Genomic DNA, 72,089 nt, shown 5'->3' with positions numbered 1-72,089 from the left:
GATTTTTTAGATTATTTGGAAGTTCTTTGATCTTTTAGATTTGTAAGCTAACATAAATGAGCACATAAATGTTTCTCCCTTTGCTTTGCTTATGTGTCTAGATTTATCTTTCAGTGAAGTAAGGTAAATGTTTCTCTGTTTTTAGCTGAGTAGTGGTTTTTCCTTTACAAAGATTCAATCTGTCCTTACCAATTATTACCAACACCTTGAAATGAGGTTCTGCTAATTAATCAAAAACCTCTTGTGAGCTCAGACAAGCCAGCCCCAACTGACCTCTAAAGTATATGAAAGCACAGAAGTAAAACCAAGAATTTCTTGGCCAAAGAAAATATCTTTATTCTTTTAATAGGCATGGAGGAAAAGACTGCTTAGTGCAAAGAACTGCATACAGCTGAGCTCTTTTAAAGTTTTAGGTGGAGCAAATGAGGCCATGAAAAAGGAGCATTTTTAAAAGCATTCAGGCCCTCACTGAAGTCAGTGGTAAAGTTTCTTTTTACTTCAAAAAAGCAGAAGATGTACCAGACCAGGGCAGATCTGAAAGTCCCAGTTTAATTGTGCTGTTTCCATTGCAAGTGTCTTTCATGCCAGGAAGAGGCTCTCTGTGGGAATTTACAAAGGCAGGCTGTAGTCTGCAGTTTAGTATTACGATCCCACATGCCATTGTAATGGGAAGAATGGCTCGCTTTTCCATTCAGCTCGTATTGCTTCTTGCAAAAGAGATATACTGTCTTTGCAGATACAAATTCACCCTTGTTTTCAGGATGAGCATAAAGCAAACCACCAGCAAAGCCCTGCTTAAAGTTAAGGGAATGTCTGTGTTGGGCAGAGCACTGGCATGGAGCTCAGGAAGTTTGTTCTTAACTTCTCCATTAGTTCCCATGTATATTAGTCTGTAAGGAAGCATGTTTACAAGATAGTCAAAGATATTGGTTCAAAATAACATCCAAAATTTTATAAAAATATTTTTTACTTTAAGTAGACTGGAAAATGCAGTCGAGAGCCTCCAAAAATTCAGAGATTTGGTTAAAATGGTCTTGAAACAATAAAAACCACCTAGGAAACTATTACCATCTTGTCATCTAAACTTTAAGGTAAGGAAAAGCTGCCTACAGTAGAGTTCAGCTTGATTTCCTTTGTGCTCTGCCAACAGCCTAGTCCAAAGACCTTTATACAGCTGTCCTGATGCAGCAATCCATCTGTTCTTTATATACCCTCATGTTAATTCCCAGAATACCTAGCAGTTCATCTCATTTAGTCCTTTAAAGATTTTTATAACCGCTCAGGAAGGTCCTCTTGCACCCAAATACCTCTACTGAGACAGATTAACCCTTTAGGCCTAGCAGATAACTTTCTGCTTACGGCTTCCATGGCCTTTGGTGGGTCAGAGTGAAGCAGCTTCGCGTTATTTGAGAGAAACAGCAACACTGCTCCATACCATGCATTTGCTTTGATTTGGGGTTCAGTCCTCTCATCAGCCAGAATTGAGCAAAGTGATGATTCAGAAAATTTGCACCCTGTGCAAGGAGAAAAGTTTTATGGGAATAACTGTGTCCTACAGATTGAGGCAGGTCAGCACCTGGAAGAGCTGTTTAAGCGCTGATGCTTGGTCTCTTCACAAAGAATAAATAACAAGCTACTTGTTTGATGTTCACATCAAAAATGTTGTTTTGTCTTGGACTGCATGGACAAGAGGTTGCAAATAAGAGTACAAGCTTCACATCGTACAGGTTGTCATTGCATGACAAGAAGAGTGAGGGCATCCCAGCCAGGCTCTCAGCAAGAGTCACCATTCCCTTTCCAACACGCTGGATTGGAGAGTGCCTACCTGTGGGACAAATTGTCAAGATCTGGAAAGAAACTGTATCTACCTTCCCACATTTCACACACAAGGGGTGATTCTTAGTATGAGACTGTCTTTCCCCTTTTAATTTACTGTCCGTATTTTCTTGAGGAGACACCATACATTCCTTACTCAGAGCTACCACCAAGGCGGCACTTTTAACTTTCAAACCACTGCAAGTCACTCCAGTACAAAAATAATTTCTGAAGAAAGGCATTCTCTTTAAAATAACATTTTTTTTTTTGTGCTTAAAAAAAGAAGTGAGCCACTTTCTTTCAAACTTGAAAAAGATGTATTTGCAGACTGAGAATATACAATAAATATTTAATTTATGTAGGGGGTTTTTTCTTTTACTTTTTCTCTGCCTTTTTGAAGATGGAGTTACTGGAGACTCCAGACATTCCCTATATTTTTTCTACCCTCACTGTATCAACATCTAAAAAAACCAAACATGACTTTTTAAAGTATGCATATTGTTATTTAAAATAGATTTCTGCCTTTTCTATATAGAAGCTGGCTGAATTAGCTTGAAAGTAAAGCCTGTTAAAAAATTATTTACGGTTATGCAAACAGTCATGTGGTTTCCTCAGCCTTAATTTAGAATATTTATCCCGAGAGAATCCAGGACCCTAAATTTAAGGATAAATTAAGGCTGTTTGTTTCCCTGAAGAATCTGCTTTGCAGATACTGCAGCAACTGAGCACTAAAATGGCAGCAGCATCACAAGCTCATTTGTACGCCAGACTTCATCTGGAACTGCAGTGTAGCAGCAAGCTGTTGCACGTATGTCCAGCATATTGTTGCTGTTAGGGTAAGGCAGTAGGTAAGATACTTCTAATTTAGTTATAAAATGACACAAATGCTCTTTAAATAATAATTTGAATAACTCTGGCTTTGAATGTTTTAAACCAAGCTCTTCAGATTCAGTGTTTCTTCTCAAAAAGCCCTTGTAAGACGTTACACCAGAAGTGGCATTAATCTGTCATTGCCAACTCCCTGGCATTTAAAAATCTGTTGCCACAATTTTTAATTCTCTTTTCACTTCACTTCTGAAGTCTGCAGTCACAACTCTGATAGTTTGAAGACATTTGATATTACAGTATTTATCCATTATTTGCTTTGTTTACCCAAGGGAAAATTAAGTGCCGTGCCTCAGAACAGTGAGATCTGTAATACACTGATGCCTTCAGTGATCTCTGGCAGATGTTAGTCTTTAGTTAAAAAATGAAAAGCTGCGTCACTGACGTGGGAAGCCAGTTTTGAAAACTGCCTGCGCTTGCAGGTGCACATATAGTTATTTGTCATGGAAACTGTACAAAGGTGAGAACGTTTCTGACAAAATGAGGATTCAGTGTTATTTAGTTAACAAAAAATCTTTTTCAATATGGAAAATGTGTGTTTCATTTTCCTCATTCTCATCCTCCTTGGGTAACTCAGTGACACACATCTAGGGATATGCAGTTTGCTTGCTTTACAGAATGCACTTTTTGAAGAGAACCACAAAGAATTTCATGCCTCTCGGATTTAGAAAATGGCCTTCTTTAGGTAGGAGTAGGACATACATACCCTGAAACCTGGTTTCTTTATAGCAGTGTGCATGCTTGCCGTAAGAATTGCTAGGAAATAAGGATACCCTGTTTTATTAGGATATGTCTTAAAAATATACACAATATATTTCTGATATACCTTTAATCCTTATTCATATACAAGGGCATGTCTAATATATATTAATGCTGTTAGTAATCTTTCCTTCTTGTGATACTTTGTGGGCAGTAGGGAAGTGTTTTACATCATTACTGTTTAATCTGAATATAAAACTGAAGAGATACTAGATGGAAACCTGAAACTCCCAGTACTACATCTAACACACAGCTTTGCCACAGGAGTAAACCAAAGTGTCATTTTGCTAACTTCTGGTACAGTGGGCTCCCATTGAAGCTTCAACACTCTGCAGGTTGAAGTCCAAGAGAATCTAAATCCAAGTCACCCTAGGGGAGTTTGGCAGCGGTTGTGGCAAGCTCTTTTAGGTTGATTCATGGAATAATAGAAAACATCAACCCCACAAAGCTGTTCTCATACACTTGATTAGGTGGCAACATGACATATTAATGTCCTGAATTATTACAGCAGAAGAGCAGAATAAGCATAAAGGACACATTAAAATGTAAAGCCTTGACCTACTCACATTTACCATAGGAGAGCTGTTCTCTGGTATTAAGTTATGTGATCAAAATCCTATTAAAAAGATTGAGGTGATTTACACAGCATTCAGCAAAAGATCCCTAGAAATGCTATTATGGCATATTTCTTTTCAAAAAAGCAGAGAAGGGTAGAGAACCAAACCTCTTTCTCTTACACAGAATAGAAGTGTTATATGAACAGTCCCTGTGAATTTGAAACAGGGCTTGAACAAAGAATTTCTGTTAATGGTGGAAGAAATATTTTTGATTTTTTTTTCCGACATTTTAAAATTATGTAGCTAGTTATAGGAGAGCCCATGAATAAGTCTACAGACTGGAAAACTTGAGAAACATGAGAAAACGAGATCAGAGTTTGACAAGTAGCTTTCATCAAAACCATATCAGGAATGGGAAGCCCATCTTTTGAAAGTGATGAATATGAAACTTGAGGCAAGGGCAAAAAAACCAAAAGAATCTAATTTTTTAGGGAGAAAATATAACCTGATTATTAAAGTCCAGATTTGTAGCTGAAATAAATTGGTGTATCTTGTCTGGAATCAGTAGAACTATGCTAACTGAAAGCCAGCAACTTGGTATGGGCAAAAATGGCTGCAGTGACAAAACCAGGATGGCAAAAATCCTGATTGTTCTTTCACATACTTAAAATTCTTACTATCGGCTCATTAGAAGGAATCAACAGCTACTTTTAAGAAAATACAGCTTCGCTCCCAAATATACAACTCAAACTAGTCTTAGTTAGCCAAGCAGACACTTGAAGGCATTTCTTGTACAAAGTATTGTAATTGCTTTCACATATGGCAGATACAATTATGCATCTCACCAGTAGGGTGGATTATAAATGCAATCCATGAACAATGACTTGTATTTCAATAGATAGCAGCTGTGTTTCTGTAAGGAATGTTACAGGAACTTGTGGGCAAAGCCAAAAAAATAGTGGCTGGTCAGGTAAAAGGGAAAATGTAAGTTCCCAATCCTGAGAAAAGAACTGGCCTTAAAATAGCTACTCAGCTTGCTGTACCCAGCCCTATTCAAATATGCAAGAATGATTGATTTAAGAGAGTATGCAAAACTTCACTCTCTCAGTAAGGGTACAGTTACTATTGAAACATGTGTGCCTTGTTTTAAACAATCTCCATGAAAGAAGGGCACAAAATGCTCATTTGGGCTAAAATTATTTCACAGATTATGGAATTTACTGTGTCTTATTTATGAAAGTGGCTACCATCACAGATGTGAAATGTACAAACGGACAGAACTGATTGATTACACCATAACTAAACTAATTTCACACATAATCAAGAAAAATTAACATTTGAAATATGGGAATAACTACAGAATCAATTCAGTTTCAAGCATAATAATGAAGTTGCTCTAGATGCATAAGTGCAATTAAAAGTGTCCCAAGTAAAAAAGAAAATGGTTTGTTATGAACATACTATTTGCTTCTTAGCTTTTTGTTTTTCTTCTACTATCAGACAAACCATCCTACATCAGCAATATACCATTATTGCTCCACTAATTATCAGCCATGGCAAATGAAGTTCAAGATAGTATGTGAGCATGATAAGAGAGCAGTCTGCTGGTCTGCCTTCACAATAGCATCCAAAGGATAATACAGTTGTCTGTGGCATAAATGCCAACAGCAAAGAGCCGGTCAGACTTGCACACAGTAACATCTACTTTAGAGCATGATCTAAGATTCAACCTGTGTTAAAAAGAAGGTAAGTTTCTTTTGGAAACTTTTCCCCAATTTAAAATGAAATTTTAAGTTTCAAATCCTGACTCTGTTGAAGTCAAGGTAGTTTAGCCATCAGCCTTCAATTTCTGTGAATTAAGATTTTCCACAGGAGTCTCCGTATAAGCCTTTACTGACTAATGGGCATTTACATGGCACCAGTGTTGAGATGCGCCAGCAGAAATCAGAACAACTCTGTGCTCTACGTGCTATGCAGACCCACAGTGAGAGACTACTCCAGCCTTGGAGGTCTGTCGTCTCTGCCTATTACCGTCTACCTGGGCAAAGCAAACTGAGGTCAGAGCAGTAACAGAGACAGAAGAGTGATTTGCTGAAGATCAGGCAATACAGCCAAGTATCCTCTATCCCATTTTGCTGCCATGGCTATCATGTTGTTTTGCCCTGCATTTGAGCTTGCCCACAAAACAATCTTTAATCTTTACCCGGAAGTGGATGTTATCTGACAACAAGCTAATAAATAGCGGTGAGGTTTAGGACTTTACTCATACATTTTATTTTCTCGGTGATGTTCTGGAGGAGCAGTTTCATCTGCTGTTGTGAGATGGAAAGAGAAAACAAAACAAAATTTAACACCTCCCGAGGGCTCCGATAGGCTGCACTGCTGGTTAAATTCACCTGGTTTGGTCTGCCTCCTAGATTTATGGTTTTTATTGTTTGAAACGTCTATGAGCAATGAATTTCCTCTCCTTATAAGTGATATTTATAAAAGAATTATTGCCTGGGCTCCCAGGTACTAGAACACTCTTAAAACATCGTATGCAAACCCCATGGTGAGCGTCTCTGACCACACATGTAATGGTGGGATTCTCACCACCAAACTGGAGAGAGCAGAGGGCTCTTTTGCTGTGCTGCTTCCTGAGTTCCATCCAGTCTCTTTAAGCACTGCATCAGGCCCTCTACTAGAAAATAAATTCAACTCCTCCTTTATGAAGGTTTTATTGCGTTAAAAAAAATAATTAAAAATAAATTAGGAACCCTTTCCCTAAGCCAACATCAGAAGTGCTTTTTGCCCCAGCTTGGTTCTGTCCCCATCTTTTTCCCTTGCTGTTCTCTAAGGGTACATTATCTTCAAATAATCTTCAAATATGTTCAAATATATTACAGGACAAGTGTCACTCAACAACCAGCCTTACAAAATAACCTGCAATTGCCTCTCCTCCGGACTGTAACTGATCTCATCATCACTTCAGCTGTTTAGCCAAATTAGGGTGTGGGTCTCAGGGAGAACTGCTGTACCTCACACCTTGCTCTGGCTGCAGCCTACAAGCTGCACTGACTTGGGCCCCTGACAGGCTCTATAAAACCTTGTTTGCCTAAGATTACATTCTCCTCCCTGCATGCACATCACTTTTCAAACCCAGAGATCTTGTTTGGATGAGCCTCAGAATAGCTTTAGAAACCCAACCTCACCTCGTCCTGCAGAGGGAAAGATGGGTCAACATAAGAAAAAACATCTCACAACTATGTTATGTTTCTGTTAGTCTGCCAAACACATGCAGAGGAACCCAGCAACTCTTGGGCAGTTAAATGATCAGCGTGGGATTGTACTGGTGGTGTACAGTTAAAAGTCCTGGGATTTCTTTGAAGCATAGCCTAGCCCTGTGGTTGCCAGTTCAGGTCAGATGAGTAGTCTCCTAAGCTCTAACTATCTATCATGTTGAATAGATCATGAATGTTCCTAGCAAGGTCACTGTTTTTAACATACCAGTTAAAAACTCAGCTAAGACAGACAATCATTATGAAAAAGCTAATGTGACCTGGTATAAGTGTTCCTGAAAGACAAATAGCTAGTCAAAGTATGTAAAAATACCCTAAGACCCTGGCTCATGCACAAGGAGGAAACTCACAGGGAAGGAAGAGGCTGCTCAGTATTCACAAGTAGGTCAAGCCTAGGGACAGAATACTGACAGCAAGAGCACAATTAACACTCTGTCATGCAACCCCAGAGACTGTTTAAGCACATTCTTCTGTGGGGTAGGGATCTTTGGCTCAAAGTTTTGGGAGATCACCTGAAAGTTGGAAAGTTTAAGCTGTTTATCTGGTGCTGAACCCAGAGCAAAACAAGAACTCGCTCATTATCTCTGTAGCTGTGAATGTAAAAACCTACTTCTTTGGGACAATGGAAGGAAGAAGAGCTTAATTATCTGTCTATCATTAGTGCTTAAGTACAGATATGACATGTCATAAGCAAGGTGGTGTTCTTTGAAGAAAGTGGTGGCAGAAATGCTCAGGTGGGAAATTGTGCCCCACCATCCTCCCAAATCTATTTGTGCTGGTCTTTGCATACTGTTTGCTGGACAGTTCTGAATCCTAAACTGTATTTTATGTTTGTCTTATAGATAAAAAACCCCACAACTGGACTAAAGCTGTTCCTGTGTGTGGTCTGAAGCTGGTTATCACAAAGTCAATCAGTCACAGCTCCATATGCCTCCTCTGTAAGTCTATGGGGTATGGAGAGGGTCATTTTTATACAAAACAACCATAGTTCCCTGTGCCTCTAATAAATACAAACAGTGTCTCATATTTTCAGCACAGGCATAAGGCAAACCACCAGTCCCTGCAGCCCCGTGCAAAGGTGTGTGCTGGAAACTTTGCCATTTACTGACTTTTGTGAAACTGGGATTTGTATCCCTTCATGTTTCTACATGTCTTATTTTCTCCATTTTTCAGCTAACCTCTTTGCTTGAACAGTAAAATAGTTCTCAAATGTATTTTGAGACCAATTGAGAAGACCAATGCCCGTGAAGTTTGGCTTTTCTGCAGGGGAAATTTTTTGAGGGTGAGGGCCTGCGAGAACTATCTGAAGGAAATAATGCACGTAAAAGATTCACAGAATCCCAGAAAATATTTTCAAGGAAACCTGCAGATATTCTCAAGGGTCTCTTACAAATGACTAAGGAGGTGCTGCCTTCACTGAGCTTGCAAAGCACTTTCAACTTCAATCTCTGTCTCAAACACAAGGTGAAAAATCCTGTGATGTTTGCTACTACCCACATCTAATTTGAACCATTTAGCAAGGCCTCCAGTTCACTGTTTTAAAATCATACATCTTAAAACTGCACAGCTGTCCACCTCTGATTGCCAGCTAGATAACAGCTATAAAATACAAACCATAAGACAAATATTTCTGCAGATTTGTTAAGTTATAGCCATCCAAAAATATTCCCTCTGCTGCCCAATATCCAAACACTCTTTCTACTGTTAGGTTTTATGACTGCTGAGGATGGAAGTTGTAAAGAATGTGATACCATTGTGCTATACCATAAACTGCTATTTCACTAGATTCCCCAATTTCTTTGGGGAAATCTAGTGCAAAAAAGCAATTTATGTGGAAAAAACCTAATTTATTAGAAATACCTTTCTTCTCTGATACAGTCAAGTACATTACCATAAATATGTTTTACAAATATGGTGCTCTCAATACAGACCACCCCTATTACTGCCTGTGGATTGAAACCTGGGGTTTGCCTGCACAAAACTGCTTCTCCAGTTCTAACAGCTCTGCATTAATATGGTGTGAAAAACCTATATATAGAATACTTTTGTTAAAATCAGATTATACTAATTCTATATGAAGTGCTTTAATGAAAAATGTTTAATAGCTGAAATACTATAAGACTGCAGCTAGAGTGCAGGTGCAAAAATGATATTCTACACTCCCTGGAGAGCAAACTTGTACATACTGTGAAATATCAATTAAAGTTTATAGTTGCCTGTACTGGTTAAATATCTTTTTCATGGGAAATTTTCATCTTCTCTTATGAAGCAATCACTTGGGTTAAATGTGTGCTGAATTATGTGGGCATTTTGAGTTATTAAGGAATAGATTTGTTTTACAAGCAAGCTGTAAGCATTCTTTGCAGTTTTTATGAGGTCATCTACATGACTTATAAATGGTACTCTTGGCCAACCTTGATTCTCAGATCAGTTCATTAATTCACACAGCTGTCTTTAAAAACTACAAGAATAATATATACTGGAGTCTGGAAGAAAGGGGTGGATTTCAAGCCTGTATTTCAATCAGGGGGCCTGTTGACATCATAAACTACGAGAGGACAGCCTTAGCTGTTTCATGAACAGCAGCAAGCTTGTGATTGAAATACAGTCTGCTTAATAGATTTCTTTTAGAATATATGGAGAAAGGATACAAAATTTCACTTTCAAGTGAACACACCTCCCAAAAAGTGTTATCTGGGACATATGAAACATTCAGTGTTGGCAGAGGTCACCCCAATAAAATCCTGCATTCTAAGATATATGGTATGGTAGTCAGTCAGCCTGATCACATGCTGAAAGGACAAGATTTGGATTTAATTTCTGAATATGACATACTTTGTGGGTAATTTTGGACAGGTGTTTGATTTCGCTGTGATTCTGTTCCATATTTTTATATTTTGGAATTTTACATCTTATTTTCTCCTGTCTTACCTACTTTTTTTCTATCTTATGTTGTTAACTTAAAAAGTTTCTGTGCCAGCATCTGTCTGCCAACAGTCATTTATATTGTATTTAGTTCAAACTCTTGGAACATCAAGTTCCTCCTGAAGAGCAAACAAAACCTCAAATACACTGATATAGGAAAAGAAACCTGCTAGGAGGATGCTAAAGAGAATGCAGCCTGGGCTAACAAATTGGGATCAAAATTTTATAAGACCATGCTCTCCCTATTTTTAATATGCCTTTCCACAATCTGCGTGGAGAGCAAAAGTCAAAATCAAAGAAATACTCTCAACTAAGCAGGTGGAAAAGGGACAATCCTCACAGAGCTTTATTCAGAATGGGATGACCAAGACAATGAGGATACACCCCAAGATTTTCTCTCTTCACCTGGGCTGCAAGTAGAAAGTAGCACAAACAGCAAGTACAGAGCTAACAGAGTACATTTATACTTGGTTTTCTTTTTTTTTTTTTTAAGGTATTTGAACTAAGTGTATTTGTGTGCATTTAAAGGTATTTGAATTGATTAGAAGGAATCTACTGCAGCTAATTCATGCAAAATATTTTAGAATTCACTTAATTCTGTTTTCTGAATGTGCTTGAAATGAAAGCAGACATACTGCAGTGCTGGTACCAGGCTTAAACCCTTTCCTTTCTTTGACTTTTGGGTCAATCCAAGTTGAGAGCTGTTAGCAGCTAGAATCATTCTGTAGCCTGCACGGCCTAGGTGGATGATCTGAGACACCCTTCAGCTCAGAAAACCCCTGTAATCTCTGTTGTAACTGCCAGCCTCAGCAGGCAGCTCAAATCCAGAATGTGCTCACTGTTGGTGTGCTGCAGTATCAGTGAGATCTCTGAAGGTCTACTGTGAGAACTAGAGTTAAATCAGCACCAACAGGACCTTGCACTGATGCTGACATATCCATTTGCCAAGTAAATATTTGGATTTCAGTCCTGAGGGTTTCTCTCTTTAAAGCCTTTCAGAGGAGCACTTCGGTAAGAACTACAGGTTTTGTCATTGCAGATCTTCCTATGGTAATAATTTAATACAAAGCCATAAATGTCAATCATGTTTGCTTAAAACTACAGTATTTGGAGTCTAGGAAGGATTTAATTACATTTACATCTAAATAATCTACTGTTGTTCAGAGAAGCCTTTTAATGAAATTCCATATCAGCAGACAGTCCTGGTGGATTATAACCTGGAATATCTCAGATCAGCTGCAGTATTGAACTGCACAGGAGAAACACAAATCCCACCCAGACTCCCCCAATACTTGAGTCAGGAACAGTCAAAAACAATACCTTTATGAGTCTCAGTTACTGAATGGGGCACAAGAATCCATTTCCTAATCACAGAGCAAGAAACTGTGAGGATTAAAATAAAGGGGGCCCCAGGAAATATAGGGAAAATAAGATAGGACAAGAGAAGAATAAAGCAACATACGGAAATTCTCTCTGAACTCTTAAACCAATCTAATTATCTGATTTCTGTGGCAGGAATTTGACAAACACTGACAGTGACACTTCTCACCCATTGTAGCTGTAAACGCATGGCACACAGGTGATTTCTATTTGCTTCTATTTGCTCTCTGCCTGGCAGAGACTTAAGCAAGAAGAGATGACAGGCAGTGTGTGCTCACTCTGATCTTCCTCCATAGTAGACCCAGGAGCAGTTCTTCCTGGAGAGGTGTGCCACAGTTATGCATTGTGATTACTGAATTATCTGTCATCCTACTCAGCCTAATCCAGGAGAAGACAGCCCAACCTACGGTGGGAATCAAGATTTCCCTGCCATGTGGTGAGAATCATAATGAGGCTTATGGTCAGCAAGCCACTGGTGCCTCTCAAAGGTGCAATAAGAGCATCTGGCAGAGGCACTATCAACCAAGCAGGGTGTATGAGATGCAGGAAAATAAATTGTGGAAACTGGCTACTGATCAAACTTACGGACTTTAGAAAAGAAACAGAATTAATGGGGTCTTTCATTTAAGACATGATGCAGTTAAAGACAAACAAAGGAGGAATGTGAGGGATGCTGAACAAAGAGAAGTGAAGTTACTATCCTAAGCCTCCAGGATATGACTCTATTAACGAGGCTGAAGAGAAACACTGTAAGAATACAGCTGGGACTCTATTATCACGTCCTGTAAGGAAGTCACTGTGCCGCTTAAAATCTATAGAGAGCCCATAAATGACATTGTAATAGTGGAAAAGACTGAAGATCAGATATAGCCTGCTTTTTAACTTAGAGCAAGGAGGAATAGCATAAAAACATCAACACTGACTAAAGAAAGGCCTGAAAAAAATGCAGGACATATGCTCTGAAGAATATAGAAACTTCTCTACCCTCATTTTTGCCAGAGCACATAGCATCTCAAGGGCTGGAAAGAGCAGAGGTAGCTACACCACTGCAGGACCTCAGGAAAGGTGTGAGGTGATGGTTTGCTGCAGCTGGCACTTTTCCCTCCTGCTACCCACACAACACCTAGCAAAATCCAGACCTGCATAATTTGAATACCAGTTACCAACTGAGATTATATTATTTGAAGAACACCTTCACCCCAGAGAACCTTGCTAAGGGCTGTCACTTGTTTTCCTGGACTGTTTTTGCCTTTTTATCCACCTCTTTATTATCTGATTCTGTGTTTTTCAAGCTTCTCCTGTACGACAATGCAACTCGGTACCATTAGTAATAGATCATATATGAAATACACAGGCAGCCAGAGTCCTACATTTTGTTTCAAGCATTACCTCCCTCATTTACAGCACCTTTAGTTCACCAGTGAACAGCACTGTATTTTCTCATAGTCCTGTTTTCCAGGGGCAAGTCTTCAACATGTGCCACGTCATGTAGACAAAAGAACTTTGCAAAGGCCTTTTCAGTACTTATTTACAGTCTATACATGTATTTTCAAATATCAACCTTTAAAACTGTATCTTTCAGCCTCAAGTCTGCACAAGAGCTCACGAGAAGTCTACGTGTCTAGATTGCCCTCAAAATATCTTTGGAAGGTCTGAAAAGAGCTATAGGCTCCAGCCGTGGCTCTGGAAACCTCATTATGGTCCCTGACTCATTCAGGATAAGCAGGCAGGACCTCCATCATCACGTAGAGGGTGAAGAAAGCTGGATGGGACATGGGTGATGACATTCCACACAGTGCACAACCTGTGCCTTGCAAAGATAAATGGTTTCCCTTTCCAGGACAAATCCCTTTTTTATTTTAAACTAGAATTGCTGCCATTGAACACATTGCAAAAAAACCCCAAACAAAAGAAAACAAAAACCAAACCCAAACCAAGCCCTGGGTACAAGGCTTCCTTACTCCTTGACAGCACTGGCATTTTGTGGAAAAGCAATCACACAGGTCATAAAATATTTTGTGCTGTATCAGGCCGTTTGTAACTGTGAAACAGGGAAAGCTGCAACAGCACACATGCATCCCCAGACACCCTTTGAAAAGAATAACCCTTGCTTCTTGTGCTTCTCCACTTTTTCTGCTGGGAAAGCAGCTGATATGTGAAAAGACAACAAAGATGCAGTATGATTCTCTCTTCAAGTCTTTACCTTCATAGTTACTTCAGGCTCCTAAAGCCCCAGGTAATACTGGCTATGGTTAGTGGTATGGTTACTTTCTCTTTGTGTTCTTTGCTATGTTTGGCTGGCAGAGGCCATTAAAAGGAAAGAATAACATGGCTGCCCAGTATTGCTTAGCTTGTCTGTGCATTGACTATTCATATTTAATGTTTACCTATACAGTATAACTCTGCCATATAGCATTCAATCATCTGGCCTGATAGCTGGCCTCTTGGACAGAAAATACACCTTTCCAAAGTCACTTTCTTCCATGGATCATGATAGCCTTGGATGTTTTGAGTGAATTCACTGCACAATTTGCTTTCCTTTTAATTATCCCAAAAGAATTTATTGTAAGTCTCCCACACCTTTGAGCCTGCTACATCTAGCAGTTGAGAAGACAGCACCATTTCCAGTAGTACTTTTTTTTAGCATCGGTTCCTTCCAGGAACATTTGAAAGTATTAAAGTCACCTGCTCCAGTTTTCAGCCAGTTCCCTTCCAAACTCAGACTGCTTCAGTTATTCCATTTTCCCCACTAATGTACTGTATTTCTAACACTGTGTAAAAAAGACATGACACAGAAGTTTTGGCAAGGATCGTCAGGGCTTTTCCTCCTTAGGTCATTTCCAGGACATAGTCACATGAGACTAGCAATGATTTTAAAATATTCACCCCTGCTGTGGGCATGAATTGGCTGCAGCAAGTGCTGTGCTTCACACAGATGCTTTTGCCCCTCTCTTCTACTTCACTCAACAGGATTTTAGGCCATGGGGCAAAGCAGATTGTCCCAAGCCGTTGTAACTGCTTCTACGTAACTTCCTCTTCTGCTGCTGCCTAGAAGTGAGCAGGAAAAGAAAACGGCAAACACATTTTTCTGCAACAGTTGTTCTACTCTGCAGCTGTGTTTAATTAATTACGTGGGTAACTGAGATGTATAGAAGAGCTTTTGAAAGCTGTTGAGAAGAGAGCTGTCTGCAAGGTAATTATACTGTTACAGTAATCCTGTGGCATTCCTCCGACTTTTCATCCTCTGACTGAATAAGAGTATAGCAAAATATCCAAGGATGCCTTACAGTTTTGAATAAACAACAGGAAAGAGCAGTAAAGCAAAATAGGATCCAGTTAGGAACAGCTAAAACTCTTTCAGCTCGCTCACAAGCAAGTCAGAGAAGATCAGATCCCAGGAAAATACACAGAGGATTTTCAGAATGTTTCTCCTCCTTCACCCGAAATATTTATTTAAGTTTGCTTTTTTTGTGCTTTAGGTAGCTAACATAATTCATTTTAACAAAAATACTTAATACTTATCAGAACCACTTGGGAAAGTTCCTTGTAACGAGCAGCATTGCCAAGAGGGAGAAATAACCAGAACGTCACACAGAGTTTTTGCTCATTTTGGGAAGAAAAATATATATGTGAATAGTGAAATACTAATACTACAGAGCCAAATGAAAGATTTTTCAAGGACTTAATAGCATGGGGGTTTTTTTGACAGAACAAGCTTTTATTCTCAGGTTGAACCTGAGAAATTATATTTGGGGCAGAAGGGAAACACTAAGTACTTGGTGACTTGGGAAACTGGTAACAACAATAGGACAAGTTGGGTGGTTCTTCCATAAAATGCTGTAGACAGGTTTCTTTTCCTTTGTGTGCAGAATTCCACGTTGCAAATTGCTCATGCAGGAGGCACATCACATGTATCACACTGGGAAAAGTAAAGAATAAAAATGAAAAAAGATCTTCCAATCTGTGGCCCTGAAAGTGTTTTAATATGTTTATTTCTGCATAAACGTCAGTGAGATTTCAGCACATACCTCAGTCCTCAATGCAGCTATGTTTATAAACACACAACACCCTAAGGGGCATACATATCCTCCAAACATATCTGGAAATAAAGAGCACATATGTCCTGCAAAAGCACTAAAATATGGAACAGGTTGGCCAGAGAGGTGGTAGACGTCACATCCCTGGAGACATTCAAGGCCAGGCTGGATGTGGTTCTGGGCAACCTGATGTAGTTGAAGATGTCCCTGGCTCATTGCAGGGGATTGGACTAGATGACCTTTGAAGGTCCCTTCCAACCCAAACTATTCTATGATTCTATGGCGCTATGATTCTGTATGCAAGGTGAGTAAAATCAGTGCCAGCTAATGCCTAATGATACCTATCATCACAGCCACTTCTACTTAAGGTCTTCTGTTTGCTGAGCTTTCATTTGGCCAAAAAAATGTGATAGCAGATGACATTTAGTTAGCATCAAGCTATATCTCAGTTTAAACACAATGATTTTTCATCTTGCTACATACAAAAACATGTTAGCTTAGCATGTTGTTTAGAGCATGACAGGTCTAAATATTAGTGGAGGTACTAATTCAGATGTTTAGATACGACAGTAAAATTATTAGAAATAACACCTCAGCTGCTGTCTCCAAGCACGGAAGTTGTTCCAGAGTAACAAAACCAAAAACGACAGCTCTATAATGCAGTCACACAAAGCTGGTTCAAATAGACATATCTAAGGCTCTTGTATTTTCACTTTTTGCATTGATAGTCCTGCTAATATTGCAGATGCAATAAACTTCTTTACTAGTGACACATTTTCAGAGCTGGATATGCAGCAGCTACTGCTTTGATAATGGGCCAGTTGCAGACACTGTAGGCAGACACTGGAAAATACCTCACTTTTGTGGAATAAGTCTGTGTATGGGCAGGCAGAAAGGAGCCGTTAGTGTCATGCACTGACAGCCACTGCAGACACAACCTGGAGATTTTATTTGGCTTCCAACTGCAGAGACTTTTCTGCAATACTTTAGGGTTCTACATATCCAGCAAAGACAACATTTTTCCAAGCTAAAATTATGCCTGACACTTTCATTTAGGACATGTTGTTAATAACCTGGCCAAAAGGAAGTATCCCAACACCCAGCGTCAAAAAATAGGTCCTTAATGCAGCTGTTGCAATGCAACAACTTCAAAATCCAGTTGGCCATTTACTCATGTCTTGATAAACTCCATTGATAGGGAGGGTGAGTTTGGTAGTGTTTCTTTTCCCTCTCTGTCCCTCAGCTTTCTTGTAAAGGCATAGGGCAGTGGTTTTGGGGGGTTTCTCAGTGAGAACTATCAACATCTGAAGCCCTAGAGATTTAGCTCCATCCCAGCTTTTGTGCTCCCAGTCTGGCCCCATGGTGTCTTCTGAAGGTGACTTACAACTGTCTTCTGAAGTGCCCTAATGGAAGTATCTCCTGCCTGGACAGGCATGAACTTTCAGACCTGCTTTCTATCTCTTTATTACTTTTGGATGGTGCAAAATGGGATGGAGTATGGCAGGGGAAACGCCGAATGAGCAGTGGGTAACAGCTTGTTTCTTTCTCTGATATTTCTTCTGGAGTTACATTTTCTTGGTTTATAGCCTGACAGCTCAACCCTATCAAATGAGAAGACACCTGCAAAGTCAGCACCTGGAATTAAATACTTGTCATGAAAACAGAAGCCTGTATCCCAGATGGGACTGGGTCTCAGACTTCTATGGAGAGGTGACCTGCTCTGTTTAGCTTGTGTGTCAGGAAGGAAAACTGTCTCCAGCCAGGCTTAACAGCGATGATAATTCAATTGTAACAGCACAGCTCTGGGCTTTGTGTCAGAATCAAGTGCAGGGTATGATCACAGCACTAATGTGAGCAAACATGGCACCCAGCCCCATTTGAAGTAAAACAATGTGCAATTTTCATTTCAGTTTTCTACTGATGATCACAGCTGAAGTCAACCAGCCACTATTCGAGAGATTTTTTACAGCATGTGTCATGATATGTGGACTCCTCAACGCCAGTGGGAATAACGTAAATGAATTCAAAGGATTCCAGGGTGATATCTGATAGGCTATCTCGCTTTGGATTTGAACACCGAGAACATTTCCTAGTGCACTGGACAAAAACTGACTGTTATGGCAGTGCTGCAATAGACCAGTTACAAAGAATAATCCTTCTCTCCCTGCAGCCAAAACCCCCAGAAATGAGGGAACAATAAGCAATGATGAAAATCAAACAAAATGGAAAATGGAAAGAGGAAGGAGAGGGTGGCAGACTGGTATTGTTCTATAGTCGCAGATGTACAGTCTCTGGTGATCCCATAAGAAGTGGAATACATGGAATTTATGCTATTTTCTGTTGCTTCTGTAGGGTAATATCCCATTTTGCAAAATATCTCAACACTGGAGAGGGTGGTGAGACACTGGAGAGGGTGGTGAGGCGCTGGAACAGGTTGCCCAAAGAAGCGGTAAATGCTCCATCCTTGGCAGTGTTCAAGGCCAGGTTGGACAGAGCCTTGGGCAATATGGTCCAGTGTAAGGTGTCCCTGCCAATGGCAGGGGGGTTGCAACTATATGATCTTAAGGTCCTTTCCAATCCTAACTGTTCTATGATACTATGATTGTATGATTCTATGATTCTAAAATGTATTTCCCCTAACAGCTCCACCAATGTTAATCACAGATGACATTTATTAATGAACCGTTTTTAATACAGTAAGGCTTTGTTGATTTGATATGTAACAGGGGGATTTTAGGTTTTCTATCTCACCATCATAGTTCATGGATCACTTGGCTTTCCATTACTGATTGCACAGCAACGAATGTTTACATGGTAAGTTGATATTCGGGCAATGTTTGTAGTATAATTTAGCTTTCTTTTGGCAAAAATATCAGAGAAAACCAGGATAGGATTCAGCAGCATGTGACCTGTTATCCCACCACAGCTCAGGGGCTGCCATCTGATGGTCCCTATCCTGTATTATACATCCATCATGTGGGTGATCTTCTGCATGGTGGTGGTAGTTGCCTCTGCAATTAGTCAATGTTATTTTGATACGTGTGCTATTTAAATTCCTCTGTGCTTGCTGCAGAGAAGATCAACTGTAGAAAAACTGAAACTTGTTGCAATTACAGTGTAAGGTTTATATTAATCTCAAGCAATTGAAACGATCTTTTAAAGGCAGTCACCCTGTACTTCATATCTTATGAACAGCAATGATTTAAAGTCAAGAAAGTGCAATTTATTCTAATCAAATTTCCTTTGGAAATGAAACTTAAATTCTAACGGGACTTCATAGATTATACGCATTTCAGGACTTGAATCATAGATTTTTGAGCTGGAACTGGACAATGAAAAACCCTACAGTGCTATTAGCTCATTTTCTCTTTATTTTTTTGCCAAGATAAAACTGCTTTTTGAAATACTTTCCCAAGAGCTTTGTCTAATATATTTTTAAGTGACTCATATGATGGGACTTCTGGCATTGCCCTTCAGAGAATATCCAAATCTAATCAACCTATTAATGTATTTTTCCTGCTATTTGAATGAAATTTCCTGCCCTTAATATTTTCTTTGAAATACCACTTCAAGATTTATATGCTTTATAGTAATGAAAAGAAAAAGATATTCCTAAAAATAACTGTTATATGCATAGGTTATTGCAGTAGCTGTGTCCTCCTATCAAAAAATTCCAATCCAAATTTCAGACATACCCTGATGGACAGTGGCACCCTTGTGACATGGAGACTGGCAAAGAGATTGGCATCCTATCAAAGCCAGAGCGCTTGTGGTTGAAATGAGGAACAAGCGAGAGGTCCACTAACCCAGTGAAATGCATCTGATGGGCTGTGCAAGATCTCTTTATCTTCCAACTCCTTCTAGATTCCTCTCCCCTTCAAGGTCAGGCACTCGGAGGAGCAATTTATAAACTCACAGCTCATATTCTGGTTGCAGTTCCAGAACTGACACAAAATTAAATCAGTCTTGAGTGCAGTAGGATACAAAAATTACCTTCCCAGTCTACTGAGCCCTTCAAGACTTTCAATAAATCTTCCAGCAGCAGCATTCCAGTGCCGGTCGCCTATCTTCCTTGCCTTACAAAAAGACCTTGAAATGGAAACAGAAGGGTTTTCTTTGAAGTCATATTTCATAGCACAAAAAGACATGCACAGAAGCAGCTGACTTAAGTAGTTTCCCCCTCTTGTTCAAAGTATTTTCTGAAAAGTTTTAAAAGGGACTTTTTACTTAATCCCCAGAACTCCTAATTGCTGGGGCCACACCATGTGTGAAAGCAGGAGCTGATGTCAACAAAGGCTCCTTTTAAAAAAAGATAAAGGCAAAACTCTTTAAAAATATGCTGGCTAGCAGAAACATTGTTAGGCTTCATCTAATTGCATTCCTCCCCTGAAAATTATAGCACTCCTCCCTAAAAATATTCAATTTAAGCAAATATATTTTACTCCAGCTTAGAATTGGCAGTGAATGCAGATGAAATATAGCCCCGTATAATTATTAAATTGAGCAAGCCATAATTATCTCTAGTAAGGTTCCCTGGGCTTCAATAGAGATATGCTGAAGTCTTGTCTGTTAGACCAACCTTTTTGCTTACATTTTGTGGAGAAGCAGAAACGGGTCTCAAGGCTGGCTCAGGTCAGTCCAGAGCCTCTTTTGCTGCCACATGGCCTGGCATGGGCTCCCTGTGCCATTACTGAGCTGCACTCGCCTGGGGAACAAAAGGTTCAATGTGTTGGCTTATTCCTCTTTCATAGAATTATAGAATCACAGAATAGTTTGGGTTGAAAGAGACCTTAAAGCTCATCCAGTTCCAAACCCCTGCCATGGGCAGGGGCACCTTCCACTAGGCCAGGTTGTTCCAAGCTCCGACCAACCTGGCCTTGAACTGCTGGCCTTGAACCCCAGGGATGGGGCAGCCACAGCTTCTCTGGGCAACCTGTGCCAGTGTCTCACCATCCTCACAGGGAAGAATTTCTTCCTAACAGCTAATCTAAACCTGCTGTCTTTCAGTTTAAAACCATTTTCCAAGAGCTCACATTGCTGAGGGAGGGCCACAGCCCTCATGGTCCTCGAATCCAGCGCCCCAGGAGGTGCCCCCACACTGGCCGCTGCCTGGGGATGATGCTAGCTGGATGAGGGAGCAGGTCCCAGCAGGAGCAGCTGCCCTGGCGGCAGCACCCTTTGCTGCCCCCAGCCGAAGTCAGGCAGCTGCCTTGGCCTGGGTGACCATGGGGGAGCAGAACCCTCCATGAAGGCCATGAAGGCCACCCTATCATTTCATAAAGAGCTGCTGTGATTTCTTTGATGTGAGGCTATCTGCTGCTCAAACCAGCTTAAATACTGCACAATGTACATGGGCACCAGCCGTAGTACCTCCCAGACCTTGGTCCCGATGCTGATCTTGGCTTTGGCCTGGGGCCCACCTCTATTTTGGGTACAGAGCCCTCTGAACCTGTCTGTGTGCAAGTGGGCTCCGAGAGGAACTCCCATGTGAGTGACCCGTGAAGACTTCATTTTGTTTCAGGCTGCTTAAAGTGTTATTGGAAAATTTTGTAAGGCAGCTCAAGTGAGTGAAAATGATTTGCTTAGGATGAATGTAACCACCAGTGCATTACTTCACATAATCTAAACAGAGTTTCAGGCACACTTCATCTATCATTCCCTGAAAGAGAGAGGCTGAGTTAATGCTCTCTGACAAATATTATGTTTCTCAGGCAGCCCTGGTGCTGTCTTCCACGTTTCCTGACCCACTTTGATTAGATATATAAACAGCACGAGTAAAAGACAGGTCGGGTTTTGCTGTTGGAAATGCAAGATAAGGATACCGTAAAGGCTCATCAACACCCCAGCGCTCTCTGTGCGAGACACCAAGCACTCGGGAGATCAGAGATTCCTTCTCAGTGCTGTAAGATGAGTCACTTGGCTAATAACTATGATTTATAACAGCATTTTAATAGCTCCCTGGGCTCTCTGACAAAGGCAGGAGAGGGCAGGGTGTCACACCTCGGGACGGTTGCCTGCAGGGCGGGAGGAGAGGGGAGAGCAGGGCTGACATCCAGCGGCGAGTGAGCATCGCTCAGTGGGCAGTCAGGGAAGCCCAGGAGGGAAGCGAGGAAGGCACAAAGGGCAGTGCCACCCATGTGCTCCTGACAGTGGATTTGCTAATGCTGGCATTCTCTTCTGAATCTAACATTAATGTCGGGGCTTGGAGCTGGTAACAGAGAGGGAAAGCTCCATCTCCTCCATGTTGCGTTTGCTACAAAAAGGTGTGTGACTAGCGAGTCAGTGCTACAACCCCTGTAGTGGATGATCGAGTGGGTTAAATTTGCCTTAAAACCACCCAAATTCTCAAACGTATTTATTAATTAGCTCTAAGTGGGCCCATAGCCACATCTCTGGGCATGTGTACAAAAAAGTAATCAGGAGAAAATTGAAACACTTCTTTCCAAACATGAGAACCTCCCACATCCGTCAAAATGCAGTTCCCCTAAAGTCAGTCCTCACTGCTTGCTTTCCCAGAAAGGAGCATTACAGAGCAACTTGGAAGTCAGGAAGCAACGTACAAGGCACACATCTTCACTATATTGCTAATCCAGACGGCTCGGAGGTTAACTGAGAGCTGGCAGGAAGAACTAAACAGATTTTTCTCAGTATGGTTTCCCTAATACAATCATCCAAAATCGCTGGCTGGAGGAGCAAAGGCTTAAGACGGCAATCCAGAGAGCTGGGCTGGAGCCCTATCTTCAGATCTTCACTCATTTGTTTGAGCAGGAGAGTACAAACCCAGTGACTAAACCTTCCCCAGGCTGGCCAGAGAGGCAAGCACAGCTGTGCCCCATGGAGCCGAATAGTGACGCTTGGGTTTCCAGTGTCAGGGGTCCGAAATGCAGTCACTCATGCTGATGGACAACTTGGGATCACCCAGCTAAATCTGCAGCTAGAGCCAGGGGGGCACTGTATACCTCTCTGCGACATGCTGAAGGTTTTGAAAATGTATTTCACAGGGCAGATCGAGGCAACAAACTAAAAATCTCAATCCAAACCAAAAACCATGAAGCTGATGGCTAAAACCTTTGTAATTAAAACTGCATTATATTTAATTCTGATACTAATTCCAAACATTATGACATATTTCTATTATTTATTGTCTCTTGCTTTTTTTACAAAACCCTCAAATTTCAAAATGAAAATCAATTAAAACTAATGGTTAGCCCCTTCTGACTTCAAATAAATAAAAACCAGACTGTTTTCACAATTTATTGATATTTTTTAAATGCTGATTTTCTTGATTGTGATTTACATTTTGTGTTTAATCAGTGGTTTATGAAGGAAAAAAACTCTTTCTGTTAAAAAATGTTCTAAAATAATCCAGTGATCATGTGCTGGTGTTTCCTTGCTTGTATCAAGCTGTTAAAAGCAGTGGCCTCACAAAAATGCCATGAAGTATTGTCTACAAAGCTCTTTTACTTTCCTGGGTGCTAGAGAAATGGAAAGCTGTATTCTTTTAAGACTGTATTTGTTGGTTTTTGTTTGGGGTCTTTTTTTGTTTTGTTTTGTTTTTAAGAAGAAAACCCAAAGGAATGATGACTGCTATGTAAAAACATCTTTTAGGCTGCTAAGTTGTCACTTGTTATAATTAAGTACACAATCCATGTATCTTGAAATTGAAACTCAAGATTCTTATTTTTTACGTTAGGAAGTAAGAGTCTATTCCTACTGTCTTGTCTAGCAACTTAGGTTTCTACTGAATACTGAGATGCGGAGAAGAGCATCCCAGGGTCAGTTGTATTGTCTTACATGGGTTATAGCAGGGGAGTCTTTCATTCTATTAGGTGAATTCCATATATAAAGAGGGCAAACTTTTATTTCTTGAGGCTGTTTTTTGGTTTTGGGGTTTTTTTTTAATGTGAAAAGGAGAAAAATAGTAAACAAAAAGGCTGTCACTGCTAGGAAATAAAAAATAGCCATGGCTGTGAGCCACAGAGACAGAGAAGTATCCAAACTGTTTTTACGTGCCCTTGGAGATGGCCATACCAATGCTGTGTGGCTGGGGAAGCTGGGTATGCACAGCTTAGGTTCTGCCTGGCCAGGCACCACTTCAGCAGCCAAACCTGTGGTTAGGATGAATTTACAAAAGAGAGGGCAATGTATTAAGGGTCGGTTTCTACAGTTAGTGAAGACCCTCCAGAGTGTTATGGGCTGATGCAGTAGGGGTGGAAGGAGGATCTGACAGTCCAGCCACTAACTCGGCATCTACAATCAGCTGACTGCTTACCCTGCCCACAGGAAGGGTAAATTGTTTTTCCTGAAGCCTGCTTTAACCTTCTGTGGATTAACATGTGAAGCTAACTGTGAGCACAGCGAGGCTCTGTGTTGGGTGTCACTGTTCTGTGCAGGGACGGGGGACCTTTTGGCAGCCTGGATCCTTGGCCAGGGTCAGAATAACAGAGAAAGAAATTAAGGCAACTCTTAGTCTGCACTGACAACTGAATTAATTTAGGAGTTATGAAGAACAGGCTACTGTTTTCTGTTCTTCCATCCTTCTTGATCAGAACTTGCTTTCCTTTACCCATTTAATTGACTATGCCTGACTCATAAAACCACAGAATCACGGAATGGTTTGGGTTGGAAGGGATTTTAAAGCTCATCTAGTTCCAACCCCCTGTCATGGGCAGGGACACCTTCCACTAGACCAGGTTGCTCAAAGCCTCGTCCAGCTTGGGCTTGAACGCTTACAGGGATGGGGCATCATCTTCAAATTGCTGCATACATTGAGCCACGCCTGGAAGCTGACTTCAGGGTCTCTGAAGTAAAAATGGGTCTTTCCTTTGCTTTTAATGATCTGTGGGACTTGCTGCCATGATTGTTACAATGTTGTTGCTTCTATGCAGTTATTAATTGGTCTAATAGGAAAATATGAGAGGAGGATGAAGAACCACTGGCAGGTTTGTGGGCTGCTACACTGTCCCTCCACTCCTGTGCCTGAGAGCCGCGCTAAAAATGCTGCCAGGTGCCAACATGTGACATTACAGAAAGGGCATCCGCAAGGCACTGCGACTCTGAAAGCCACTCAGGAAACATCATATGGCTTTGATTTGGGAAAGACCACACACGTTACAGCACTTGCACCACCTGCTACACATTTCTTGCCGGTCACTGCTCTGCTTTGCTTTGATGGTTCTGGTGTAGAAAGTGATCTTGAGAAAAATATTCTTTTGATAACAATATCTCAGTAGAATCATAGAATACATAGTAATACATATTCTTCTCCTTATAAATATCCTGAGGGTGTATTGAAGGAAGAGCACAGGCCACCGAATCAGCAAAGGCCAAACAGTTGGTAAAAGTTTGGTTTCTGCAGCGGGTGAGAAGATTCCCAGTGGATTAGGTCAGCCACTTGGGACCACACCACTTTTGCCATGGAATATATGTCATGCTGCAGCACCTGTTGTGTGGTTTTCCAAGCGCACCCTGCAAACGGGGCTGGGGAAATCATGGGTGTATTTTGAACCACGAGGGACCATATAGTCTACTCCTGCTTCGAAAGAAATACAGGTTTGCTGCTCCTTCATCTAAGAATGTGCTTGGTGGAGGATTTGTGTAACACGGGGCAAAACTTTGCTGGTGGTTCTCCTCTGGATGTGTTCATACATCCCACACATGCTCTGAAATTTGACCTAATCTGCTGGAAGGTTTACATGAACCTCTCATACATTTCCAAAGTTTTATCAGGCTGGGAATGCCATACCTCAACTAATGTGCAACCACCCATGTGTGTCACCAGGCAGGGACAAGGGTTGTCACCCACAGTCACTAGACCCTTCAAGCATTTTCTAAACCCCTAGGCAATGTGAAGGGTAAATGTGGTGGGAAAGTGGGGAAGACTCGTTGCAAAACCTAGTAACTCATAGACTATCTGAAATAAACTACCCATTCCACTAAGTAAAAAAGCAGAGCAGCAATACATGCCACTATGGGGAGCGCAAGTGAAGAGCTGGACTGGAACGCATGGGGCAGGAGTCAGGGCAGGTTGCTTGGGTTAGGTGGGGGCTTGAGTCTCATCACAGTGGTGTGGCATTTGGTGTCACTGAACAAGAATTACCATCTGCAGGCAAGATTCCCAAAGGAACAATCACCTGAGAGAAACTGAGATCTCATTCAGATCAGTAGTGGATTTATCATTGAGGCCAGAATAACCAGAAGTATTCATACCCCCTTTTTATCAGCTGTCATCTAATGCAGCATTGTTTCAGTACATACATTAGGGCAGACCAGGAGTTGGGCTGACACAATTGTGCGTGCTGAATCTAAGAATGACCAACACCATTTTGATTTTGATTTGGTGTCACTGGAGCATTTCACCTTTCACAACCCTAACTATTTAGATACTCTATAAAATAAACCAAAGCTTAAGTGATGTTTATTTTTGTTTTCTTCAGCCTCTTTTATTTTCCTCTAGGTAGAGGTTTTAAGTACTTCTAAAGCCTAAGAGGAAAGAAACACACAGGCCTGGAAAAGTATAATTTCTTGATTTTATAATTCAAGAGCAAGCTCTTTATCAGTCATTTGGTCTTTTTTTAAAGGCTATTTTGTAAAGTAGGATTGTAGGCATTAAAAACCAGACTTTTACATCAGAAAATATTCATGCTGGAGCTAGGATGCTATTGTTTATCTCCTGCGTCGTTAATACATGTTTTATGAGTTCCCCAGGAATAATTTGTGCATTGTTGTTTATTCAGATAAGTGGGAAATGCTTTTATGACTCTTCTGGAAAACAAACAAAACTCCCTGGTGACTCACAGTCCTTGTGGTGGACTATTGGCTCCATCCTGAATTCCCCCAGCACCCCTTGCCTTTTCTTTCACCAGTCAGACTAAAGCAGCTTTATAGCACTGACAACTTTGGTGTCCTAAAGAGATCACAAGTGCCCTCTAAGCCAGCTTCTCTCTAGCACCTTTCATGTTGTCTTCCCTCCTTTCAAAGTCAGCCATAATTGCCTACAGCCCCCAGGCTGGGTCAGATATGCTTTATATTTGCACCTCTTCCTCCTCAGCTCGCCATTCCACACTGATTTTTCTTAACCTCTTTGTCCATGTCTATAGGTTATACAGTTAAGAAAATAGTCATTTTAACAGTGCATGGTCACTTCCTCAGGCTTTCCAGAGAAACCCAGCTTGTGCACCTCAAGGGAAGCCTCAACTGTGCCCTGGCTAGGAAGGGATACCAGGGGTCGCGCTCTCTAGGCCACCCTGTGCCTGACCTCTTCCTGTGGTGACATCCATCATACAACTGATCTCAGGCAGAGAAGACATCACAGATTCACCTCAGCTGCTGTGAAGGCAGATGGGAAAGTGACAATTGGGTTTAATATAGGGGAGGAATAGACATCAGGAACCACCAGGTCATGGGCAGGTTCCCAATCTCAGGCCACAGATGGTATTGTGGCTTGGACGCAGCAGAGGTATCTTCCTTCACTTTAAAAGACCCTTTTATAGTGTTCTGCAGGGCATAGTTCTGCTTTACCTTCCTGTAACGAGTTTTTGTGGAAAACTTTTTCACTTCTCCAGCTGTTCTTCCTTGGTTATAGCAGCCTGACTTTTGGATTGCCCTCAGTCCTTCCACAAGACCTGTCCTGTCTGGTCGGCAGAAGGCTGAGGTGCAGCTTCTGGTTGTGGTCATCTGTCTCTGTTTCGTCTGATGTAATTGTAACATACATTTTTACACCCCCCAGTACTTATTTGTTTATGTTACAGAATAATTGAGACCTTTTTAAAGCAAAATATCATGTATTTGAGTCAGATGAAGGAATGAAGAGAGTAGTGAAATCTTTTAGCTAGTTTGATAATGTTAATGAAGAAACATGAAATAACTGAGGTTTTGACATGCTGAGAAAGAATTACTGTAACTAGCAAGGGAACAAATTGTAGTGAAATTAAATCAATCAGTCCAGCTCTATTAATTATCAACGTTTTTTGGGTTGAAGTTAAGGGCTGATGTAATGAAGAACTCCCTAGCTTTTCCCTTGTGTGTGAAACTTGCTCACAAAGCAGTACATGTTTTACATGACTAGCATCTAGTTTCTTGAGGGAGAAATAGTCAGTGCCCAAACTTAGACCGCGTATGGATTTGAAATGCTAATCCTGGGTCTTCTCAAAACCAAGTGAGGCAAGCATGATCAGAGCATTCTAGAAACTTACTAGAGCCATCTGACATTCAAGCTGTTGCCTTTTCTTTTGGTGCATATTCATAGAATCATAGGATGGTTTGGTTTGGAAGGGACCTTAAAGATCATCCAGTTCCAACCCCCCTGCCATGAGCAGGGACACCTTCCACTAGACCAGGTTTCTCAAAGCCCCGTCTAACCTGGCCTCAAACACTTCCAGGGATGGGGCAGCCATAACTTCTCTGAACCTCTGCCAGTGTCTCACAACTCTCACAGTAAAGAATTTATTGGGGGTATACCATGGCCCTAGGAACTGATTGTCATTCTCAAAAGTATGAAATACCTGCCATCTATTTCACATATATATATATTTGTAACCATATATTGTATATATGATAGACTAAATAAAATATATCTTTAGTAAGTATATATTTGGGTTAAAATAGTGTTATTTATTTTTACAGAAGGAATTGTGTACATAGACTCTACCTGTAGCACCCTGGATGCTGTACTTCTTCAGCAGCATGGACTGGAGGAGTTGCTGACATTTCCCAGAAGAAGAGCTGTTTCCCTCCTGCTCCTGCTACTATAGTGGAGTGGTCATATGAAGAATCTGAAATACTATATTCCTGTTATCACCATGGGTATGTGAAAGCAGTATCTCATTGGAGAAAAATGATGTTCTAGATGATAAGAACTCTCTGCTTCCCAGCTTTTATCTAAAACACAATTTATATATAAACATACGTATATAAAAACCTGCTACCTACAGATACCTTGCTCTGAGGACAAAAAAATAAATGTGGTGGTGCCTCTGCTGAGTATGCTACCCAAGCTGAACACACGAATCCAACTCTGTCTTCTCCCTCTAACTTCGAATTTCTTAATTTTTCATGTCTTCTTGGAATGTTGTTGGCAATCCTTTCCTGCTTCATTTTCCTTTCAATTTGGGTGCTTGAAGAACTTACCCAGCTGTGTTTAGCATTTTTGTTCTTGTAGCTTTCAGAGGCCCGGTGGGCACAGAAGACAGCTGGAAGGAGCTGCAGATGCAGTGGAGGAAGAGGCTTAACACATGGTGCAGGGCTCAGAGCAACAAGTGCTTCTGAGGGAGCACTGCCACAGTGTCAAAGCTGTGCTTGGAGGTTGAATGTTGCTAATTGAAACTGTTCTCTCTGATTCTCAAATGCCCAATGCACTTTTAACACAAACTATTTCAGCCTAAGTGCAGCTGTCCATTGCCTTGAGAATCCCTTTCCCTCTCTAGGGTGAAGCCACCATATTTCAACTCTTCATGCATGCAAGATGTGGACACAACCTTCAAACTGAAATGAGGCAGACCAAGTCTTTTGAAATACATGCTCCTTTCCTCATAACACAGAAACAGCGGTAACTTTTAACCACGTTTACTTTCAGACATTGAATTGAACTGTAATTATCCCACAGACTGGGAGAATATGCCAATAAATGTTAAAATTCAAATCTATATGAAGTGAGTCATCTTAAGTAATGAGAAATGACTCCTGAAGTCCATTGTGGCTATCTATCATTGCATCGCTTCCATGCTGCCTTGCTGAATCATTCCTATAGACATCGCCAGCTCCAGGGATTGTCATCAGGACTGAGCTGAGAAGCTTGCTTTCTGGTTTTAAAAGTCTAAATGATCTTTACTCTCCCTGTCCTCGACCTGATGACATGGCTGACTGCATCTGAATTAGACATTGTTGTGAGAACCACCATTGTACTTAGACTGTGCCAGTGGTGTCTTGGGGCTTTTGGACCTTTTTAGTTTGATCACATGAACATCAGAGTTACTCCAAGTTTCCCCCTCTTAATTTTTCTCCAAGTTACTGCCCTGTTTGAACTTTGTGGTTTTTTCAATCCCCAGTTTCCTGCTGCTGATTGTTTTAGACTGCAGTCACCTCTCTGGATAAATAAATATTAACAATATTATTACTCGTTTCTGAAATTAATAGCTTTACACTTTGCTCTGCTTCCTAAGCTGTGATTCCCAATCATGAAATGACATAAGTCCTACCATTGCTGAGACTTCCCTGCTGAAACACCTTCTCTCGTGATTACTGTGACATAGTCATGTTGCATTTCTATAAGGATGCCAACATTTTTACTTAACAGGTTCAGTTAAGCTTGAGTGGCCTGGGCACACATCAACCCATGCACAGTCTCGCATGTAGCTCTCTTGCAATTCATTTACACTTGCCAACCATTATAGCTTCTCCATCATTTCAAAAGGAAAGCTCACAAAAGTCTCCTGCTGTCCATAACTCTGGGGCAAGGTTTGCTGCACTCCTTTATTTTGTCCATTCACTACTGACAACATGGGCCCAACTCCTGCCCACAGTGAGACCCCTTCAATCGGACAGTCAATGAAAAACACCTTATAACTGATGCGTACTACGTTGCAGCCTGAGTGGTTTCTTTGGTTGCTTTTACTGACAGAGTGGGGTAAAAGGGCATTAACCCAAAAGAAAATCTGGCTACTTGCACTAAGTTTCTTATACTTCTCAGACTCTGTCAGATATTTTTATCACGTGGCAATTAAATAATCTTACTCTGATGATTTCCATAGAAAGTTAAATAACTAATTCAATGTTGTAATACTTAGCTAATGATAAAATACGTTCTAACTGTCTTTCCACATAAAAATTGTTGAACAAAATTGGATTTTCTTTGCATATTAATCAATATACAAGTAGTATAAAACTGTTTTCTATCCACTGTTCTTTCTGCATCTGCTGAGAACTGCTCCCTCAGGAAGCTGAAAGGCCAGGTTCTAATTTGGCATCTTTACCTTAAACTGCAGGAAACACCTTTTTTAAACTTATGTGCTTTCTTCCAGGAAGAGGCTAATTTTCTTTCTGCACAGGACCATGAGAGTCCTACCTTGAAGGCACCCAAGGATGGCTGAACGGACAGGTGCTCTCTATCTCCCAACCACCATAAAATTTTCTTCTACCCTTGATTTGTACAGTCCTGCTGCCACCACATGGAAATGACCAGTTCTCTACCAATCTGTCCTGATGGCTGTGGTAGCTTGATAATGCATACCAAACCCAGGAGCAACTATCTAAACCAATGTATTGGTAGATAGTAACACAGAATCATAGAAGCATAGAATAGTTTGGGTTGGAAAGGACTTTCAAAGATCATCTAGTCAAACCCCCCTGCAATGATCAGGGCATCTTCAACTAGATCAGGTTGCCCAGAAACACATTGTGTGTAAACTACCCAGTAAACAGTGTATATTTGGCAATTTTTCACTGAATATTTAAGAGCATTTACCTTTCAAATGGTGTTATGGTACACCGTGGAGTTTGTCAGAAGTGCTGGCACTGCTGCTTCTTAAACCCGATCTTACATTGAATTTAGACCCACATTGGATGTCCAAGCTGCCCAGTCACACGAATTTGTGGAAGAGCAGTTGCTAAGAATTTTGGTAGGCTGTGAACCTGCTACAGCTAAGTCACAGCAAAGAAAATAAACCAAAACCATGCAGGCAAACTATGCAACAGCATTAGGGTCAGCTTCGGATGCGTATGTGGGAAGGGTGGATATGGTCAACTGTATTTTCCACCATAGTGACAGCTGCTAAATGAATGAAAGAAGCAAAGCGGGGGGTGGGGGTGGGGGTGTGGGGTTCAGAAAGGGAGGAAGGAAAATGTTTCTCAAATTTTAAAGTTAAATGCTCAGAAAAGCTGAAGAATTGCTGTGTATGAGTGTCTCAGAGTTCTGTTTAAAGGGGCTTGAAATGCTCAATCTTTAGAACTATGAATGTTGAGTAGTTTGCTTCTACTGTAAGTGTACTGCTGTTCCTTGCCAATTAAAACTATGCATTTAGGCCCAATTTACTTACTAAAAAATGTTATCACTCACTGCCATCTAGTGTTAATGGTACAGATTGTCGGGAATTTAAAATTACTTTTCTGCCATTAAAATTAAAAAAAAGTCTACCTTTTCAAGCTCAGCGTTATCCCAAGAACCTGGACATTCTTGTTTCCATTGACACAGGGAGCTGCAGATGCACAGGAGCTCAGAATGTCCAGCCAGTTTATTCACAGGAATAGATCTGAGGTTAGAGGCTACAATGCAATTTCAATGACTACAGTTACCTTCAATTTTACTTTCTTGATTCTGACTCTGCTTACCGGTTCTCTCCCTGTCTCGCTGTGTCACACTGAAGCTGAACCTACAGCTTCTCTTTCTTCCGCCTGCGGGGCACACAGAGTGCACTTTGTCAAGAGAAAACTGGAGACACTGTTATGCTCCACTATCTGGGCAATGCACTTCGTTCCACCTGGGTATGTGAGAGTGGTGGTACACACCGGACCTCAACAGCAGATGTGATCCATCTAGACTTCACGATGGGACCTCTGGGACACCCAGGAGCACATCTGTGGGCATAGTCATGCAGCGGTGCATATGTCCATGCCCCCAGTTTGCCATTTGAATGGAGCAGCCAAGTGCTTATTTTCTGCCTCAAACTTACTTAACTAAACTATTACAGTCACACTTAAATGCAAAATCCCTATGTAGTTTCTGGGAGGCAAACCCAGAACAGAACTCCAGTTTTAACAGCAAACATCTTCAGTTACAACTGGTGTGGATTTATGCCACAGGATTCAAAGTTATCAATGAATATGGCTAGTGAAGAGAAACAAACCTCAAATGCTCCACCACTTGATATTAAGCAACTGTTCACCTTAGTAAGTGTAGTAGAATAGGCAAAACCAACAATAACTTCCTTTTTTCCCTATTTTACCAGACCAGGATTTAGCCTCAAAGCTGGGATAAAACACTTGGGTTAGAAAGCATTTTTCTTACTGAACAGCATTGCCATCCACAGCAATTTTAAGGCACAAGTCTCACTAATTCACAGTGCATCTTCCTGTGTTTTCTGAAGATCAGACAAGTTCTGTACAATGTGAATTACCTTCTGGTGGCTACCTTTTAAATAAATAGGAATCATAATTGTTCTTTACATGAAGAATTAATGTACATTAAGTTCTTAAAAAGAATGTCTGAATTCAAAAGCAGACCACAGATTGTTACAACCATGTATAGTCATAACTAGTTTATTAGCACTGGGTTTGAAACAATTATACTCGGGTACTTAAACACAGTTTAATTCATGTTTATTTGATATATTACTGTATATTAAATAATGCACTGAATATCCAGTAAATAAATAATAAAACCAAAGTGCAGATTAAAGTGGCAGGGTCAGTTTTAGGTTATCAGGAAGGCCAAAATTACACTAGCAGTATAAGGGCAGCAAGTTATAAATGACTAATATTTAACATGTCATCATATCACTGCTGTATGCATGCTAGCATAAATGATCCCTCTGAGAATTGCGTATAGTTATCTACAGAAGACGACTGTCCTTCCCTTCCATTACAATTCCATGATCTTTTTATTTCTTACCTTTCAGGCCTGATCCTGCAGTCCTTACTCAGCAAAACTTCCAATGCAATCTGTCAGGTTAGTTTCTAACTCGTTTCTTACTTTTTTCTTTAAGCTACATAAAGCCCATTGGATTTCCCAAAACATCTGAATAGTAAATTATTAGAGTTTAAATTTCTAAAAATTTGGAAATTCTAAAAATATTCGTGACAGAAAATACTGTAATTAAGTACAGACCTAAGAGTATTAGGACCAAATCCAGGAACAGATCTAGGCAGAAGCCTTGGGAACTGTGAGGACAGCAAGGTTGGCATCTGGTGAGTTAGGCACTTTCCTGATTAGCCAGCCACTTTTAGGATCACAGTTTTGGATGTAGACATCTTAAGTCTCCTTAAATACTGTTTTGAGCACCTGCATCCTTTTTTTTGGATCTGGCCTTTTTTATATTCGAATACATGATGTATCACATTAACATTACGCACAGACAATAGGAAAAAAAAGGTGGCCACAAAGTAAACCAAAATGATAATACAATATGCTATCACAGCCATGTCTAGAAGAAGCTATTGTTCTTTTCTGTGCTTGGGTTGGGCACATTTGTTTTAACAGCTTTTAACACTGTATCCCATTTACTATTCCTGTGCTCTAACTGCCTTTTCCTAAACTTGTGCTGAAACAAATCATTGCTGTCTTCATCCTCCGCCTCTGATACTATCTCCATTTTTTGGATAATCAATTTAATGAGGTCATGTTGCTTTTCCAACAGTGTTGATATATCTTTGAGCCTGAAAAAAACAAGAAAAAAAAGAAAAGAGAAAAGAAAAAAATATGCATACAGCATACAACAGGAGGCTTTGTCATTTGGTACCAAAAGACATTTAAGTCATTAAAATTACTGATGTAAAAGACTTGCTAAATTCCATGGTTTGCCTACATCTGTAGGGTGTATTCTCACCCCCTTTCAGTTCTTGTTGAGTCCTTAATCCAAAAAAATACTTAATCAGAATCTGTGCAGGGAGACAAAAATTTAATAGATTAAAAGAAAAAAAGGGGGGGAGGGAATAAAAAGAGAAAGAAAAAGAGCAGGGGAGAATGAGACAGAGTGAGAAAGAATAGATTTCCTCAGCTTTTCTGAAGTAATTTTTATGGATATATTGGTAAATGAAAAAGAAAAGCAAGTACAGAGAATTCCTTCCAAGGCTTTTCAAAACAGACGATCTGTTCGAAGGAGAACCAGGACACCAATCCATTTTTGGGGAAACAATCTGAGGCAGATTTACCATCAGACCAGTGGAAAGTCAGTAACAGATTGTGTATATTTGCAAACCAATTGGAATTACATCAATTGTGAGTTTAAAATAACCCTTGAAAACCTCCATACACAAACTTCTAATTCCGAAATGAAAATGCATTTTCCCCATTACTTCAGTTTACTTTAATGAACAAACAAGCCTGTCCTCTTTCTCTGCCATGGGATAAAAATATTTCTCTAGCAGACAAGTATTTTGAAGGTAAATACATTGCAGAATACAAAATACTAAGTTACCATAGTGAGAAAGCTTACTTAAGGACACCGAACAGACTGAATTTTAATTTTTAGGTACAGTATGGACCTTTAGAACACTTTTAAAAATAGCAGTATATTTGTAATCCTGTTTCTATTTATTTTTACAGCAGTAAAATGACACAATGAATACCTGTATTTCTGCTTCAGAACTTCCAGTTCTAATGTTGTATCAGTGCTCTGTGCATCTGTGGTAGAGTCCTCACACCCAAAGCAATACTGGAACACGCTCTAAACAAAACATGGAACCAAATGGAAATCAGGTAATATAGTCTGACAATAGATTAAAAATCCCAAATAAGTGAACGGTAACAGTCTCCGCACAGTGTTAAAGTTGAAAAGAGTTTCAGTTATGAAGTTATTTTTCATATATTAAACATTTGTTTTACAAAATTTGTTTAATCAGAAAATTTGTCTATCGACAACAGCTGAAATCAAAAGTGAACAAATAAAAGAAGAAATGCCAAAAGGGAGTAACTCTATTTTCTGTCTGAATAACTTCTGTAGCTTGTCTTGCTTAATAAAGTCACAAATCACTGAGAATTCAAACACTAATTATATTTGAATAAGTTAGGCTGCACTAAAACTGATTTATCATTTTCACTGACGATAGTCAAGGCCTAATTGTGATTCACTGATGTCAGTTAATGATTGAGTCTTATTAAGGCAAAGTTCCTAGCAATCTGTGTACAAAGTAAGTCAATCTTATCACATTTTAGTAAGTATTCTTTAATCTAAAATTCACCATCTTACCATAAATCCACAGTATCTTGGTCTGTTTGGATATACAGTAATTGATTCCTGATCCACTCGACTTAAGAACCAAAATGGTAGCTTCTTCTCTAAGTTGGTGTGAAGATTAACCTAAACATATTTTTGCATTTAAAGTAAGGTATATTCTCTTAAGATAAAGACATATTATCATGTGAAAATAACCATTATGTCATTATATTCAAATGACTATTATTAGATGTCAAGTCTCAGAGTATCTATGCTGCAATGGTATAATATTTGAACAGTCCAACTCAGACACGAAAATCATCTAGTCATAGCAGTATTGATTATCTTAACACAATTAATTATTCCACATAGATGCGCACTCTTATAATTGAACTGGTTCCAAAACTGAGTTAACTTCTGTGTAATGGCTCAAATAGCTCCTTAATACACTGTGGGTTGCAGTATAGGATTACAGGGCAGAAACAGTCAAAAGACAAAATGCCTATCATAGCCACAGGCTTTAAGACCAAATCATAATGGCAGAGTAATCTTTCTCTCTTTAATTGTGCTATATCCTTTTGCTAGATTAGGACAGAGTCAGTATAGGTTAAGATGCCAGTGGAATGTCTGTGAGAAAAGTTTTCCCTTGGGTAGAAACAAGTATGTTACACATGAGTGCCTGTTCAGGAGATGCTAACAAATTGCTACAGAAATGTGGGTCATATGAATCTAGAAGAACAGGATGTATAAGCCTATTGCAGACAACGATAATTCTGCCAAACATACAGAACATGCTTAATAATGATTTCATAGCCCTATCTGAAATTGCAAGACAACGTCCTTCCTAAGCACTCAGTTGGCAAAGAAATATAAACCAATCAATTAACTAAGTGGTGTTCTAACAATGATATCTACTTCCTATAGTTAGTGCTTCTGTGGTATGCTACTTACCTGCATTGCAATCCTTTTGAGTGCAGCATATTTCTGTACTTCAGCTATGTCCCCAACAGCCAAACCAATCTAAAAATGCCAAGAAATATTTAATTATCTATTTTATCATAGTCTGTGTTTCAATTGCATTTCTTATTCATATTTAAATCCAAAATGACTCTAAAGTTAAATTTATTTTGTTTCACTTGAATTTGGAAACATACACCTTTTGTGCATATTTAGGAAATTCATAGCAAGAAATGTAGTAAGCTTTTTAATGCCAACTATCCATCTTCTAGTAAGGCACTAAAGAGCTACTTCAAAGATTTGTCTAGAATAACATCTCTTCTTTTTGATTCTTCATTATTGCTGTTATGTAAAAAACTTGTTGACCTCTTGATTGGATAGGATCGTGGCAGCAATAAATAACTTAAAAAATGGAATTGTTTGATTTTTATTGCTGAGCTTTTATAAAAACTTGATTTCCTAAAAAAATAAAAAAAAATATAAAAAAAATTGATGTTGAATGAAACATGGCTGAAGATGTATTACATATTTTCCCCCTTTCCCACCATTACCAGGTTTTCTGATTCTTTTTGTTCAGGTCAGGCTTATTAATTAGTTTTAGTACTACTGTTGACTACTGTTTGGTGTGCAGTGAAGATCTGGAGTTTGACAATATATAACAAAATATATTGTTAGCTCTAGGTTATAATTCAGCCGGGGGTTGAGCAAAAATCATTGTTTCCTAATTTTCTTTATCAAGACCTCACAATAATACATTGCTGCTCCAATTCAAATTCCATCATGGTTATTACCTAAAGATACACAACATAACCCTGCAACTGTTAACTGTGGGAAAATAGAACAGTAAACTGGAGGGGGAAAGTGTCCAGGGAAAGGCAACTTCTTAATGTTACTGAAAATATCAATTTGTTACATAGTAAATGAATGTCACAAATCAGCACTAAATGTAATTCTATATGCTAAAACTGTGTATAAACCTGTGCTTAACCACTTCTATATATTAATAAATAGTTTACTTACTAGCAAGTTCATAAGAAGGATTGGAATAAGCAAGGTAAATATAATGAGAACTGTGTAACTCAGAAAAGGATATGGCAATTCACTGCTTAGTAATGGATCAAGGAATGCATCATGGTAATTAATGTCTCCCAGCATCATTGCAAATGTCTTCATTACAGAAAGCAGAGGTGTGCTATATGTTTGCTGCAAAAAGAAGTACCAATATCAAGAAAAATCAGGAACTGATGAAATCTGTAAATAACCTCTTGAGAGTCTTCAGTAAAAATTAATATTTATAATGATAAAAAAATAATTATGCCATTTAACTAACCTGTGAACCCAAAAGGACAAAGAAACTCAGTCCAAAGGCCAATATCAGGAAAAAGAAAACAACAGCAATCCGTATCAATGTCCTCAAAATTTCCCAGAACATCACAACATAGATGCCATAGTTTTCAAATCTAGATGATAAGTAAACAGAAAAGATACAGAATCACAGAAATGTTTATGTTGGAAAAGACTTTTAAGATCATTGAGTCCAACCATTAATCTGGCACTCCAGATAGTTTAGTCCATCACTAAATGATTAAATACTGAAGTTAGAGTCCCTTACAATTATTTATGTAAGGCAATAAGAAATGTCATTTTTCATGTGTGAAAAGAGACATTTTGCTTCTCTGAGACAGTACAAACATTTTGTACTTTCACATCCAAAAGAATGCAAGTGGTCTTATTTACAGCAAGCCTAAACCACAGAATCTTATATTTTAATGCACCAGAACAGTAGTTCTTCAAGATACTATTTTTCATGGGTAATGTGTACACTCTTTATAGCCACAGACAGTACAATATTGTACAACTTTTGCACTTGGAATACTAACATTAGTAAATTATCCAACTTTTTGCTGCTTTTTGAAAGAAATTAGCAACCCGAAAAAAGGACTGGCACCATGACATATCTCCCAGGCACATGCCTGATTTAAAAGGATTTTTCTTCTTATGGCACTACAAAGTATGGAAACCAAGCAAACAAAAAGAAACACATAACTCAGGAAGAGAGGGGGAGCAACATAATTTTAAGACATCTGCATTTTAAACAACAGTCTGTCATCTGGCAAGCCTCTCCCACTCTTGGCTTACACAAAAACTGTATCTCAGAACATGAATTGTCATAAAGCAGATTAAGCTACTACTTTTCCCTGCAAACCTGAACTTGGGGATTTATGTCCTCTGCTAGATTCAGGGACTAGATGACCAGGTTTTGCTACAACAGTAGCCACTGAGAAAATCCCCCCAAAGAATTTTCCCCCTGAAATATTATGTGCAAGGCTGAGAAGATCAAGCTGGAAGTAAAGCAAACCTAATATTCTTTTTATCAGGCACATACTAGGCAAAAATGCATTGAAGTCAATGGAGCTACAAGTTGCTTTGAGAAGAGATGACCTGCATGAGTTAGAAAATTATGTGTACTACTGCTGTACAAATGAAGAATATGCAGGCCAGGGAAGCATTTCATCGAGCAGAAGAAGGGATGTTGGGCAATCATGAATTTACTTTTTACTGTTTAGATTCAACCCCCATTTTGCCCACAGCACACAGCAGGGAGGACATGCCCATTCATTAGTTATCTAAGGTCAGACATGTGTAGGACAAGGTTTGCCAGCAGAGGCAGTACCATAAAGGTTCTCACTCTGACATTAACCCTGTTTACAAAACTTGTCCTTAAACATCCCAACTACAGTAAAATGACCCTGACATTAATCAGCAAACGACATGTCTGTCTGCCAGATCTCTTGGGGTGATTAGCACATATATACACTGAGAATCAGAAGAGCATACATGCACTGTTGTCACGTACTGTCATCCTTATTTTCTGAACAGCTCCAAATCAGCACTTTTTTGCTGATCAGCCACACCTCACCTTTGTGCAAGGCAATTATGCTCAGGAATAAAGATGTTTAATTTATTAGTCTTAAGTACCACACACACACTATTTTTAATCTCCAGCCAGCTCTCCTGCATTCTATAACCTTTGGACGCTATTGTACCAGTGGCAGCATTAAGATCATTAATGGCAATAAATAGACATTATGTCAACCAAAGCAATAATTTATTCCTTTATAATTCTTTTAACGGACAATCTGGTGTAGAAAATTAGGGTGTGCCATTTAATCTGTAAAATTATAAAAGAATTTACCTTCTCCCAGGTATTATAAAAACAGACTTCCTTTTGCCTCTTGTAATTAATTTTTTTTTTTTAAGTGAAAGTCCTTACAGTATAGTGAAACATGTTTTTTTAAAGACAGATGTGGTGGCTTTGCTTAACATTAAAATAATTCTTCTTGTTTCTTTAGTTGACAAAATACATGCTGTTATTCTTTGTATATAACGTAGTGAAAGCTACTTTACAGTTTAATAGGTTAAAATATTCATATGGTCCTAACCTGGAAACCTGTATAGGTTAAAAAAAACCCCATAAAATATATGGCTATCACACTCGATCAGTCATAGTTTAGAGTATGTAAAATATCTGAAAATATTTAAAGTATTTTATTGTAAAGTGTGTTAATAACTTTTACCGTTGAAGGTAAAGCAAGAAGTTCATCCAAGACAAATATACAGCAATTGCTCCACATTCCCACTGCAAATGAGCTGGTGTATTAATAAATAAAGAAGACACAAAAATTATGCTTGTCGTATAAATTGTCCAGTCCAGTAGATTGGAGTAATCCAACAGATATTTCAATTTCTAGGATTTAAGAGAGACAGATACATATTTACAAGTCATGCATCATTAAACAAACTGAACTCAATACACTATTCAAATCCTCTTCTCCTTTTTAATCCTTTATAAATTGGTATTTCCCTTTTTAAAAGGGAAAAATAAGGTTTATTTCAATATCACATAAACTGCTATGCAAACATACTGTCTGATTAGTGTTATTTCTCTATGTATTTACCTGCTGAATCAGCTGAAATATTTCTTTGCAGATTCCCAGTAAACTCATAATTAAAACTAAACACATACACACCCTTGTGAAGTACGAGTTCTGAAACAAAAATCAGAGCACAAAACAAATTAGAAATTATTAAATTAATGCTTCTTTCAGCTCTATCTACCACATAAACATTATATTTGTTAGCTTACTTCATATAAAGTTATTACGATCTAAAGTCTGTTTTACTAATATTTATTGTGAAATCCATGTCATGTATATTGTATTTAAATAATTCAAACCAAGTAAGAAAGTTTGAGCATTTCCATGATAAATAGTTTCTGTACACTCCATTCCCGTTGCCAGGTCATTAGGACATTGTCTCCTTCAGTGCATGACATTTTATATACACTGCTGTTGCTCTAGTCTCTCAGGCAGCACATTCACGGATCCTGTTCAGTGCACTGCTTCTCTACCAGCTGGCATCATTACTCATTGAAAGACAGGACACCCACTTCCAACTATGCTTCTTCCATCCAGCCTCGGATGATTTGAGGACCTAGGTCAGTCTGAGTGACCCCTCCGTATCCTGTAGGCAACTCCTGTCATTCTCCCATCTTCCACCAGGAAGATGAGTTAGTGGAGACGAATTCTTCCAGTTCTGCTAGTTCTGGCTTCCAAATCTTTGAGAATCCTACATGTACTGGGATGGGTATGTGATTTTTTCATATATCAGGGTATCCTCGTGAATCTTCTACATCCCTTGAGTTTATTTTATTTCATATTTCTACTAGCATATCCTTTTTGAGTTCCTATTTCAGTTTTATGTCTTTTATCTCCCAAAAGAACTGCAAACTCTTTTTTTTTTTTTTCTTGCTAAAATCCATGGTTTTAGTAATAAACATCATGTTTTTGAAATGGATCATTTGAAGAGTTCACCACACAACAAGATCTTGTCTCCATTAACACCAGTATGTTATCATTTCAGGGCTAATGACACAGGTGTCTCTTCCCAGAATACACGCTTCATGTCATGGAGACAGAGCTCTCTGACTCTCCTGTGCTTCACATGAACACAGGAGTGTAATGCTATGTACGAGTTTTACTCAGAGGTTCAATAAACAGCAGAACTTGCAGTTCCTTCTCTGGAAGTCTAGTAAAATATTCAGCTTTGGGACAACACTGTCTTCTTAAGAAAGAGAATACTGCTTAGTTGTAACTGCAGGAAGGAAACCCTTATGAAAAAAGGACATCAACCAGTCACACCAATACCTTTCATTCTAAAACCTCATTCTCCTGCAGTGGTGGACATGGCAAGTCTAACTTCTTTGGTTCACTATGTTGTCCTAATTATTCCAGTTCCAGCTCCTGAAAAAAGGTTTGAGCTTTGTCTCTTAGCAGCCCCAAAGTATATCTGGAGGGCAGGTTTATCCTAAGACAGGGTTCATCCTTGCTTGCTTTCCTTAAGGCCCCAACTAGAGCATCATTTCCACCCTATGCATATCACAAACAAGATCAATATTCATAAATTACTAGAGTAGACCCACGCTTACCACAGTGTGACTGAGAGACAAATATTCAAAAGTCACTATGATGCACATGTACTTTGCCACCTAACCAAATTTTTCACTTTGAGATAGTGTAATTCCAAAATAGGGGTATATTGTTGACATTCTGGCACAACACAATTTTTTCTATTTTTATTCTTTTATGTTTATGAACAGGGATTATAGAAAACAACCATTATACTTAAAAACCTTTCACAGAGTTTTCCATCCATGTATGACTGATTTCTGCTGTTACATTTTTAACTACTTTTGTACATGAGATACCTATATACAGACTGGCAAAAATTGTTCTGTCTTAGCCTCATACTTTATGAGCCTAGTGAAGAAAAATACTGGGCCTGCAAGGGAAAGTAATACATAATACGGGCAAAGAAAGATATATTTGAACACTCAAAAGCACTTTATTAATGACTGCTCTTTCTATGTCAAATTTTAAATGTGCGATATCCAGTTATTTGGGTTGAAAATTAAATGGACATAGGAAGCTAAAGAATCCACTGGTTTCTGTCTTTTCAAAATTAAGTACATATTAATCCTTTTTCTTCCACATTAAAGAAATATTCACATTAGGGAAGACATTGAAGTAACCATGTACCAGATGAAAAATTTTCAAAAAAGACTAAAAATAAGAAATGAGAACTGAAAATTACCTACAGAAGTTGCCACTTAAAAAGATATACTTCTATTCCTCACAGTTGCTAAATTGTAATTCTAGGAATTATTTAAATAATCATACCTTTTTGCAACAAAAATTCTAACCATATTGTAGCTATAAGAAAACTCAGTACCTCATATTCTAACGGCCTTGCTTCATAGATCTCTGTTCCATTCAAAGGTCTTCCTGGCTGTATGTGAGTGACCAGAAGAGTCAGTGGGATGAGACCGAGAGAATATATGCCTAAATTCATTAGATGTGCTCGAAACCCGTAGGCCATCCTTGAAAGTGAGAACGTTAAAGTTACAACACTTGATAAGTTCAGAAGAGCATGCATTCAAATGTAACAGCCAACAATGTTTTCAAGGTGGGGAAATAAACATTTCTTAAAAAGTCCTTTTGTGATGAATGTGTTCTTTGAGCTCTATGTGGACAGAAGTGTATTTGACATCCTGAAATACTGTTCCTTTCTCTATATATAGTTTTGTACTAACGTGGAATCTTTCTATATATTTTTGTAATAAAGTGGAAACACCAATAGTGGTTATCAAAGAATCATTACTAAATATTAAGCTACATTTTATATTATAGTCATCAGCATATTCTAGTTATGCTTCTGAGAGGTTATATGGAAAAGACATTCATTTCAGTTAACAATACAGATATGTACATCTTAGTAAACAACTCCCAGGCACAATAACCTTCATCCTGACATGCAATATGATATTTTATGTACATTAAAATATACCTACCATTTCATAAGCAAATATTCTTTACACACAGGATGACTGAGCAGCTCCATGCGATTGTGGCGTACCATGGCCTACAAAGCAAGAAAGCAGAAGGACCAAGCTTATCCCATCTAGCTAAGTAAAAGTGCTTACAAAACTGGGTAATCTGGGTAAGCCACCTTCTTTCTTTGACTATTAGCCTAGTGAAAATTAAAATGCCTGTAAGATATTGCAAAGTTCTTTTGTTTATGCACACTGGCCCAATGCTATCACTATCTTGCCTTCTTCGTCTGCTGAGGCATCCAGCTTCATTCCTGCTGCACTGTTAGTCTATTTAGAGCTCCACAAAGTTGCACAGACTATTGCCAACTATACCTCTAGATGACCAAGCTTTTCTAGTTACATTTAATGAGAAAATATATATTTATTATTAGACAGTATACCAAGTCTAATTGCCAACAGGAAGCCCAAAAAGTAATCAAATTAAGCCAGAAAGTCTGTAAACATTTTCTGACAAAGAATGAGAGAACAGACGGGCAATGTTTGTTTTAGGCACAGAAAGTATTTTGCAATTAGCATGTGAAAAAACAAGTTTTGTCAGGTTTTTCAATGCCTTATATTCCAGTGCATGGTCACTACTATGACCGGAGTATGGTTTTCTTTGATGTATTATTACCTGTACAGCATTTCTATTGAGATATTCACAGTTGTTTAAATAAACTAAAATTTTTTATCTAAACCTAAAAGAAATGTTATTTTTAACTTAGACTGTAAGAACTTTTGCCCATATTTCATTCCAATATACTTTAAATATACAGAGTTATGAGCTTTGGAGAAGAAATATTACTATGAAAAATTCAAACTTCTTGATTTTATCTAGTGCAAGAAAGCATGGAATTATGTCAGAGTAAAATACAGAACTTACGTTTAAAGTGGTAAGTGGTTCATAGAAAATGTCTTCACCATCCTTTAGCTTCTTGTTAAGCGTCAAGGGACACTGAAGATATCGGAAGTTATATTCAATCTGAATAATAAACACAAACCAGCATTTAAATGAAACTGATCGTGTAAGACTGAGGTAATGTGTTTAATTTTAAAAAGGTTATCCTTTAGAGACAAAAAAGACATATTGAGTCAAAGTAATTAGAAAGTTGGTGTATACTGATTATTAGTTACTTTGCCAGTGAACACATGCCATCAAGATACACATCTGTGACTGTAATATGATTAAACACCCATTTTGAATTGTAAACTAAAAAGTACACATTTCCCCTTAAAATACTAGTTTAAAAACATCATTCTCATAACTGCAATTTGTTTGACTTTGACTTTGAAGAAAAACTTGTATTTAAAAGTTATATGGCTCTGATAACGCAATATAAAGAAAATGTAGAGTAGTAGAAAATTTGCATGTTTTCTGTTACTAATGTAGATACAATTCAGTGTAATCATTGATAAGGTTGTCAATATGGTTTCAAAGGTAACATAACTACAGAGTGAAAGCAATCTACTAAAGATTTTGGTCAAGAACTTACAAAAAAAGAAACATGACTGAATTATTGATGGCAATTGTACTACTTATGATAGACATGCTTTTGATCTGCATAAATAGATCTTATGTCTTCTATCACTGTTATTTTGAAATATCCACAACCTCTGATACTCAGCTCGATTGTGAGAATTAACACAGCAAAGATAAAGTCTAAAGATTGCTCAAGTTTAACATTGTACTTGTTAAAATGCATAAGCATGAAGATTACAGAAATTGAATTTCAAAGCCATTTACAGCCCAAAGGATAAAATTAGATCAGTGATCTGATATTAATCTACAAGTGTGTCTCTTCATATGAACTTGGCACAACTACTGAAGTATACGTACTGTGTACTTCCCAAACTTTCAAGTCAAAAATGCATTCATTTAAGTGTCACAGAGGCAATAAAGAGAATTAAATCAGTGGCTTGCTGAGAATCACAGAGACTCATAGTTGAAGATTGCTAGTATTCGATGAAGTGATTTTTAAAAGTTATCCTAATACTAAAGAATTTTTTTATAATAAATATATATTAAAAGTACAGATTCAAATACAGTTATTGGTGAATAACTACTGAATTATTCATAAATCAAGTTAAAATATTGACTGATTTCAATTCACCAAGTACAGAACTATAATTGCAACAATAGAAAATATTTAAGAGGAATTTTAATTTAGTCCAGTAGTAGTAGCTAAAAGCCAAGCTGATGATTTTCTAACTTTATTATTATCCAAATAATATACCACTGCTAACATACAGCCAAGCATACTGTGGCATATTCCAACCTAATACCATAAAATGTACTGTCTTCATAAATTTTTTCATGCACTTACATAGAAGTCTCGACTTGTCTTTTCCTCTGAAGACTCAATTATGCAGTTGTCCAAAACCAGCTTTGCAGATGAACAAAGAAGTGAATTAAGATGATACAGTAATGTTCATAAGAAAGAATATGTTTCTACCTGAAGAAAATGACCTTCAAATACAGCAATCAAATACACAGAAGTGATGATTCAGTCAGATTTTATGGTGTATGTTTTGAAGATATAAACGCCCATGTAGGAGTTAAATAATGAAACTATGAAGTTTACAAGACTACATGCTACTTTACAAGTGAGTGTTTATGAATATATATATACCTAGTCAATTGCTATTTTAATAAAAAGCGTTTCTGTAGTATCATTTAACAGTTAGCTCAGAAGGTAAAAATACCTCAAATCATTTTGAACCCAGTTATCTTTTGACTTTCATCACTTCTATGCTATTTTCACATTCTTATAACTCCACTGACATCAGGAAGCTGAGAACTTTCCTAATATTAAAGAAATTAAACTGGACAAACTGAAATTATCACTAAAATACAGTTAAATCAACTTATGAATTTATATTGTTTCTATTTTACAATAATATGTATGAGTGAGGACAGCATTAAAAAAACAACAGCAAATGACGCAACGTAACTAAGGGGGTTTTGTGTAGTAATTTCCTTAATATGTGTAGAAAACTTACTTTAAACGAATCAGGAAGATACTCAACCATTTCTAGCAAAGGACACTTATTGGCACTAGAATAGTGAGAGAATGTCACAACAGCTTCTTCCCATCTGCAAAAATGAATTAAGATAATGGGAAATGAATTAGTTGCTTCTCTTTCAATTTATCTACTTTTAGAGTATTTGACTTTTATTCATGATATTATCTTGCAAATCACAATACGTAACCAGTTTGTGTACCATTAATTGGAAAATCAGCCATCTGGGGAGTAATTGTGTAACATTCTGGATGCTTCTCTAAGAATGATTAATGTTTAATTCTGTTAGTAGTTAAACAGAGAAGTTTCAACTATGCCAAGATCTTCTAAAAAATATGAAACTGGAACTAAAGCTGGAATCTTGGATTATAAGATTAGGTGAGTAATAACAAACGAAGTAAAATACTGGCAGTGTTCCTGCAACTCTTACCAAGAGATGCGATCATTAGGCAATGGTGCAACACTTTTATTCCTGAAGTGGGGCTATTTTTAAAAGTATTTGCAACATTTAAAATAACAATTTTGGTATTACTTGTACTCACATTTTGATTAAAATTCTATCGTTGAAGCATTTTGTGAAAGGCCAAATTTATGTATGTAAGAGGGAAGACATGGGAAAGATTATTTATTTCTCACAACTTCTACATGTTGGTTTGGTTTGTTTGTTGTTGGGTTGTTTTTTTTTAACAGATTCTGAATACTCAGTCTAATATGGAAAACAACATGCCACATATCTGGTGTCCATTACAATTATGCAATTTTTCATTCGCTCTCACTAGAACACAACACAGTCTCTGGAGTTTTAAAATATGTACTCAGTCTTATTAAACTACAGGTTTTCAGAACTTAATCTCAGTTAAAAAAAACAAAACACAACAGAAATTCAAAAAGTGTTTTCTGGGTACCTTACCTTTTGTGCAAAATTACAGCAGACACTACATCTTTTCTCCTATTGTGTATTGCTTCATGGAAAAAAGAAGCTAATGCTTTGTTGAACAGAATTTTTGCACCATAGTCAAGAAGTAATCTTACTGCTTTTGCGTGTCCTTCTCTCGCAGCCAGGTGCAAAGCTGTGTTCTGCACAGGGAAGTAGTACAGCAATACATCCATGAGAATAATTTTAGAAAAATAAAGTATGTATTTCAGTCCTTTCCCACACAGAAAAGCCACATACTATTCTCAGTTGCAAGTTCTGAATACCTTTACTAACAATATTAAAAAGTAGAATATTGTTACAGAGATTCTGACTGAGATTATAGACGAGTTCTTTATGCTACATCTACAGCAATGCTAAATCTTAAGAGGAAACTCAGCTATGGGTAAGAAAAGCCAATTCATTAATATCTTTTAGTTCTGTAACTAACAAACTGCAAGTCACAAATACGTAAATATGATGGCATCTACAGATACAGAAAACCTGCATTTGAAAATCAGGAAAAGCAGCATCCAACTATATCCAGATGTGCTCATACAATCGAATTTGCAAGAAAATCTGCAGACAGTTTTATAAGGGGAACATTTTTTTTTCTTTGATATTTTCATAAAAGTAAGGCAATGAGTGTTTTAGGAATCAACTCCCACTGAAGCTGAGTTTTGAAAGCCTTCCCAACCCATCCATATTTTTCTGAAGGAAATTAAGAACTAAGCATTGGCTTCTCATTAACTTCTAGGCAAGATATGTTCCTAATATAATAATTCTAAATGTTTTCAACACCAGTTCTCAGAGAAATTAGCAGCACTGTCTGTGTTGGTAACTGAATAGTTCCTTAAAATGCCCCCCCGCTGTAGATATAGATATAGTTTTCTGATACAGAACTGTTAGGAAGGTCTATAGAAGAGATCTCCAATCCAGCAAACGGATTCTGTCTTGACCCAAAGACACTGTATTTGCCCAAACTTCCAAGATAAGAGCTGTATCTGTTGGACATTGCTGTGCAGAACAGATGGATTTCAAACAATCTGCTCAAATGAGCTAAAGCTGATACTGGAGTTTTTAAAAAAATCTGTATAAGCTCTTCAAACTTATATTGCCAATGTTTGTACCAGATTGTTAAAACACTCTTGCATTGTAAAGGGGGCAAGAGGGACATGTCTAACATACTCAGTGTTTTATGTTTTCCATTAGGCTGTCTGCATTTTTTTGACTCCCATTTATAACAATTGGATAACAATTTCAGCAATTATATATTAATCTAAGCAATAAACTTTAACAGTGAAAAAACAGATAGACTTTAAATATGCTACAGGAAATGAAATATTACACATGCAATGTGGAAAACTACTAACAGCATACTACCAATATTTGCTCTAGAAGTAACAGCAGACAAGAAAAAACTAATGCCATGTGAACACATACCCCTTCTTCATCCACTCTGTCAGTACACTTCACATTAGTATCCAAAATGATCTGCATTGTGCGAGTGTATCCTCCGAAGGCAGCATGATGCAGGGCTGTCCAGCCTTTATAATCACTTACATGTGGCAGTATAAAAATAGAAATTATAAATGGAAAACTTTTTATCAATTTAAAGTAAATGTAAATGACATACACATATACATGTGTACACATAGATATGCATACATAAGTACATATATGTACACTCATATATACATATAATCATCTCTACCCTTGCTAGGTGTACTAATCCAGCTAAGAACACTGGAAATAAAGGGTTTGGCAGTAGTCCATTTAGTGGGTCCTCTACAGTCACAAATAATGCTCATATGACAGGTCTGTTAAGTAAAGGATTTCCTCAAAATGCTTAGGCCCCTAGCTCCAAGGTGTAGCTGCAGTGGTCTTGGAAGCACAGGACATAAAAGTTAAAGCTCTAGACTGTACCTTGGAAACAGGACTCTCAGCTTTTGGTAGCTTTGGCTCCTGGCTTTACGGGTATGAGCCTGGAAGCTTTTGTGGAGCTGCCAATGATCTGAGGACCTTTGATCTGAAATCAGGACTTGGAGTGCAAGGCAAGTTACTTGTGATCCACCAGCCCTAAGAGCCCCTACTCAAACCTGTGAGCAAAGCTGACATGATTATAATATTTCCAAACTAAAATTTTTTCCATTAAAAGGCTCAATATTCTTCTCAGTTTGATTTAGAGAAAACCTCAGTTTCCACAGCATTAGAAGCCTTGCTTTACAGCTACCTATGATTCTATGTGTCAGGCTGAAGCAAGAAACAATAAGCTTAGTTTTAGAAAACATTTTATAAATATGCTCTTATAGTGTATATTTATATTTTTGAATATTAATATATTAAATGTTTCCATATATTGCATTTATATTTATATAATTTCCCAGCATACAGACATAAAACTCAGGCTGATGGCTCTTTTTGGCCTTAATGAATAAAATCAGTATACTTACCAGAGAAAAAGGGCTCCTCTCTTCAGAAGAAACTGAACTACTTTCTCATGACCATTTTGGGCTGCCAAATGAAGAGGAGTCATTCCTTTCTTATCACCTTCATTCAAAAGTCTTGTGTCTTTCATATCTCTTATAAGTCGCTGACATGTATTGATGCGCCCGTAGCTTTGACAAGATAAACACAGAAATTGTCAAAAAAATATTGAGGAAAAAATGGCATTGATTTCATTGCCTAGACTGCAGTACTAACCTGGCAGCAAAGTGTAATGGTGACTTCTTGTCCCTGCTCTTAGAGTAGATGGAAACATTGAGGCTGAGTAAATTATTTACAGAGAGGGCCACACCTTGTCTGCATGCATAATGCAATGGAGTGCATCCTTCATTATCTTCATCCACTACAAGATTTTTAATGTGTTCCATCTGTTAACCCCCAAAAAACCCCAAAAGCACAGAATTACATTTATATAATTTTTGCTGCACAGCTTCTAATAGCTTGTAACAATGGCAGTAATACTTAAGAGCAGTACCTAAAAAACAAGTAACAAACTTTAGGAAAAGTAGCTTTAACAACAGTGAGCATTTAATGTCTGCTGATTTGTGGGTCACCATATTTTCAAACAATCACTCTTTGAAGAACACAGCAGTTTGCCACTCTGCAACCCTCATTGCAACCCATCCACAGTACAAGTGTAATGCAGGAGATTCTTCTTTGCTGCCATTCAACCATAATACTCAATGCTGCCAGCAAAAGGCTTGTGCAGAACACAGGTGTAGCCTGTCGTCTTTGTTCAGTAGCAAAACTTATGGCTGTCAAAAACCATCAGTTCACTGGTTTACAGTGTAATTTTATTTCCCATATTTCTCTTTCTCATATTTATTTCCATGTTTTTGCTCCCTACCTTGTCTAACACTATCCTATGTATAGCCCTTTCTTAATGCAACTAACAATCTCCTCCCAAGTCTGCTCCACTCCTCTGTCTGAATTTTTAGTATGATCAATAATTAGAAAAGTCAACGTAGACAACTGAGAGTTACCACTCTGGTTTAAAACTAATTCTCTACATCTGCTGCAAATGGAGGTTAAATCCATTCCGCACTTCTAATCAAAGTTGTTTACATATTTCAGCAGATGTTGCAGGATCGGTTGTACTTGATCCACACTGAAAAGGTTGTTTCTGGAGCTCTGGAGGCTAGCAAATTTATTTTCAAGTGAGCTTGGGCTTCAGCAATGTAAGTGCTTCACCTCAGCATAGCCAAACACAAATCCATGTTTGAAATCCTTTCTAAAACTAAATCTAAGATTTCATTACAGTCCAGTCTATGGAAAGCTCCTGTAGAACATGCTGTAAACTGTTTAAGTCCTAGAGCTTGACTGAATATGAATGAGCACGTCCCCTAGCTTTACTGCATGCAAGCTGGGAAAATAGAAGTGAAAAGTTCTATATTTTATTGCCTACCTCTTGAGCTATTCAATCCCCAACAGCAAAATAATTTATGGGATTATGTTATTCCTTTGCCTGGCAATAAGAAAACTGTATTATTGGCTTTGAAATGTTTTCATGAGAGATACGTACCTCTTCAAACTATTTTCTGTGACACTGGGCAACTTAACAAATACCACAAACTTTTACAAACATTCCAAAATAAATGGTAGTTGCTTTTTGTCTTTATGTTTTCTACTAAAGGTAACAGAAAGAGATAAAATGATGCTTACTGTACCTGCAAAAATTTCTCATTTAGATGCTGTAATCCTCCAGGTTGCAATACGGTCAAATGCAAGAAATTCCGACCAAGATGATCTTTTAATGATACATTTGCTCCTAAATAAATATGGAAATAAGTACCAGCAACTTCAAAACTGCTGGCTCCTGACACTAATTGATGACGTTTAAGACAAAGGAACAAATGTTGAGCAAATGTGCTTATAAATCTATGAAGTAACAATTATTCAAGCCAGCATTTTAACATACAATTTTACTTACACACACCCCACACTGACACTCAGATTTCATAGTTATCTCGTGTATATATGTATTTTGTATTTTACTGTAGAACTAATATTTATGTGGGGCCCTTATATTCAGAGATACTGAGCACCCACAAACCACAAGGCAATTTAAAGATGCAGATAACCACATCTTCTAATCTTTTAAAGTTGTAATCTTGTTACAGCTTCAAAACTTATTACAGGGCTTATTAACAAATCAGTTACATTACTATCAACATAAGAGGAAAATACAGTAACAATAATTAGCTTCCACCAAAAGTATTGCCATTGAAAGACATAGCTCAAACATTTTCAAGGTGACTGTGATTATATAAAATCACAGATAATGCTTGAAATATGGACTTTAACATTTAAAGATTGATTGCTGCTATGAAACATGACTAGAAGTGGTATATTTATTCCACAGTTCTGCTTACTTTGTGAACTGCTAAGGAATGCAGCAATGGAGTGGCAGTGCCACCTCTACCTTGACATATGAAGAAGCATGACATATGGCATACACATTTTTCTACAGCCTGTTCACTCTGCATTAAAAAGGGTGAAATCATCACACTAATTCTTCCTTTATCTCAGGGGATACCAGCACCGTGCAGCTGTCTAGCTCAGCTGCTCCTGGACTGTATGCTGAAGTACTGAATTGAAATTAAGAGGAAAGTTAGACACAGTTTTAACACGTACGAACCCCGCTCAAAGGAAGTGTATTGCATGTGTATATTCCTTTTTACCTTTTGAGAGCAGTAAATTCACAATTTTCCATGATGCACAGGAAGTGGCCAACAGAAGTGGGGATCGACCTTCTATGTCAACACTATCAATATTAGCCCCCTGCAATAAAGAATTTCAACATTATCACAACTCATGATCTTTTGTTAGGGTGCCTTTCCATACATTTAAATACTCAAAATATATAATTCTAACTTGAAAATACTGGGATTGAAGCTCTGGAAAAATACAAAAATTGCAGTCATTTTGACTGATGGGGTCTTACCTATCAATCACCAGAACAAGATCCTTCTGAACCTCTACACTTTATGAATACTGTTCAACTAGTAATGCATTCAGGGGTTAGTATATCTTAATCTGTATAGCTTGCTCTATCTTTGTTTTCTATTCTTCATCGTAAGCTATGTAAGACAAGTTAATTTTGACTACAAAGTTACTGTACCAACAGCGGACACATTTTTATTCTCCAAACTCAAGGTTTTTGGTACGACCTCTCTCATTGGAGGAAGCACAAGGACTGGAATGTGACATTCTGGCAAAAGCTCAGTTTTGCTGTTTTGTCTATTTTTGCACAAGGTGCATATTGCCAGGACAGTATGGTGACTATGATCACAATATCATTATGATCATATCAGTAAATACTATGAACGTAAACATACTTATCTAAAAAATCCCACCAAGAAGGCAGTATGAAGATACAAGTAAATGCACGAATGAGATATATGTATATTTTATGATGGTTTAGATATATTTTTCTAGATATTGAGTTGCAAGTCAAATTTGATGAATTGAACAAAGTACACAAAACCCCATATTTTATTTCAAATACTATCCAACAATCATTAAAAAAAAAAATCAATGGGAGTTTTTCCATTAACTTGAATCACCTTTGGGTCCAGTCATAATTGGAGAATTAATCATAATCGAGAGCAATATTTACTTTCTACCATGGTAAAACCTGTAATGTAGTAATAAGAAATATTTAATAAATGTACAGTGATTACTTTACCATAGAGAACAGGAGGCTTCCAATGTATGTTGATGAAATGTTTGAGAGTAACACATGGGGGACACGTTTCCTAGTTACTTTTCTACAAGGTCACAAAACCTCTTAAAAATGTTCTTTTTCATCAAAGAAACAAGAAACTTTTTTATTCAAGGGGCTCATTCATTTCAGCAAATACAGGGCCACAATTTCCAGTTAATAACATAATCTTTAATCACCGTTGCATGCACAAACCAGATACTGAGCACCTGTCAAATGTGACAATTGCCACTTTAACATTGAGCTTAAAATGCTTAATGTGCAAACCAATTTGTAAGTAGTATTTCTTTGAAGCTATAAGGTTCTGCAAAATAATATCTGTAGCATTTGATTCTCTGCTTTTTTTTTGTGTAGCACACTGACTTATAACTTACAAAAAATTGGTGTAATTTAAATGTAGATAGCATACATAGTGTGCCTGGACAATTCTGCTTACCATAAATAATCTTACCTTTTCTGTCTAGAAGAGGTAGATGTAACACTGTATCTGTTTACAATAGCTTTTATTTTCAGACACAAAAAGTACCAAAGGTAAGATAAAGGAAGTAATCATTTTAAGCTGATGTGCATGAAATGTGGATATTTAATGTATAAAATAAGATATTTAATGTATAAAATAAATGAATGCTGTTCTTTATTAAAACCAGAAAGCCATTCTGAACTGGAATTTGCTGTTCCTTTTGAGCAGTAACATTGTTCCACCTTTTCTTTATCACTGTCGTGTACACCACAGCATAGGTGATGCCTTGTGCTTGTGCCTGTATTTCTCAGGTAGTAACTTCTTCAGATAGGTTTAGTCAGACAAGTTTAAGCAGTCAAACCTCACCATCTCACATTTGAATTAAAAATAAGCCTAATATCTAGTTCTGACTAAATACAATCCCTACAACAGAATTTCTGAGAAAAACAAAATTGTATGTAGAAGAGAATTTGTCTTAATATAATTGTCAGGAAATAAAGTAAAAAAACCTAAATATAAATAAAATAAAAAAGAAGTCAAATGACTTCTGAAAAATTTCCTTAGCAGAGTGGGACATATAATGATTATATGAGTCTTAGTTCAATTGCTATAAACGGGCACTTGGATCATAGCCAGTAGCATTCCTGGTTACATTTCTTCTTTCTCCCTCATAATTATTCAGTGGAGAAATATAACCAAACTACACAGAGTAAAAATTATTTCTAGATCATGCACAACTTCAATATATGGCTATATGATCCCAGAACAATTTTTATATCTTTTTACATATTAATCTTTTAATTTTTTTACATGCTTTAAAGAAAGGATTTCTTGCTGGGAAAACCAGATGAAATTCAACACATATTTAGCATTTATTCTGTATTTCACATTCTAAAAGTGAGGATGACTAAACCAGTTTGTCATATTTGATAAAAGATGTTTATGAAACCTTTCTGAATAAGTAAAATGGCAATAAAAATGCAAGTTTTTAATCCTCTGTAACTGTGGAATGTTAATAAGAAGCCACAACTACCATTGTATTGCAACTGTCAATTATGCATTATGAAATTATATATAATATCTAAATAACCTATACCTGAGAACATATTTTCCTTTATGAATTTCTCTATGCAGACCTGTAGTAATAGCTAGCAATAATCTCTATAAACATGTTGCTTGATTAAATATTTACCATTGAAATCAAATACTCTGCCAGTTCGTAATGATCAAACAATGCTGTCCTGTAGGGGAAAATGCAAAAATACAGTAACATTAGAAAGGACAACGAAACTTCCAGCCAAAGGGCATCATTCTTCTCCATTTGCTGCATTTTCTAATATTTTCAAAGAAATACATTTCAAACTATAAGACAGTGAGATACCTTTATTACATAATTCATTTTAATAAATTGATTTTTTTTTTGTCATGCAGTTCATTTTTAAACTAAGTTCTGTTCAAGTAATACATTGAAAACTCACTGTGGGAAACAAAGACCTCATTGGTGGGTCAACAGGTATTTTGCCACTGGTTTTTAACAAATCCAGCCATTTCATATGTCAGATCTTTTGCTGTACCACACAACGTCAATATGGAATTCCATAAACTTGACTCAGTTTGTTCGAGGCAGACCTAGAGCCTCTATCCATTTCACTAACCCAATCTTCAAAAATAACTTCCTATACATTTTGTGTAATAATGCTAGAGTGGGGTTAAAATGGCAATGGCTAAACATGTATTCTGACTGTGGCAGTTAAGTCTATTTGAAAATACATGCAAAAAATATACTGATATAAATCATGGTGACAATAATATACTAAAAGAATTTTAAAGCTGTCCATTCACATGAAAAAGTTTCAGGTTTTATTCTACAATAAGACACTGAATTATACATTATAGGGAAAAACTGGTCAAGCAGGAAGTATAGCACTGGTAGTACACACAGTCTAAATGTTTTCAGAAGTCAGATCTCTGTTATTTGACTCAATAAGCAACACAGAAGGACAGTTCCAACGTTGTTCTGTATCTTAAAGTTCCCTTAGCATTATAAGAGGTGATAACTCTGGCTGTACTATAGTTAGAACTGATTACTCAAAAGACATATTTTAAAAATCATGTCATGGTTCCAAACAAGCAAAGATGCCTCAATTATCTATAGCAGACCCCTCTACCAGCCAGGCATAAATACTGAATGCTTCACACACACTCAAAAAAAATTCCAAGGTGACTGAAGAGAAAGCAAAGTCATTTTATAAAATATTTAGATGAAAACATAACAGTAAGACTGTGAAAGGATGAAGTCCTGCCTATGCTGTGCTGCTCCTTTACTTCTCAACAAGTTAACATTCCTATTCAGTTTATTTATATTCTGAGAGATTTGGGTGACTTTCTACCTTTCTGATTATTCTTGATAGTATTTTTTCCGCTGTTTCACAGACACAGAGATCAAAAGAATGTCATTCTTTTTCCAAGCTTTTTCCAAGGACAATAATTTTCATGGATATGACAGTTATCTATTAAGTAATGTTGTGTCTACACAATTTTCTTTGGCATTCTGTCATCATTTTGTCTTCAGTCATGTTCTATCACAGTAGCATTTCCAACTGCACCCAAAATTTATCTTAACAACAGACTCCGCATTTAATTTCTTCAATTATCTTCATTCTACTTTATGCTGTGTCCAATCATCTCTACCGCCTCTGACTTTCTACCAATTATTTCATATTGTAAAACCACACACAGAGTAACACTGTAAAATTACCACACTTAAATGCAGTGAGACATATCTTTCTTGCAAAAATATATAGATGGGGAAATATACTATCTTCCGTAGAGTTGGTAGCCAGCACATTTAATTAAGCGTCTTTCCGCTGCAGAAGACTGAGGAAATTTCTCCACAGTCTAGTGCTCTGGTTTCAAATGGACTGTGAGAGACTAGAAGTCTAGAGGATTATTACATATTCAAATGCCAACTGCAACTTTGTAGTCATAAGGTATTTGACTACGTATATATATACACATATACCAGACTACTACTGGTATAATAGTCATATATTTAGGGGTAAAAAAAAAAAGAAATATTTTTTTAAACTGTTTATATTATTCTTTATTCATTCTCTGCAGAACGTAACCCCATTAGATGAGGGCATTTGCTCCATAGAATCATAGAATAGTTAGGGTTGGAAAAGACTTTAAGATCACCTAGTTCCAGCCCCCCTGCCATGCGCAGAGACGCCTCGCACTAAACCATGTCGCCCAAAGCTCTGTCCAACCTGGCCTTGAACACTGCCAGGGATGGAGCAGTCACAACTTCCTTGGACAACCCATTCCAGTGCCTCACCACCCTCACTGTAAAGAACTTCTTCCTTATATCTAACCTAAAACTTCTCCTGTTCAAGTTTGTACCCGTTACCCCTTTTCCTACCACTACAGTCCCTGATGAAGAGTCCCTCCCCAGCATCCTTATAGACCCCCTTCAGATACTGGAAGGCTGTTATGAGGTCTCCACGCAGCCTTCTCTTCTGCAGGCTGAACAGCCCCAACTTCCTCAGCCTGTCTTCACACAGGAGGTGCTCCAGCTCCCTTATCATCCTCATGGCCCTCGTCTAGACTTGCTCCAGCAGCTCCATGTCCTTTTTATGTTGAGGACACCAGAACTGTACGCAGTACTCCAAGTGAGGTCTCACGAGAGCAGAGTAGAGGGGCAGGATCACCTCCTTTGACTTGCTGGTCATGCTTCTTTTGATGCAGCCCAGGATACGGTTGGCTTTCTGGGCTGCAAGTGCACACTGCTGGCTCATGTTAAGTTTCTCATCAACCAACACCCCCAAGTCCTTCTCTGCAGGGCTGTTCTGAATCTCTTCTCCACCCAACTCACCTCAGAAGCTATTAAAAATTCCATTAACTTGTTCACCTACTATTTTAGTGGAGTAAATTTTTAATACAAACTGTTAGTGACCATTCCTTGACATTGTTCCAATGTAACTTGAGCTGTTCTAATTTTGATATCAGCACCAAAATCTTTACGATTCTGACCAAATTACTGACTCTTTCATATTGTACTAAAGCTATCCCCCATGTGGGAGGATGTTCCAAAGTATACTATATAACATATAGTTGGATGCTGAGATTAACTAAGAATATCATGGGCCACAATTTATAGTGAAGTCTGGCAAAGTAGCCTCCTACCTGTGAAGCAGAGTTTCCTTATTCCCATCCACAGCATCAATAATGGATTCCTCACCAGCATAGGATGACATCATTAACTTTACAATCTCAGTTGCTCCTTGAGTGGCAGCAAAATGAAGTGCTGTGCATTTTTCATTCTGTAAATGGGAAAATAAAACAACACTTAAAAATTTAAACCCCAACAACCTAAACTCCAACCTACTAAACATACTCGTGATCTAGCCCAGGAGTCATAACTCCCAAATGCCTAAATTTCTATGCAAGCAATGAAACTTTAGTCTGTAACTGAAGTAGTGAAACTCTGAAGAGATTTTAAGATATGAGATAATTACACTCCTAGCAATCTTTCGTAGTTGAATTAATAAACAGACACACTGCGCCCTTTAATATGCGAGATGAAGCAAAGGAAAACTACAGCAAAACATAGGTAGATCAGTGCAAATGAATAATAAAACAAATGTACGTAATACAGAAAATGTGTTATTTTAAAATGGTTTTGGCTTCCTTAAATGGAATCTTACTTAGAAGTCATTCTTAAATAAAATTTTTTGCAGGTTAAAAATAACTTGATCTCATATGATATTATACTATTAAAAGCTAGACAGTCATAAAATTAAGCAATAAATAAATTAGAACAATATTTGCCAAAACTGGATTTCAATTAGCTAAATGGTACAAACTAGCTTTGGTACATGCCTGAGGGTTTTGACTTTCTCCTTTTTAGAACAGGAACATTTCAGTGAATGCACTGGAGTTAGCTTTTCCACAATGCCAGCATTGTGGAATCAGCATTCTCAAAACAGTCTTACCCATCGCAAAATCAGCAGCATAAATCATCTCATCAAAAGCTGTGTGTTTAAAGAATGAAACCAATAAAAGGTGGCTAAACCATGTTTAGTCATCTTTGCTGTCATGAGTTGATTTTGGCCCTGAAAACAATTTGATTAATGGTAGATATTTTAAAAATGTTTATTTATCCTAAATCTGGGCACAGGTGGTTACACCAACAGTACCACAGTAGCAGCAGTACTATCACAAATTTGTACTTCCTTACAAAGAAGAAACTGTAAAGGGCCAAGGGAAGGCTGAGGATGAAGAAGAATGATAAGAAAGGATCACACTGAAGATCCTATTTCTGGGAAGGGATAACAGCAGTTGCAAAGTAAAGAAGAGTTTGTGAAGAAGGATGTACCATTCTCCAGAGTGCTCTCTCAGACTTCGCCTGAGTATGACTTCAGGACTTCCTGAGGCAGAGGGAATGTTGTGGTATTCAGTAGTGAGGATTGACTTTTGTTCTATGGATCTGCCCAAATGCGTTTTGAACCCATGAAAACTTTTCATACTCACAACATACTATGCAACTTGCGTAAAATTGCACAATCAGGCAAAATTGGTACATTTTGCCTGATTTGCACCAAAGGCTTGTTTTCATTTGCTGCTCCCTAGGTTTTGCATTGAAGGAGACAATGAGCAATGATTACCTGCTCATCTTTTCTTCATACCACTCAGAGATTTAGAAATACCTAGCTTTTATCAAAATTATATTTTTCTCTACTCCAAGTTTTACCTGTTTTAGTTCGATTTGGGCTCCAAATTCAATGCACATTTTAATCATTTCAAGGTCCCCACTTTGAACTGCCAAATGAAGTGGACTGCACTTTGCATTATTGGTAAAATTGATATGGGTTTTAGCAGAGTGACCCAATTCTTCACCTGAGAGATGAAAATAAAAGGAATTTTTTAAAGTGAGAATGAGATAACAGAAGATAAAAAGGCTTTAAAAAAAAATACATTAACTGTGGAATAATGTTCTCCCCCCTCAAAATATGAACCTTTCATACCTATTGTTAAACAGTGGATGGACATGCATTTAGGAAAGCAGTTAAGCTGCCACTGCAATCTTACAGAAGTTACAAGCCCATAGGAATAATTGCATTAACTTTTTCTAAGTTTAATCACAGTTTTAAGTGCTTGTTTTCACAGTTCTTTGAGAATTAAAGCGCTAAATTGGTAATGCTACTATAAATAATGAATCTTACTGACTGCTTGGAACAACGCATTTACCTTTTTTTAAGAGAATTTCCATACACGTTTTTGCACCTGAAAATGCAGCTGCATGGACAGGCATGCATCCTGTTTTGTTCCGTTTACATATTTTTCCTCCGTTTTCAATCTGAAAAATAATGTTTGGATACAGCTTAATGACATACAGGAAATTCTGACTAATGAACATACTATTAGAGATATAGTCTCCTGGGTAGTTGTCTCCTTTTTTTTTTTAATGTTGTATATGCATTGTGAAGCTTATATACAAACATCTTTTCCATACATCTATACATATATGTGATTCATTTTGTGTTCTCATGACCTTCAAAATCAGTCAAGTTTTTCTTCAGTTTACCATTCAGATATATTTCTATATGCTGTTAAAAGATTAAAGTTTCTTAGTAACCTATGCAAGGTAACTTGAATACTAGGTCCATGACTAACCTTCCTCCTCTGAACAGACAGATCACAGAATCAGAGTAACACTGCATCAAGGGAAACAGACTCACAATAAAAGATAGGTAGTTATACCTACCAGGAGTGTCAATGCTTCAGGATTATCCTTGTAACATGCTACAATCATAGGTGTGTTCCCTGCTTCGCCTTCCAAATTAACATCTGTACTGCTATGCTGGACTAAAATCTAAATGTTTAAGAAAACATTCAGTCAAACACAAGCCAAACACAACAACAAAGGCCTACTTCATTATTTTTGTTGTTATCACCCACAGCACTCTTGCAACTTGGGGTTTTTTTTCATGCCAACAGCCCACAACACATAGAGACAAAAGAGAGATAAAATGCAAGAGAATGAAAAAATACACAGGTGAAAAATACAGGTGGGAACAGACAAAGCAAAGTAAAATTCTTTACAGCAGATAGACCGGTAACAACATTAAACACTGCGCACAGCTGCAGAGTATCTTAAAGTTTTATTCAACAGTTTTCCCAATACTAGGAGAAAATCTTTTCTGTAGCAAATTGCAGGTGGGGATTTTCAGCTGAAGTTTGTTATAATGTCTTCTAATATTTTGTATTCCATGGAGAGTGGCAATGTTGTAGATCCTGCTTCCTTATTCATCTATTGGACAGTTATATAAGATCAATGAAGATAGCACTTGATGAAGACAGGAACCCTGCTTCAGTCCCTATGTTAACAGCTGTCACTAAGCTATCAGCATCACCAAGTATCCCTATGACTGCTTCCAGCATTTTTTGAGAAGCAAAGGATCTGGAAATGATAATCACCATACATTTTTATTCCTCTACCTACACATTTATTTAACTGTCTTTCAGTAATTTGAATTAATTTTTCTGTACTGGAGGAAGTGGCACATTTTAATCACTCTCAGTCAATTTAACAATAGAAACCAAAGGAGAATTAGCCTGAAAAAACAGAGTGGGGGAAAAATAAACGTACATATTCAGTCAAAAGCAGAGCTGTAAAATAACCCAAACCCAGGACTTGATAAAAAGCTTATTTTAAAAATGTCATTGTATTTCAGATGTTATTGTTCTTAACTCATAATAAATACAGATTTTGTAAAAGATGTGAAGACAGTGACATATTTTAGCACTGAAAATCTCTAAAGGATTTTAAGTCTTGAATACAGGAAAACATTTTTCTTTCTTTTGTTTGAACAAACTAGAAAAAGATACAACTTCAAAGAGAAAAGCAAATGACGTTGTGTTAAACTTGTATTCATTTATTAAATACAAGAGCTTTACAAATTCTAAAATTCTACCCAGATGCCGTATATGGAGTAAAAATATTCTCATTGCATGTGGACAAATGATGAAAAAGATAAGCTGCTTAAAATCTCAATGCCGCTGCTACTTTAGAAGGTTCAAAACGGACACCTTAGTAATGTCTTCACAAAATATTTTTGTGATTTTTAATTGCAGCTTGACTTCTGCTATTATTCAAATGATTATTGACATGTTGGTTTTAAGAACTGTGTTTCTGCCTAACTTTCCTCTGTTTTTCATTGAAAGAATACGCTAGTTTCAAGTAAATGTTGATACTTGCATGACTCCCTACTCAATTGTAAAAAAAAAAAAATTAAAAAAAAAAATCAGAGCATAAATATTTGAAATAACACATGCCTACGTGAAATTCTGGTGTTAAAAGAACCTATTTAAAGAAAATTCCTTGTCTTTGGAAAATTAAAAAGACAAATTGGAAAACTTAGAAAGAATTCTCCATGAAACGTAACAACTACTATCATAGCACAAATATCAGTATTTATACAGATCAGTAAGTTACTTTTTACTTGCGCTAAAGACACAAACATTTCCATAAGCATCATATGTTACACATCCTTCTCGCTAAACAAAGCATATGAGGAGATACAGCATATATAAACAAGGTCTTCGAGTTCTGCATGCAGCCACTGTTGAGCCACTTATCAAGACCATGTGGACTTTGGACTTACCTTAACGATTTCATTATGCAGGGACTGCACAGCCATATGCAGAGGTGCCATCATATTGGAGTTGAGAATATTTGGATTGGCTCCTCTGCTCAGAAGCAAACTGACACTTTCAACCTGGTTTTTCTTTGTGGCCCAGTGCAGTGGGGTATTTCCAGATGAATCCATCACATTTAATACTAGGTCAAAGGAGAGAAAACAAAACAAAACCAAAACCAAAGCAAAACCATCAAATGTTCCAATTGCACTGAAAACAAAAAAAAAAAAAAGTATCTTCAATGGAGGTTTAGCTCTGTGCTACTACTATATTTCTTTGAAGAGAAAAAGGAAAAGATTGCATGTCACACAGTGCATTGTGTTAAACTGATTAAATATTGTGCTGAATACATGGTATTCGTTAGAGAAATGGGAGGGGCGAAACACCTATTTCTAGTTCTGCTTCAGTTGGTTTAACACTTTGATTGTCGAACTTTTTTATTCTGCTAAATAAAATAATTCATAAAACATGTGTTACCTTCACAGGAAGAATCGTCTATGATCAACTGCATTAATTCTATTTGTCCTCCTTCTGCAGCATGATGAAGGGGGGTAGCATTTAATTCATCCACTTTGGTAAGCCCAGAACGATTCTTCTTAATGAAGCTCCGTAGCCTACAGGCACTTCCATCTGAAATAACCTATATTGGACAAAAATATTCTCATTTTCCCATTCTTCTAATAGGCAAGATGTTAGCTATGCTATAAAGTGTTACTGTGTGCATGTTACCATCAGTAATTCTCTCCCAACTGTTTAGTTTCATACAGAAGTACACAAATCCTGATCACATTGAGTCAACAGTGAAACTCAGACTGATTTAATTGATTGTAAAGCCTGGCCCAGATGAGAAACAGCACAAAATAAACAAAAAATAGAAATTCTCTCGAATACATAATTTTTCTTCTGTAGTGAGCTCAAGATCCTCCCTCCGCTATGGTAAATCTCAAACAAGCAAATTTATCACTTACTGTTTTACACTCTCTCCAGCTGTGACCACGTCAAATGAATTCAACAGAGAGGAAAAATTAATAATTTTGATAAATTCCTTTTCTATGTCTTTCTACAGAGACTGATATTATGTTCTGGGCTTTCAAGTTCAGCCACTGGGTTTCTTTGTTGTTCTTTATGTCCAAGTAACCAATAAATTCTTCAATTTCAGCAGTAACCGAAGAGCATCCCATGGGCTATTATCTCAGTCTGAAACAACCCAGAGTCTTCCTAGCATAATACAATAAAACCCCCTCTGACAGCTCAGCCCACTGACACCTTAATACCTCCCTGGTACTGTGCTTTGCAACCAAAGCCAACTATGGAAACCCTCCTGATTCTTACTTTATGAAGATCTCTGAATATTTTTGTTAGAGTGTTTCAAAATTCATACTTGTATATGAAGAGAGGTGATGGAAAAAAAATATTATCGCAGTAGAATGGGCAGGAATTTAAAAACAAATATTAAAAAGTTAAGAAGGTATAAAAAAGAAAATTCAACAAAATTGGGAGGGGAAAAAAGAAGATAAAAACACATATCAAAAGTAATGTAAAACTTCTCAAGGATATATAAGCAGGCAAAGGGTAAAACACAGGAAATCCCCTAAAATCACTGTTCCCTCCTCATCTGCAAAAGAAAAGGAAATCTTCGCTCCCCTGAGCCACAAAGACTCAACAGTTTTTGCTGTCATGAAACAAGCATACATTATGGAACAGCCCATTCATACATTTAGCACATGTTTAACTTCCTTCAGTTTAATAGTCCTGTTGACCTCAGTAATGTCAATAATGTTACAAATGTGTTAAAGATTTAGAACACTGGGGCCAAATACAAAGGTAGCATCTCCTTCAAAAGTGCAATCAGAAAAAGCTAATAGAAAACAGGCAATATCATTGTGGAAATGGTATTTAAGATGACTCACTTGTCATAAACTTAAGAGGTCAATTACATACACAAATACCTATACATTTTATACACATCAAAAAGTTACTTAAGAAAATCTTATTACAGAGCCCAGTATCTTCTGTTCCTTCTAACTTCTTAATTTTAATCATAATGAATTTCAAATCTTTCTCTTGATTTAGACCACATTTCACCACTCTTTACATTGGATTTTTTTGTCAATGTAAGACAAAATGTGGATGAAATGGGGCACGATGATAATTTCTATCAACAAAAACAAGTTTTTTCAGCCAATATTGCAGTGCTTCATTAACAAGATAGGAAACAAAGAAATCAGTTAGGTGTTCTCAGTACTTTGGTTGGTTCAAAGCAGCAAAGAAAGCTATTTTAAACAGCAACAGCTTCTTTGCCCTTCACCTGAAAAGCTCTGTAGCGGCAGATCACCCACTGGAGCGACAAGCTGTGTTATGCTGAAGAGGTGTTGCTCAGGACTATAGCTAGCAAAAATTAAAGAAGGCTGAAAATTACCTCAAGAGGTCTTTAAACCCATCCACATACTTTGTCGAATTTGTTTAGTCTGCTCTTAAAGAATCTCCAGAGTTACCCAAGTAATCCATCCCGTAAGCAGCATCTTCTTTTGCTTAATTATTCTTACCCTTAAAAAAGGTTTCCTTAATGTCTGGTCTAGATCATTCTATCTGCAATATAAATACATCACTTCTTGTCCTGTCCTCTATGGAAAAGGGATGATGTTATATCCCTCCTGGGAACAATTTCTCATTTGTAGGTTGTGCTGCTGGTTATCTTTTCCTTCGTAACTGTTCCAGTGCTTCTAAACTTTCCTTTCGGCACACTTTTGCTAGATGGATTACTCATTCCCATCGTGACTTCTGAACCTTCCTCCGAGAGGAGGGCTCTTTCTGGGGACCTGTACCCAGGGGGTTGTGAGCCCCACAGCAGCCACCTGCATCCACTATCCCACATCCTCCTTTTCCTGCTCCTCTCCCGTGTTCTGGCTCCTCTCGGTCCTGACTCTTCCACACAATGGCAGAGCTCCTGTGCCTTCATGCCCCACGGCCAGGGTGGCTGCCGGCCTGTCTCCCACCCCTCACAGCTCTTCCCTCAAGGCTCCACTAATGAAGGAGGCGAAAGGGTCTCCTGGAGGAAAGCGTGTCTGGGACACAACCCGCGCAGCTGCCTCCAGAGCCCCACCTCACCATCACCCATCTCACCCTCCACCTTCACCCCTCCCTGTCCCAACGCCCTCACATGAGTGTTGGGCATCACCTTGTCCCACGCCGGCCTGGGTGCCCTAGGAGCTCGGCTGCCCGAGGCTATCCCCTCACACCCGCCTCCCGCCCCACTCCCCTCCGCACGCACCTTGAAGACATCCTGTGAGGCGACGGAGGCGGCATCCGCCTCGCAGACGACGCCCTGGTAGGAGCTGGACACGGCCCCCTTCTCCCGCGACTGGCAGAGCCGCAGCAGAGAGCGCTTCATGGCGCCCGCGCGCCCGGCTCCGAGCAGCGCCCGCCCCGCCCGCTCCGGAGACCTGCGAGGCGAGAGACCGAGTGACGGCCGGTGCCGAGGCCGCGCCGGGCCACCCCGCCGAAGGCGGCAGGAGGCGGGCAAAGCGCCCGGAGGGCGAGCCGCTTCCCGCCGGGGCGGGCACCCCCGAAGGTCAGGTCCCGGCCGGTCCCCTCAGAGGCCGCCGCACGAAGTAGAGCCGGGGGGCGCTGGCGGGGGACTGCGGCGGCCGCTGACAGGGTTAACGGCGGGAGGGGGCTCAGCGATAGCCGCAGGGTTTTGGGAGGGTGTCTGACAGGGACAGCGGTCCCTGGAGATGTTGCACAGTGTGCAACAAACTGAAGTCGATAAATGCGATGCAAAAGTAGAGCGGCGAAGTCGGGGTCTTCGTAGTGCCGGAGGCGAAAAGCTGTCCTGCCCGGGCAGCAGGGCTGGCCTGCTCCGGCCTCACAGCTTTAAGACAGCTATTTGAGTTATTGACGATTAACTTCTCAACATTTACTTTACAGTCATAAAATTTTCTTGTAGAATTAGTTTTACTGTCGAGTTTGGAGCAGCATAGGAAAGCTGTAGGAAAAGTATAGAAAGAAGCAGCACAAAGTGTTTCAAAGGGTTAATGACTAAAGTGACTTTAACTGAGTCATTCCTGCTGAGTCTTTAAGGGAAATATTTGACTGGGAGAACTAACAGTTTACTTAATGTGATAAGAACAGCCTTACCAAAGGTCAGGTAGCAGTCGGGGCAGATGCTTAGGAAAAGCAATAGGAGGCACAGAGGATGACTTTCAGCCATGTGTTCATAGTTTATGGTAATCGGCAGCTTAAGAACCACCAGAACCAGGTGTCACATCCAGTACAGCCTGTTTAATAGCTGTCAGCTGGCAATCCTCCATTACTTCACTCATGCCCTATTTGAACCTGTTTATACTGTCCATACCACAACATCCTGTGGCACTAAGTGCCACCATTTCATCATGTGTTTGTGAAAAACGCTTTCTTTTACCATTAGCTTCACTTAGTGCTTCCTGGTGTTTTTATTTTGAGAAATGGAGAGTTGTTCCCCATTTTTTTTCATCCCTGTTAGTACTCATAATTGCACAAAGTTCTTCCAGCTCCTTGCTTGCTGATGGCTCCTCATTCATATGGTTTTCCTCCGAAAGGATGCCAGTTTTTATTTCTGAACATCCTCATCCTGCTACTCTACATCTTTCCTGTGTTCCTTTTGGAATGGTATGGCAAGACCTACGTGCTGAAGTCAAGGTATATTCAAGCTACAGTATTAATTGTTCAAGATTTCTTCATTCCTCTCCTAGACACTCACAAAGGTGTCTGCTTACTTTTTTTTGTTTGTTTGTTTGTTTGTTCATTTTGTTTTTTGAATGCCACTGAGCTACATTTCCTGAGATTTTTTTTGTTGCTCCACCACAATACCTTTTCAGAGTGGTGGTAAAATAAATAAATAGCACTTGTGCTATACCCACTAATAAGGGTAGTTAGAGTTATGTTTCCTCTGTGTACCCACCTAGCATTTATCAACACTGATTTTTGTCTGACTTTTCATTACTGTATCACCAAATCTTGTGGGAACTCCCACAATCATCTGCATTTTGGTCATTCTGAAAAACCAAGAGTAACTTCCAGATCACTAGAATGCCTTCGCACCATTGATCCCAACACTGATTTTAAGGGGTCCTAAGGAACCTCCTTGATTTGTGAAGATGTATTCCTATTCTATATTTTTAACCCCTAACTAGATTCAGAAAATCCTTCCTGCCTATCTTATGACAGTTTAATTTCATTAACACTATGAGGAGGGACCTTGTTGAAGAGCTTTAGCAAATCCGCTTATCACTGCCATCATTTATACCTTTACGCTTGCCAGTTCCTTAGAGAGTTTCACTGGTGTGTGCAACACTAGACTTCTCTCTGTGAACACTGTGTTTGTTGTTTTGATCCTAGAGCCTGTAACTCTAGAATCATTTATAGCAAGTTGCTTAAGTTACGCACCCTTAAGTCTGGAGATCATAAGACTAAATAGTCCTAGGACTAACTGGGTGGATTTGAGTGATAATGGTGTAGAGGTTTGATTCTATTAATTACCAGGCAACATTAAAAAATGGAACTAAAAAAGTTTCTTCAGCCTACATTCTGCCATAGCCATAGGTATGCATAGCCATGCATTCAATAGCAGTACGTTAAGATAGATTTTTATTCTTATGTCATCGTTGTGACCAAAAGAAACAGGGTCATTTTTGCTACAGCAAGAAAGCTAGACATTAGTGCAGAGAGTCTAATTATGTGATTTAGGATTAAGTCACTGGAGAAGCCCTCTTCCTAGTACTTAGAAGCAGCCCAAGTTGGTGAGATTGTTCATGGTGAGGTCCCTTTCAATTCCCTGTTTGGCCTTGACTTTTCTGTTGCCCTTAGTCTCTTTATGAGAAATTAAACTCAACGAATACAGTGTAGATATCATCTACAGAAATTAAATCCCATATTCTGCAAGAATCCTTAGCTAGAAACATCAGTAAGCATCACTAAACCTCTCATCCATTTTTTCTTAAAATCCCCTAAACTGCAGTCAGAGCAATGCAATAAAATGACAACAGAAGTCATGATCCTTGATCAACCATAGTTTTATCTGTTTTCATGAATCTGATAACACTATCCCCTTCATTTAAAATTACTGCTAGTTTTCAGCCTTCTAGTAAATGTTCAGAAGAATATTCAGAGCACGAAAAATAATACAAAGGTTTTCCGCTCCCAGGAGGAATCAAATGGAATTTTAAGTGGGCTGACCACAGCTTTTATTTCTGCATAATGATCTGACATAAGGAAATAATTCACATAAGTAGTCAAAGAGTAACCTTTCTTATAGCTGTTTTTCCCAAGAGTGGATTAAAATACATTTCTACCATTTTATTTCAAATATCATCTTGCTAATGGTAGAATAATGGATCCATTAGTACAAGCAAATCATAGAGCAGCATTTCATTAAAATATGATTGTTTAATAATTAAATCATATATACAGTAAATATGCACCATTCCAGTCCTGTAGCCTTAGTAATACAGTACTGCAGTTTTGTTAATTTTGCAGGCCTAGGAACTGTAAATTCAAGCAAATGGCAGTAATGAAAAAGATGTACTGCATGATACTTTGCTCTGGAAGTGATTTATTTGGCAACAGTGTTACACGAATTATGATGTGTAAAATGATATGTAGGATTTTGGGTTGTCAGTTTAATTCAGATGCTGCTTCAGATATTGATTATGGTCATCCAGAAATTAATCTGAGCTACTGCCTAAAAAAGCAAGAATGCATTGTCTCCTACGTGTTTTCAGAAACATGCTTGTGCTTACCACGGAGAAAAATGCTACTGCTTATTTAAACCGGCAAGGTGAATTTAACTCACATTTTACACTTATATCTAATGGATTTTTTTTATTGCTTTTTTCCTTCTTGATATTTTGTTGTAATAAGGAACATGCTGCTATGCTCAGCAGAAAGATTTAAGTTATTGACAAGTTTACTACATGCCCAATAAAAAAAAATTTAGAAACCAATATTTCATTCCACTACACTGCAGATTCTTTTTATTACTCAAATGATAATCAGGTATGAAACAAGATCTTATAGATTTTTGAGTGAGGCCCATAGACTACAATCTATGCTTTGAAAGGAAGTAAAAATTGACCTTATGGTTAATATCAATTGTGGTAAGTAAGGCAGGTGACGCTCCATGAGAATGTTCTTGGTAAGGGTGCTTCCCAAGGTGTCCAGTACAGCCCAGCAATTAATTACAGTGACTACTGGCTTCAAGGTAACTCCTAGACTAAGGGGTCAAGTATACCCAAGTATATAAGCTGGATCTAGAAATGTTTAGGTGTAGGGTAGCAAACGTGAATGAAACCCCTGTCCCTGTGAGAGTTGGATGCTTCAGAGTGGAGTGTGTACAGGTGAAGGTGACTTAGGTACCTTAGGTACCCATTTCAGACAGAAATCCCCCTGTGAAGCTGGGAGCTAAGCCATCTCTTGCAATCTTTAAATAAGTGGAGGGACTCTTACATGCCAGGCATCATGTGTCTCCGCCAAACTAGAGATTAGGACATACTCCATCTACTTCATCATAGAATCATAGAATAGTTAGGGTTGGAACGGACCTAAAGATCATCTAGTTCCAACCCCCCTCCCATGGCCAGGGGCACCTCGCACTAAACCATGTCACCCAAGGCTCTGTCCAGCCTGGCCTGGAACACTGCCAGGGATGGAGCATTCATGGCAACCAAATGGCAGCTTGCTTTCTGGTAGTGATGCTCTCTCCTCCTCCTGTTCAAGCTGTGCCAATGTATAGCCGGAGACTGTCAGGGTCAAAGTGCTGACATCTGGTTCCCTCCCACACTGGAGAACTTACCTTCTTGCTCCTGCCTCCAGGACCGGTTTTGTGTTTTACTCTTGGCTACCACTGACCAAACCCAAAACTATCTGTGAATCAGTGACCTCAATCCTGGGCTTCCCCTAACTATGTAATTTAGGAAAAGCTGAATTATCAGGCTTCAGAAACTTTCTGGTCCATCAAGTCCGATCACACTGAGGATTGGTATATATGCATTGCACTGCTTATTAGGGACAAGTTTGTTTCAGTTTGAATATTGTGAAGCTATACCTCCAGTTGCACGAACTCTAAAAACCTTGAGAAATACATAGAAGCACAGAATAGTTTGTGTTGGAAGGGACCTCTGATGGTCATTTAGTCCAACTGCCCTGCAATGAGCAGGGGCATCTTCAACTAGATACAGGTGCCTTGGGATATTTATACATGTAAGGTTAGGCAAAGGTTTGTTTTAGGCAAGACACTTCTAGATTTCAGAAGCCTAAATCCTACCTGCAGTGTAATTTTTGCACTTTCTTGCTGACCAAGAGTACATTCAGAAAGCATTATTTCTTAGTGCTACTTGGTCTTTTCTCATCAGCTATGTATTTTACATCACCATTGCTGTCCTAACATCCATCTGCAGATTTCCCCTACACAGTATTTATGCTGCCATGCCTGTCAGAGAACAGCACCCTCATTGCAACAATACTTTTCATTCATTACTCTGCCTACTTAGAAACCTTTTTCATTTCTGGACATCCTATCTGGCAAAATCTGTCCTCTATAAAGATGTCTTAATCACAACCTCCTACTCTGTCTTCTCTAAAAAGTTGGAAGGTGTCTTCAATGACTTCTGCTCTTTCGGAGATACAGTCTGGCCTCACTGGTATTGACCTGTTGTTGACAAACATCTTTAAAGGTAGGAGTTCTTAAAAATGACTGTATTAAGGAAAATCTGTCAGAATGTGTCCTAGTAATTCATAACACTCTTTAGGAATATAAATGAGTTTACCATACAGAGCAACAGAAAGACAAAATAACTAGGAATAATTCATTATTACAGTTACATTAACTGCTTTATTTATCATTCTGTTGAATGTTTTCATGCATTCATTATTATCATAGAATAATAGAATGGTTTGGGTTGGAAGGGACTTTGAAGATCATCTAGTTCCAACCCCCTGCCACAGGCAGGGACATCTTCCACTAGAGCAGGTTGCCCAAAGGCCCGTCCAACCTGGCCTTGAACACTGCCAGGGATGGAGCAGCCAAAACTTCTCCGGGCAAGCTGTGCCAGTGTCTCACCATCCTCATAGTGAATTGCACTGAAACTGTGAAACAGCACTTTTGGTATAATAAACTATTTTTCTATCAGGTTAGGAAAAAAAGACTTGTTAAAAATGAGAAATACTAAAATCTATGTTCTATAGTGCAAATCAAGTATATATTTATTTTAAAATTAAAGAGAACATTATCTTGAAAATGGTTACCTGTATAATTGAGTGAACATGATCCTTATGTACCTGAGTTTGTAAAAGATGGAAATACATAGTTTCTTTTTAAATTAGTCAGATTGAACAAATATAAT

General features: G+C 38.3%; 1 protein-coding gene across 1 annotated transcript; it reads right to left on the bottom strand.

The window, feature by feature from the left end:
• Positions 1-32,967: 32,967 nt before the first annotated feature.
• On the bottom strand, positions 32,968-66,103 carry TRPA1 (transient receptor potential cation channel subfamily A member 1). The gene is made up of 27 exons (XM_030487493.1): positions 65,984-66,103; positions 63,190-63,352; positions 62,679-62,854; positions 60,779-60,886; positions 60,262-60,370; positions 59,765-59,910; positions 58,198-58,334; positions 55,205-55,253; positions 52,510-52,609; positions 51,496-51,596; positions 50,027-50,196; positions 49,777-49,941; positions 48,767-48,881; positions 47,321-47,487; positions 46,390-46,483; positions 45,714-45,773; positions 44,273-44,371; positions 43,369-43,439; positions 42,750-42,897; positions 40,418-40,507; positions 40,037-40,206; positions 37,789-37,918; positions 37,479-37,661; positions 36,453-36,521; positions 35,535-35,645; positions 34,915-35,012; positions 32,968-34,002 (listed from the first exon to the last, which is right to left on the bottom strand). The coding sequence occupies exons 1-27, from the start codon at positions 66,101-66,103 to the stop codon at positions 33,771-33,773; spliced, it is 3,381 nt and encodes a 1,126-aa protein (XP_030343353.1). The 3' UTR covers positions 32,968-33,770.
• Positions 66,104-72,089: the final 5,986 nt, after the last annotated feature.

Source organism: Strigops habroptila, chromosome 1 (assembly GCF_004027225.2).
Source record: "Strigops habroptila isolate Jane chromosome 1, bStrHab1.2.pri, whole genome shotgun sequence".
Classification (NCBI taxonomy): Eukaryota; Metazoa; Chordata; class Aves; order Psittaciformes; family Psittacidae; genus Strigops; species Strigops habroptila.
This window is presented reverse-complemented; position numbering and strand designations above follow the sequence as displayed.

Bases quoted from the DNA above. Each gene is read 5' to 3' on its own strand.
- TRPA1 (XM_030487493.1), bottom strand. From the start codon at position 66,103: ATGAAGCGCTCTCTGCTGCGGCTCTGCCAGTCGCGGGAGAAGGGGGCC. The intron at 47,488-48,766 runs GTATGTGTTCAC...TTCCCTGTGCAG, and splicing joins ACAGAGTGGATGAAGAAGGG to AACACAGCTTTGCACCTGGC. The intron at 45,774-46,389 runs GTAAGTTTTCTA...TCATCTGCAAAG, and splicing joins ATCTTCCTGATTCGTTTAAA to CTGGTTTTGGACAACTGCAT.